General features: G+C 43.8%; 2 protein-coding genes and 1 pseudogene across 5 annotated transcripts in view; 1 reads left to right on the top strand and 2 right to left on the bottom strand.

Annotated features, from left to right (window-relative positions):
- LMOD2 (leiomodin 2) overlaps positions 1 to 12,084 on the top strand; it is a 16,618-nt gene extending 4,534 nt beyond the window's left edge. The window contains exons 2-3 of the mRNA XM_066634413.1: positions 4,142 to 5,566; positions 11,685 to 12,084. Coding sequence (XP_066490510.1) covers positions 4,142 to 5,566; positions 11,685 to 11,711 — 1,452 coding nt within the window. The 3' untranslated portion in view covers positions 11,712 to 12,084. The remainder of the gene's footprint in view (positions 1 to 4,141; positions 5,567 to 11,684) is intronic.
- Positions 2,603 to 2,721, bottom strand: LOC136657759 (5S ribosomal RNA; annotated as a pseudogene).
- A 12,085-nt stretch (positions 12,085 to 24,169) lies between the features above and the next one.
- Positions 24,170 to 63,864, bottom strand: WASL (WASP like actin nucleation promoting factor). Of its 4 annotated transcripts, XM_066633288.1 has the most exons (13): positions 63,663 to 63,864; positions 46,200 to 46,334; positions 45,058 to 45,144; positions 43,775 to 43,871; positions 39,664 to 39,687; positions 36,204 to 36,372; positions 33,386 to 33,428; positions 32,536 to 32,689; positions 31,570 to 31,587; positions 29,345 to 29,868; positions 27,761 to 27,869; positions 26,963 to 27,058; positions 24,170 to 25,592 (listed from the first exon to the last, which is right to left on the bottom strand). In XM_066633288.1, exons 1-12 carry the CDS (start codon positions 63,768 to 63,770, stop codon positions 26,997 to 26,999), a joined length of 1,530 nt encoding a protein of 509 aa, XP_066489385.1. In that variant the 5' UTR covers positions 63,771 to 63,864; the 3' UTR covers positions 24,170 to 25,592; positions 26,963 to 26,996. The 4 variants fall into 4 exon arrangements, with proteins under 4 accessions (XP_066489385.1, XP_066489384.1, XP_066489387.1 ...); XM_066633287.1 differs by having other exon boundaries at positions 24,170 to 27,058; XM_066633290.1 differs by lacking the exon at positions 63,663 to 63,864 and adding an exon at positions 50,615 to 50,684 and having other exon boundaries at positions 24,170 to 27,058.
- Positions 63,865 to 72,089: the final 8,225 nt, after the last annotated feature.

Raw genomic sequence — 72,089 nt, 5'->3', positions numbered from 1 at the left:
TTGCTTTCATTTACTTAAAACAAACGTGACTCCCTGCCATGTTCTGCCCATTAGAGAATAGTGGCTCTAATGGGAAAAAAGTCACTGGGGCCAGGGCCGGATTAAGCTTGTGTAGCATATATTATGAATGGGACCTAATTTTTAAAAGATACACATAAATATTGAAACATAAATTGTTTACTTGCATAGTAATGGGCAAGGTTAGCGGACTTCTCAAGGTAAGGGGAATTTGTCTTCTTGCCCATGGGTAAGCCCCAGCCGCCCAATGGGTCTGTTCAGACCTGTGCCAGCTAAATCACTTGCACAAGACCAAGCAGACCCATATAGGGAAATTAGGCCCAAGAAGGGGGATTGGATACAGCAGAAGGAAGCTGAACTGTCCACCCTTCCCGACCCCATTACACCCCCTTCCCACCCCATTCCGTCCTCCCCACCCCTCAACCAGCCTGTGAGGAGCTTACAGATCATAAGTTGCTGATTTAACCAGAGATAGGTTGCAAGCATTTAGTGTGAGACCCTTGAAAATGTGGGGCACATAGCATATGCTATTTTTGCAACTAAGTTACAGCCCAATCCTAAAAGTGGCGGCGCCACCGGGTGCAGTGGGCCGGGTGCAGTGCACAGTTGAGAGGTCCCGTGTTGGGCTGGAAGGCCTGACACAGGGTTCTGGATCCGGTGGAGCAGAGCTCCACCAGTTCTGTCCCCCTCCCACCCCACTCTCTCCTCCCGCTTCACCCCCCGCCTTCCCCCAGCCCTGCCCCCACTCTGTGACATCGCCTCCCCACCCCAATGTACCTCTTTGCCGCCAGGAGCTCACCCTTTGCTCTGGTGGCATGTGGCTGGCTTGCGGCTGATGCTGGGCCAGTGCCAGCACTGGTGTCATGGACATGCTTTATGGCACATTTGTGACATCCGTCGCCGGCATAGGGCTGGCGCGACGAGCTCAGGATTGGGACCTTAATACTGGGGGCTCAAATGGGGGCCCAATCCTATCCAACTTTCCAGTGCCAATCTAGCCAAAATGCAACCCTGATATAAGCGGAAACCAAATGTTCCCTTACCTTGAGGAGACCTCTGTGACTGTCCCCCCACTATCACCATAGGATGTAGCGCATGCCCCACTGGATCAGTTGCATTGGTGCCAGAAAGTCGGATAGGATTTAGTAATTCATCAATGGAAGACTAGACTGAACAAAAATTATTTTCCAAAAAATTCCATGTGCGGGAGTCCCAATTGCTATCCAGTTACAGAGGTTCTTAAGGTGAAATGGTCATTTGCCTTTAAATCTTTGCTTCTTTGGTAATATAATCACTTGTTTTTGCAGAGAGAGAGAGAGAGAGAGAGAGAGAGAGTACCTAGCAGTATACAGATTATAGGGCTATATTTACCACAGAACTGATAGGGCCATGCTCTCTACCCATGTAAAGCAGCACCATTCATTTGACTTCCAAGGAATTATCTTGCTTCTTGACTGGCGCTTATCAGAAGCCCGCAGAAGGAATTTATCCAGCGCTACAGCCAGGGTGTCGGTATGCAGTCCATCCAAGTATTAATATAGTGCTTGTCATGCAGGCTGTCCAAGGGTAACAGAAAAGTAATCATAAAAACAATGCTGAAGTCTACAAGAGGACATTGGAACAATAGGGATGTTATGAGGACTTGGAGCTGTGTAATGCAATAGGGCACCCAAATAGCAACCAGAGTTAAGCCTGGTTCTGGGAAAAAAACAAACAAGCACAGTTAATTCTAAATTTAATGTCCACTACACTGCTTGGCACTTCTCTGAAATTGTTCTCAGTTTCAGAATTATTATTGTAATGTTAGCTGCAAGCATCTAGGGCACAATGCACTCCCGGCGTCCACACAGAGAGGCTTACAGCCAATGTGGTTCCACCAGTGTGCCTCACACAATGAGACATGAAGGGCAGTGGAAGATTTGCATCAGGGGTCGGACACTGGCCATGGCAGAAGGTGGCCTCTCTGCCGGTCGGCACGCATGGCTGCCCGCCATTTCACTGGGAGCCTGGTTGAGCTCACTGGTGGAACATCAATTCCACCAGAGCCCTCCTCTTTCCGCTAGTGGAATGTGCATTTTTCCACCAGAAGGGGGGATAGGATTGGGCTGTTACTGGTTGGCAACCTTCAGTCTGGAAAGACTATGGTATAAGCCTACAGCACCCGGTATTCCTAGGCGGTCTCCCATCCAAGTACTAACCAGGCCTGACCCTGCTTAGCTTCCAAGATCATGGTATAAGCCTACAGCACCCGGTATTCCCAGGCGGTCTCCCATCCAAGTACTAACCAGGCCTGACCCTGCTTAGCTTCCAAGATCATGGTATAAGCCTACAGCACCCGGTATTCCCAGGCGGTCTCCCATCCAAGTACTAACCAGGCCTGACCCTGCTTGGCTTCCAAGATCATGGTATAAGCCTACAGCACCCGGTATTCCCAGGCGGTCTCCCATCCAAGTAGTAACCAGGCCTGACCCTGCTTAGCTTCCAAGATCATGGTATAAGCCTACAGCACCCGGTATTCCTAGGCGGTCTCCCATCCAAGTACTAACCAGGCCTGACCCTGCTTAGCTTCCAAGATCATGGTATAAGCCTACAGCACCCCGTATTCCTAGGCGGTCTCCCATCCAAGTACTAACCAGGCCTGACCCTGCTTAGCTTCCGAGATCAGACGAGATCAAGCATGTGCAGGGTAACAGCCTCAAAGACAAGGTGTAAACAAAAAAAATTGTAGACCAAATTTGTGTTTATGGGTATATTGATATATTTTTGATGTCTGGTAGTGTGTGAACCACCAGGAATGGCTTTTTCTTTCTTTTTAAATCATGAAATTGCTTCTAGCAATGTTTCCCAAACTGTGGGTCAGGACCCACCAGTGGGTTGCGACCTGATTGTCGGTGGGTCGCGAAACTAGCAAGCTGATAGCTGACCAAGAAAATGTACAGAGCCGTATGGAAAGTGCGTTGCATGTGCATGTTTCATAATGAGTAGGCAAACATGCCTTGGCTCTTATCAAAGGCCAGGCAAAGTAGAACACAAGACCACCAAAATAGTCCTGATCCACGGTGCGTGGATCAGCATACCGCTCAAGGAGTTCTCTTTTTCCTTCCTGCATGGCAGTCTTCAGTCATGCTTGCACTGCAGTGTGTTAGCCAATACATCCTACAATAGGCCAATATGAGCCTCTTATATACCAGTGCACGTCCAGCCAACCCCTGAGGAGGCGCAAACATGCTATAAGGCACATTTGTGACCCTCTTGTGCTGGAGCAAGGGACTTGCGCCGGCCCAAGGCGCTCCTAGGATTGTGCCCTGAGGGTATTTTTCTGATTATTATGTCTTATAAATAAATAAAATTAAATATTATTTCTTTCTAGATACCATGTTATTTTAAAAAGTGGGTCCCAGTGCTCAAAAGTTTGGGAACCACTGGATAAGTCCTGAAAATGGGTCACTACATGACAAGGGGGAAAGGGAAGAGGCTTGTCTTGCTTGTCCTTAAAGATGTTGTGATGCCCATTGCATATATAACCACAGCATTTAAATTACAAATGGTCCCACAAGCTCAAGAAATAATTTCATTTTCCACGGGCAATTTACTGTGGTTTGGTATTTAGGAAAAAGTGGTATTTCTACAGTAAATGTTGTTCCTTGAGAAAAGATGTCTGGATTGCACACAACAAAATGAGCAACCATAATGCATTTTTTATTTAGCTTGGTAAAATAATCTGAAAAACCTCTCAGAGAGGTTCACTGGGTTGGGCAACCTCCTGATTTTAGAAATGGGCTATGTCAGATGCAAGGGAGGGCACCAGGATGCAGGTCTCTTGTTATCTGGTGTGCTCCCTGGGGCATTTGGTGGGCCGCTGTGAGATACAGGAAGCTGGACTAGATGGGCCTATGGCCTGATCCAGTGGGACTGTTCTTATGTTCTTAAACTACAATTCCCAGGAGGCCTTGCAGGTCTTCTTGTTATCTGGTGTGCTCCCTGGGGCATTTGGTGGGCCGCTGTGAGATACAGGAAGCTGGACTAGATGGGCCTATGGCCTGATCCAGTGGGGCTGTTCTTATGTTCTTAGTATTAGATATGCTATTACGATGATAATTATGGAGCTTGCATTCCTCTTTAGGAAGAGAAGCAAGATGATGAAGATAACACTTCAGAAGAAATTAATGAAGAAGATTTCATAGGAAGTAATAGCGAAGTTTCTGAGGAGGCCTATACTGAGGATGAGGAGGAAGAGGAGAAAAGAGAGGAAGGAGAAGAAGAAAAAGAAGAGGATGATGATGATGATGATGAAGAAAGTGATGCAGAAGACGAAGAAACTACAACATCTGAAACCAGATGTTCAGGCAGTATTGGGCAAGGAAAGCATAAAAAGAATGAAGGTGAAATCATTGCCAATGGCCATGATGAAAAAGATACAGAGGACTTGAGCTATAGAATGGGTGCCATGCACCCATGTGGGAACCCAACTGTAATTGAAGATGCTTTGGAGAGAGTTAGGAACAATGATCCAGACACTGCTGAGGTCAATTTGAACAACATTGAAAACATCACACCACAGATGCTGACGCATTTTGCTCAGGCCCTGAAAAACAACACGGTAGTCAAATCCTTTAGCCTGGCCAACACTCACGCTGACGACAATGTTGCCATGGTCATTGCGGGCATGTTAAAAGTGAATCAGCATATAACCAGCTTGAATCTGGATTCCAATTTTATCACCGGCAAAGGAATATTAGCCATTATGAGGGCTTTGCAGCACAACAAGATTTTAACAGAATTACGGTTCCACAACCAAAGGCATATCATGGGTGGTCAGGTCGAAATGGACATTGCTAAGCTTCTGAAGGACAATACTACTATTGTGAAACTAGGCTATCACTTTGAACTCGCTGGACCAAGAATGAGTATGACAAGCATCTTGACCAGAAACATGGATAAGCAAAGGCAGAGACGGATTCAAGAGCAGAGACAGCAGGAGTCCAATGGAGCAATAAATCCAAAGACCAAAGCTTTGCAAAGAGGAACACCTGGTTCTTCACCTTATTCATCTCCTCGAAGCTCACCTTGGTCCTCTCCAAAACTCCCTAAGAAAGTCACACCTGTTCAAAACCAGCAGTCTTCTCCCAGAAATTCCCCTTGGTCTTCTCCAAAACTTCCTCAAAAGGTTCCACCTGTTAAAATTCAACCTCCATCTCCTCCATCGACACCACCACCTCCACCTCCACCCCCTCCTCCTCCACCACTTCCACCTCCTCAAATTGTCATAGAGAAAAAGGCACCAAGCAGGAACATTGCCGAGGTCATCAAACAGCAGGAAAGTTCCAAAAAAGCTCTGCAAGACAAACAGAAGAAGAAAAAAGGCAAGAAAAACAAAAAACACGAGAATGAAATCTTGAAAGAAATTAAAAATTCCTTAAAAGCCGTCCCGGACAAGAAGTCAGAGGAAGGATCCCGACCCTCTACGCGACCTTCTACCCCACAGAGATCTCTTCATAGTGACCTCATGGATGCAATTAGGGGAAGTAGCATAAAGCAGCTAAGGCGTGTAAGTATCTTCACCCCAAAAACTGATTCTGATTTAGAAATCAGATGTTTTATAAGGATGTGATGAGGAATTTTAAAATTTTGAATAGCTAGATATAAGACTGCTATCATTTTTTAAATCTGTGCTGAAAGATGCAATGAGATTATCATCTTCAAGACAAATTTCTAATTGCATTTTTCTGAAGTACTGTTTGTGCCTTTGTTTGGTTTGTATTAACGTGTAATTGAAACTATCTAATGATTGGATAGCCGCCTTGGGTGCCCTTCGGGGAGAAAGGCGGAATACAAATCTAATAAATAAATAAATAAATTGGCAGCCCAATCCTATGCATGTCTACTCAGAAGTAAGTCTCATTAAAGTCCATGGGACTTGCTCCCAGGAAAGTGTGGATAGGATTGGGCTGTGAGTTAGAAACAGCATCATAATTACTTAACTGGAGAAAATTATGGATGCTCAGAGAGATGCTTGGGGCTGGTCAGATGGGTAAAGTAATATCTGTACTACTTAAAAGTAGTCATAGCCGTATTCAGACATTGTGGAGGTTCTCCAAAGTTAGGGCACTAGCCTATATCCTATTTACCTGGGAGTAAGCGCCATTGAATTCAATGGGGTTTACCTGGGACATGCTGTGATGCCTTGTGCCAGTGAGGCACACAATGTCACAATACCCCATGACCTGGAAGTGATGTCACTTATGGTTCACCTCCGGACGCAAGCCCTCTGGCCATGAGCGTCCTCCCCAGCTCTTGGAAAGCCTTCTAAGGTCTTTCTTTCTAAGGCCTTCCAAGGGCCGGAGAGATTGCGCTGGATGGGTGTTCGTGGTAGGGGCAGGTGAGGCAGACACTCACCTGTCTCCAATGAGTACGTCCCTGGGGCTTACTACTGAGTAGACATGCATTAGTAGTAGAGTAAGCGCGCTGTTAGACAATGTTATACATGTGTTTCCAAGCCAGATTTGTCTCCCAAAATGATAAACAAATTCCTCACTCAAAAAGCAAGTGTAAGCAATAGCTGCCTCCAACAAGAGCTACTTTGTACTCAAAATTTGTTTGGTGGAACAAGAAATTGGCCATGCATTTTCCAGTGTGTGCGTGTGCTTGTGCGTGTGCGTGTGCGTGTGAGAGCGAGAGCGAGAGAGAGAGCGCACTTATAATTTTGTTTTGTTAGGAATACAAATTCCATATAAAAGTAATACTGATAAATGTATTTCAATATTAAAAGTGACTTAACAAAATTTAGCACTTGCATCTAACTACAAATATTCAGATTTCCAAAAGAATGTTTTGACAAAATCCCACTAGGCATAACTCTCTGTATCAACTTGTTGCATTTCTGTCGGCTTCCCTATCACATTTCGTTTAGCATGTGATGCTGTTTGGGGGGGGGGGGGATAAAAGCTTGGCAAAGGAATGCAATCTATACAAGTTACCAAGGCAGATGAAAGGAAGTTCTTTCCTTCTCTTCCACATGACCTTCTCCAAGGTGTAGTTTTATTTACTATCAAACAAGGGAGAATTAGACCCACCCACCTGTCCCTAGAACCAGGAGGTTGAACAGAAACTTGAGTACATGGGGAGGAAAATTATTATTATTATTATTATTTTATTGATTTATATCCTGCCTTTTTGCCCCATGGGCACACAAGGCAGCCTACAACAATTAAAAAATACAAAATTAACAATTAAAAACAATAATTAAAACAGTTTGAAATAATTAAAAATATAAAACAAACCCCATGGATTCTAATATAAAAGGAGAAAGAAAGCCAGCCAGCCTGTCAACAGTTTAAAGCTTTTTGAAATAAAAAGGTCTTCAGTCCACACTGAAATATTAGCAAAGAGGGAGCAATTCTAAGGGGAGGGTATTCCACAGTTCAGGGGCCACCACCGAGAAGGCCCTCTTCCTGGCCGCTGCCCCTCTCACCTCTCTTGGTGGCGGCACAGTCAAAAGGGCCCCCCCAGATGATCTAAGAGCACGGGCAGGATTGTAAGGAAGGAAGCGGTCCCTCAAATACCCCAGAACCGAGCCGTAAAGGGCTTTAAAAGTCAAAACTAGCACCTTGAATTGGGCCCGGAACAGAACCGGCAGCCAGTGTAGAAAAGACGAGGAAACTGCTATTTTCCTCCCAGGCTTCGTGCTGTTCACTTCTTATTCCTGGAAATTGTTCCTCACCACACAATATTAGTAAAACCCATTTCTGCCTGGTCCACAGGTGTACACATTTGATCCCCGTTGAATATATGCAACATTGGGCAGAAATGGCTTAAGTCAAGGTGGTTGTGTTAAAATCTTCAGGATTGCTTTCAACAGTCATCTGGAGACAGAGGCTGGTCCTGGGTGAGTCTAGGCCAATTTGGGCCACTTGGCAACCCTAATTCTGAACCACAGAAGTCATGTCCGGGAGGCTTTCTGAACCATGCATGACTTCTCTACGCCTCAGAAAAACCCCCAGAAGTGTCAGAAAGGCACTCCTGGTTTTTCCTAAAACCGCAACTGCCTTTCCAACACCTCCAGGGGGCTTTCAGAGGCCCAGAGAACACAGCCAGGACTCAGAACAAGGGGCTCAGAACATGGCCCAGACCCATGGATTCAGATTTTTTCTGGAGGAAAAATCCATTACAGGTTACAAGCCATGATGTGCATGTACAACCTCCTGATTTTAGAAATGGGTTATGTCAGAAGGCCAGATGCAAGGGAGGGCACCAGGATGAGGTCTCTTATTATCTGGTGTGCTCCCTGGGGCATTTGGTGGGCCATTGTGAGATACAGGAAGCTGGACTAGATGGGCCTATGGCCTGATCCAGTGGGGCTGTTCTTATGTTCTTAACTACAATTCCCAGGAAGCCTTGCAGGTCTCTTGTTATCTGGTGTGCTCCCTGGGGCATTTGGTGGGCCGCTGTGAGATACAGGAAGCTGGACTAGATGGGCCTATGGCCTGAGCCAGTGGGGCTGTTCTTATGTTCTTAACTACAATTCCCAGGAAGCCTTGCAGGTCTCTTGTTATCTGGTGTGCTCCCTGGGGCATTTGGTGGGCCACTGTGAGATACAGGAAGCTGGACTAGATGGGCCTGTAGCCTGATCCAGTGGGGCTGTTCTTATGTTCTTAACTACAATTCCCAGGAAGCCTTGCAGGTCTCTTGTTATCTGGTGTGCTCCCTGGGGCATTTGGTGGGCCACTGTGAGATACAGGAAGCTGGACTAGATGGGCCTGTGGCCTGATCCAGTGGGGCTGTTCTTATGTTCTTAAACTACAATTCCCAGGAGGCCTTGCAGGTCTCTTGTTATCTGGTGTGCTCCCTGGGGCATTTGGTGGACCGCTGTGAGATACAGGAAGCTGGACTAGATGGGCCTATGGCCTGATCCAGTGGGGCTGTTCTTATGTTATCCATGTGTTTCAGCATCATTTCTGGAATGATGCCAAGGGTAAACTGTATGCAACATTTTCTGAAATCTCAGGAATTTCTGGCTCCCCTCCTTTGACTCCTAGACACCCCCCCTTTTTTTTTTACCTTGGGCCCGGTATGATGTCCCCTGGCCTCTGTACCCCCCTCATGGGCTATGCTGAGATCAGAAAATATAAGATCACACAGAATTTTTGGTCTCCCTCCTTTGGCTACCGGGCTCTCTTTTTGACCCAGGTACCATTTATGCCCTGAACCCCCTTCTCATGGTCCCAGGTGGTGGAAGATGCAAGATATGGGCCCTCTCTTCGTTTCTCTGCCTCCTCAGACTCGACACTCAAACGTGAAGACTTCTGTGGCTGGCCACAACACCTGTGGGCTGGCCCTAGGTGTGCCCTTGAAAGCACCAAAATTCAGGACAGAGCATTTCTCCTATCCAGGCAGACCTTGTCTTTTGTAACAGGTGGTGTTGCGGTCTACCTGAAAGAGGGTGAGTGAGCTCTTTGAGAATTCAAAATAGATCTGAAACAAACCAAGATTCAGGGCTCAAGAAAGAAAAGAGTAGGCAAAGGTATGGCCAGTGGAGCAAATATGATTCTTTTGGTAACTGAATATTAGATGGAGTTGTGTTGTTGATCACACCACCTATTTCATTCAATTAATATTTGGTGGTAGAAAAAGCCTTGTGAGTGCACACATGTTGGATCTCAATCAAGGAATGTTTGGGGAGGCCAATTCTGTGTCTAAAATTGAGAATATCTTTGTTTGTGAATGTGGAGAACTGAGTCTTGTGTCAGAGATGGCCAACTTCTGTTTTTTTGGGGGGGGGGAGGGGGACACTCAGTGAGAACCTGGGTAGGATAGTACAGCGGTCCTAGACCCAGGAGCATCACTAAGGGGTGCAGGGGGTGTGGGCTGTACCGGGTGACGCGCATGGGAGGGTGACACCACTACTGGCCAAAATTTTTATGAACTTGGTACTTTTGAATAATACCATTATATATCATTCAGCATGGAATTTGATGCAGAATGCAATGAAACAAACCACATTGAAATATCTCTATTCTATCAAATGGTTGGTTGGCAACCTTTAGTCTCAAAAGACTATGGTATAAGCCTACAGCACCAAGTATTCCCAGGCGGTCTCCCATCTGAGTACCAACCGGGCCTGACCTTGGTTAGCTTCCGAGATCAGACAAGATCGGAAATGTTATAGCCAAAAAACCAGCAGGGGCAGGGCAATATCTATTTGCCTTGGGGCGTTGTTCTACCCACAGCATGGGAGGAGGTCCACCGTGGGGGGGGGTGACAGGCTGGCCTCTTTCACCAGGGGATGCAAACCCTACGCCACTGCCTAGACCTAGATTATTGATTAGGAACAAACCGAGCTTCAAATCTCCACTCAGCCATTAAATTCATTGTCATTAGGCTGCAATCCTATACATACTTACATAATATACTTACCTGGGAGCCTTCTCTTCTCCAGGCTAAATGTATCAAGTTCTCTTAACCTTTCCTCATAGGGCTTACCTTCCAGACCCTTGACCATCTTCTTTGCCCTTCTCTGCACCTGCTACAGTTTGGCTACGTCCTTCTGAAAGTGTGGTGTCCAAGACCTGGACACAGCACTCTAAATGAGGTTAGACCAGCATGGAGTAAAGTGGGGCCACTGCTTCTCTGGACTTGGAAGCTGTGGTTCTATTAACACAACCTAAAATCACATTAGTTCTCTTAGCACCTCCATCACACAGCTGGTTCATGTTCAGCTTGTGTTCCCCTGCAATCCCAAGATCCTTTTCACACATTGTACTGCCAAGCAGGTATCACCCATTCTATACACGTGCTTTAGATTTTTTTTCTTTTTGACCTAAGTGCAGAGCCTTGCACTACGGTCTGGAACATTTTTTTAGTTTCAACCCAGCATTGCCTTCTATCAATGTCCTCCAGAATGCTCCTACGGTCTCCTGTGGTGGTAGCTATTCCTGCCAGTTTAGTATCTGCAAATATGATAAGGATTCCTTTTGCCCCTTCCTCTTAAGCCGTTGATAAAATGTTGAAACTGGGTCTGAAGATAGGGGCAAAGTGCTTTAGATACGGGTCTCCAAACCGTGCTCCAGGTGGTGCTCCAAAATTTTCACTCTGGATGTGGAGTGGCAATGGTGAGGTCTTACGGTTCGACCCTGTAGCCATGTTTGTCATACCTGATCTTCACAGATTCATGCGCCACGGAGCCCTGGGAAACTGGGGCACAGAGTCTTCTGGGTGACAGGCAGTGGAAGTGGCTACCCGTCACAAGACTCTGTGAAAATCAGGCATTGCAAAGGTGGCTGTGGGGAAGAATGGCAAGGCCTCACCACTGCCACGCCATGCCCAGAGCCAAAAATCCCAGAGCGCCATGAACCGCAGTTTGCTGACCGCGGATCTAAGACTTTAAAAGTAATACCATTTTGTAATAGCACAAAGTGAAAGCACTTTGAACTAAGGCTGGAAATGAATGGAAATGAACTATAATGATATGTAAATACTTTAATTGTAAGCTGCTTTGGGAGGCAACCTTGGCCGAAACCTTGACAAATATAAATATAATGAACAATAGATCACTCATTATATTAGATATACACGATTTTCATAATCAGATCATCTGACTTTTTTTTTTTTTTTTTTTTGCTTTTAGTTAATAATGGCTAAATTGGGGAAAAAATATCCTCTTCTTTCAGGTGGAAATCCCAGAAGCCCTGCGATAAAACCATGGAGAAGAATGGAAAAAACATGATATGGAGAAGCTTGATGATTAAGAGAAAGAGGTAAAGAGTTGCTCCCAGGTGGTAAACAGACAAGGATAAGTGACTTCAGAAGTGCACTCATAAAAAGTGCACACACATATATATCTATGTCAATTAAACATCAAGTGACACTTAAGGATGCATCAGCCTTTTCACTTGTAAATATGGAAGCTACTTTTTTATGTGATTTTGAAAAAAAGAAATATATTCAGAAATTCTTGTTATATACAATAGCCCTTCACTGAACCTGTTCTTCTTTATACAGAGAAACATATGTGTTTTACTGACTTGTGTTTTGGTCTCATGAATTTACAATAAAGGCGGTTTGAGTTTTTCCAGCGACCACACAATTTTGTCCTAGATTGCTCAAGCCAGAGTCTTTACCAGAAAAGTATTTTAGAAGGGTGATCTGTGGTTGGAATCGATCGATGCCCCGAGGATGTGAGATTTCATTACGTACCTGAAAATAGAAGGTGAATCCATCCGATATGGTCACCATGTGAAAAATTTTGTTGATCGCCCCATCTGTTGATGTTGATGGTAAATAAGCTTTTGTGTGGTGGCACTGTAAACAGTGGTTGTAACATCCAACATCAGCACATCGATCATCCCAACCAGTGGGGTTTCTCTGTGTCAGTGCCAGTCGATGGCAGGAATGCATAGTGCTGACATAAGTTGTCAGGTTGATTGATGAGAGTTGCTCGTTCAATTTATGGCTGCCTAGGAACTGATGATGTGCGTTTATGGACTTGCCCCACCATCTCGGGGATTCCAGTTGACACAACGCAACCCTGGTGGGGCACCATACAGTCAACACATGGCTGTATGTCTGGTCTTCCTGCTGTCCCCTGGGCCATCAAGGTATTGGATTGGCTGCTTCTCACGGGATAATAGCCTCCCTACTGTGTGGCATTGTTGACGGTTTAACCCAAAGGCTACTATCAGTCTACCATCAGTCCCAAAGGTGGAACTGATGGTGGGGACGGGAGAGAGATAACCCAAGAACAGGAGGCCCCAGAGCTTCATAAGGCACTCAGGGTTGGTGATCAGTGGGCAGGCTACCCTGTATCTGCTATTCCGGGACTGGCACAAGCCTGGAGGGGGAGGGAGAAGGGTGAAGCAACCCCCTCCCCTCTGCTGAACTCTGAAGTCGGGGGTGGGTGGGTCCTGAACTGGGAGGGAGGGTCTTTGGGGCATCAACACCCCCTTTTGTTTCTACCCCTCTTTCCCTGGGGCCAGGAAGGACCTGGACACCAAGTGGAGCGCACCCCTCTTGCAGCAACCCTGTGGGGGCAGAGGATGGACAAAGACAACACCTGGAAGCACCTCCAGCAACTTTCACATGGGGCTGTGATATATGAAGCATGATTTCATGTACTTGACTACACGGTAATTCTCTTCATGACAAATATTTCTGTGAAGCTCAAAGGTCTGTGCACTTACGCAACAGAAACATGAAGGCTTCATCTTATATATTTATTTCTATGTCATTTTTTTTTCCCTGAGGCATCTCACTATTGTCCCTGATAAGTTGTACACCATTGCAGCTTGGAACCAAATGCAGTCCAGTCTGATCTCAGATTGGATCACACAGTGGTTATCTGCCTGCAGGAAGCAAGAGAGCTGTGTGAGGACTGGAGAAGTCTGCACCACACTGATCCTTTTTAGGGGGGTATAGATCACCATGTGCCTACAGCGAAAGAGCAGGACTGGAAAAAGAGCCAGTCAGTTGCTGGAGCATCACACCAACTACAGCCTACACTACGGGTGCCAAATGCATAAAAGATCAGGTAACACTAGTGAGCATTAGGAACAGATTTCATTCCAATTCAGTGGCATAACTAGGGTTTGCGTCACCCAGTGCTGGAGGCCAGCGAGTCACCCTATGATGGACCTCCTCTCATGCAGGACGAGGTATGTGTGGAGATTGGCTGGAATGGGAGCTCAGGTCTACCCAGCTTGTAGATCTGGGCTCCAAGTCCAGGTGGGAGCCCATGTCTACCCACCCAGCAAACCTTGGCCGCAAAATTCAACCCGGAGCCCAGGTCTACCCGCTTAGTTGACCTGGACCCTGAACTTGGTAGTACTACTGACCTCCTGCAAACACAAATATTGGATCTGCCCCTGCCCTGGCACCGCTATTGGATCTCACAAAATCTTTCAAGATTCAAGATGGCAGTTCCAAATCTCACAAGATTTCCTGAGACCCAAGATGGTGGTGCCCAAATCTTGCAAGCTTTGGGTGCCAATGTTTTTTTGAAATAAGGTCTTCCGGCCTTGCTGGAAGGCTTCTAATGAAAAAGCAGTTTTAAATTTGAATTGGGGGGGGGGATTCTATAGAACAGGAGCCACTACTAAGAAGGCCGTATTACTGGCTGCCATCCCCCAACCCCCCTCAATGGGGCCTATTAAAATCCATTCTAGGCACAATTATTGCTTGGGGAAAAGTTGTTGCCCCTAAATGGTATCAATACTCTCATTGCCGTCATCTCAACTAAAAGCAAATATAAGGTTCAGTTTTATTTTTCCTTTAAAGTTGCAGCCGTCTCAGAACATTAAGTGGAGGGGAAATAAAATGCTAGTTGTTTGGTTGAACCTGGAGGAAGCATGTTGTCCTCTCAACGTTTTCTTCCAGTGGGATTGTTGGCTGGAACGTAAAGTAATAATTTCCCTCCTGACAATGCTCTCCGACCAGATTTTCGGTCAGGAACGATGTTTTCTTAGGAATCTTTTCTAATGGTGATGTAATTATTAAGAGATTTCCTGGAAGGGAAGAAGGGATGTCATGCTCCGTTAACAGGAAAAATGGTTAAGTTGTATCAACATTTCTCCTAAAGCCTCAAAGGAAACTCATAACTCTAGCTGTGTACGTTTTGGTTTCATTTAACGTCTTAGTCTATTCCTTTGAGTCATCATCAGAACTAGAGAAATCGTTTCCTTGTTCGTACCATTTCGCCTACAGGGAATGCAATTCACATGAGCCTAATTTGGGAAGGTGAATACTGCACCTTCGCCAAGACCTCGAGGAACTGCGGCAACAGCATCAGCTAGCTATAATATAGCACTTTTTGAATGCTGAAAGCCCTTGATATGACCTCAGTAATTCTTACAATAGCTGCATAAGACTGATCAATATGATCAGAGGCGTCCCTGATGTGGGGGGCAGGCAGGGTGGCAACTTACCTGAAGTAGATCCACATCCTGGAAGTTTGGGACCGACGTCATGACATCATCACATTGCCCCAACCTCCCTGGCTTTCGTGTTGTATTGAATGCAATAGCCAGCCTCTCTCTCTCTCCCAAATTACATTTATTTATAATAACAACAAAGGAAAAAACCCAGTAAAAGAAAAAAAAGAAAAAGACAACATTAAAGATACGTAAAAAATATAAAAATGCAAAGAATACCTCTAATAATGTAGCACAGGCAAAGTCCAATATTCTAATTACTTACAGCATTATATCTTAATAATCTAAGGCTGCAATCCTAACCACACTTTCCTGAGAGGAAGCCCCATTGAACAAAATTGGACTTACTTGAGTAGACCTGGTTAGGATTGCTCCCTAAATTTGCCTCTGGATCTTCTCCATTCAGCGATCTTTGGACTCTGTTGCTTCGTTTTCTCAAAGGTGAGCATGAAAACATGAATGTCAGCAAGCATGTGAAGCAGCTGGGCCCAGAGTAGGCTACAGTTTGCCAAAAAGCAGCATGGTGTGCCGTTGCCCCTCAAGGGGACTGCCAACCCTCTTTGCCCCCCACCTCTTGACATCACTGAGTATGAGCACCTCCATAGCCAACAATGCTAGGGGATTGGGGCTGAGTTCACAGCTCAGACAAGACCGGATCCAAAGCTCTCACTCATAGTCACTGCACTGGTAAACCAGATACCCCGAACCAAAATTTCTCAACAGCAAGTGAGGGAATGCTACTGCAGCCCCTATCTCATCTACTTGGTGAAAAGCTTTGGTTTAAAAAGCACTGCCTCCTTGAATTTTGAATAGGACTTATTTAAAACATAAAGCTGAACGTGGGTATTTTCATAGGGAAGACTTTCTGCGCAGTGGGTGGCTACAGTTAGTGTGTCTATTTCAAACAAATACTGCACTCAAGAGTGAAGAGGTCATCAAGGTTAGACCTTTGCTCAAGTCATCACCCTCCACCAAAACAACACTCATCAGGGTTGATGCCAGACAAGGAACAAGGTGTTTGCGGACTACCTTGGCTTCAATGGATGAAAGTAAATAAACCATGTGTTGGTGCCATGAGTACAAGCAAGGCCTGCCTGCCTTAGGAGCTGCAGCGCCCAACGCAAAACATCTTTGTGGGGCTCCCCACCCCCCATTCACCAGAATGAGCAGCAGCAAGGCACAAAGCAATGGCATCACCACTAACTGCTGGAGGGGGGGGGGACAATTTCAAGTCAATTGGACCCAGTGGGCTGTCCACTGCCAATGCTCCACTTGCCACACTCTCCTTGCAATGCCATGGTATGGAAAATTCCATGCCAGAGTGTCAGCTACGTAGCAAGGTGCCAACTGTGGATGTGGGTGCTCTGCTTGCCACCCCAGAGTGGGGCTCCTCCAGGCATGGGACCCAATTTGGCCAAACTGCCCTAAGTCCAGTCTTGATTACAAGAGACCCTTACTGTTTGCAACAGCCTTGTTAGCTACTGTTTTATAAGCCAATGGGGGGTATGATTTAGGGGAGGGCTGTTCGAACCCCGGCCTAAGGACTGGATCTGGGGTTCAGAATCTGTCTGCCTGGTGAGCGGACCTTTTCGTTCTGCCTCCACGCGGCTCCTCTGCTGGTAGAGCTGGGCTCCAGGGTGCTCTGGGCAGTCGCATATGTCCTGTTGCACAGCCTTCTGGGATGCTGGGCAACATACGTGACTGCCCAGAGAGTCCCGGAACCCAGATCTACCCAGAAGAGGAGCTGCAAGGACACAGAACGAAACGCTGCGGTCTGAACGGGGACATTTTTGATGGACAGCGGTTGCAATTTGGGCACCACTGATTTAGAGATAACATTAGAGAAGAAAGCAAGAGATGTGGTTTGTGATTTTTATTACAAGCTCCCTTTTAATAAAAGCCCCTCCCCCATTCAAGCACTATCAAGGCTACAAGGAAAAGGCCATAATACCTCCAAGGTATCACCAACCAGCTCAAGTTGTGGAAACGATTCTCTCCAGCACTCCAAGCACAAAACATCCATTGAACATCCTCCGGTTTTGACATTTGATTAATGTCACAGCACGGCACATACCATCTTGTAGGTGGTGGACATATTGCAAGCCTTCTGGGATGCGAACACTTTGTAAAATTTCTGGAAGTGGCCATTTTATTTATTTATTTATTTTGAAAGATAACTCAAAAAATGTTCTCGAGAGGGTCTAGCCAGGGCCAAAGTTTTCCCAGATACATGACATTTTATTTCGGTTTGAAAAGAATTCCATGGCCCTTATGCTACCTTTTGGCAAAGAAACAAAATGTTGCTACACAAAAGTGCTTCGAACAAACTGTTATAGTGTCCGGCAGTAAACTGGAAAGCAGCCCGTATCTTCCAAGGAAAAAGAGGAAGAATATTTGAATATTTGAATATATTCAGTGGCGTCACTAGGGTTTGCGTCACCCGGTGCAGGATGCCAGCGCATCATCCCCCATGCAGTGGGCGGGGCAACACCCCAGGTGGTGGGCGTGGTGATGTACAATCACTCCGCCCCCACTGGTTTTTTGGCTGTACCTTTTGATAGAACAAAGATAGAACACATTCTGCATGAAATTACGCATTGATTGATGTATAACATGATAAAATTATTCCTCCAAACTGTGATTTTAGTCACTAGTGGTGTCACACCCCCCCCCCGGGTGTCAACTTACTAACATGTTATTGCAGCAGTTCTCAAACTTTTAGCACTGGGACCCACTTTTCAGAATGACAATCTGTCCATGACCCACCAGAAGTGATGTCATGGTGGAAATGACATCATCAGGCAAATTAAATAAATAAGTATAAATAAAGTAAAACAAATAAATAAGCAGAAGCCAGCCCTGTTCCACCAAGTGAATTTCCTCTGTAGCCTGCCTGCAATAACACCCCTCCCCTCCAAAACCAGTAAGGTTTTCAGCCCTACCCAGTGCCCAGTTCAATTTAAGAACTTCTGTTTAAACCAGATCACTGTCAGGATCCACCTGGCTTTGCAAGTCTCAAAAAAGTTCACCTTACCAGCTGAAGCCTCTGTTTTGATCCTTTCTAGTGGGGGGGGGGGAGGCTGCCTTCTGGAGCATTTGTTTAGCTCCAGGTGCATAGGATCTGGACCATTCTGGTAGCCTTGCACTCTCCTTCACCTGATCTTCCAAGGCATGTTTGCTTACTTGCAAGTAAACGCAACGGTGAGGCTTAGTTTTGCTTTCCATAGGGCTCAATACATTCATCTGCTTGGAGGGAGGGACTTCCTTCTCAGGTGTTTTTGGGGGCTGCATTCATTGGATCAGGATCATTCTGGTGTCATTGGATTCCTCTCAGCCTGCCCTTTCCAATGGACTAAGGCAAGTTTGCCTCCTCACGAGTAAACGCGCAATACGGCTCACTTTCACTTTCTATAGGGCTCCATGCATTTTTTGTTCTCCAGTTTTTTGGCCATAGCTTTTGATAGAAAGGGGATATTTCACTCCGGTTTTTTGCATTGCATTCCGCTCAAAATTCCACATCCAATGGTATATAATATGATGGGGTTACTCCTAACCACCACGATTTTAGCACATCACCCCCAGTGCGCGTCACCCAGTGTGGCCCGCACCCCCCTAGTGACTCCACTGATATATTTCAAATATAGCATTGCCTGATTTTTCCTCGTCAAGCTTTCCTATGTTTGCCAGTCATGTGGCATGCATACCCAGCAGAAGTGCGCAGTAATGCGCAAAGCTTCACCTACTGAATTTTTGTGTGCTGTACATCCCTTAACAGCAAGCAAGAACACATCTAAAAATAAATATTAGCAACCTTAGAACTGCAGGGGTTTGTCTATTGAGATTGATGGCCAAGGCTGCAATCCTATACATCAGTGTTTCTCAGACTGTGGGTCGGGACCTACTAGGTGGGTCATGAGCCAATTTCAGGTGGGTCCCCATTCATTTCAATATTTAATTTTTAATATATCAGACTTGATGCTACCATGGTATGTGACTGCATTTGGGGAAATGTTACAGACCTGTACTTTTAACAGGCTACTACGCATAATCTTTTAACAATGGTAGTCAATGGGACTTACTCCTAGGCAAGTGTGGATAGGATCGCAGCCTAGGATTGTTAAAAATTTTCCTGCTTGATGACGTCACTTCCGGTGGGTCCAGGCAGATTCTCATTCTAAAAAGTAGGTCCCAGTGCTAAATGTGTGAGAACCACTGCTGTACATACTTTCCTGGGAGTAAGCTGCATTGAACACAGTGCAATTTCTGAACAGACATGCATAAGATTGCACTGTAAGAAATCCAGAAACCGCTATTATCCCTTAAACCTTGAGGATATTAGAATGCCCTAGTCTCTGAAAAAGGAGCCATAAAAACATATTTATAATGAATCAAATAATCTCTGGCAGACAAAACCAGCTTTGGTTTTGGGCTGTTTCATAATTACAACATAATTTCCTAACATGTGACCGTCAAGTGTGTATAGCATTGCATGTGCATTGGGATGACCTGACCAATCATCACTGATCAGATCATGTTACCTCTTGGAACATGATTTATATTCCAGTGTGTATAGGAGCGTTAAGTCAGTTCACAACTGCCACAGAATATCTAGAAGCACACCCTTAAGGGTGACTGTGTGACTAGAAAGAGTAGATAATCTGCAATAAAGACAGGTAGATTCTCTGGCATATTGTTGTCAGGGATTACATTTATCACATTTTTATATTGCCCTTACGCTAAGGACCTCAGGACTGTACATGGTTCCTTCCCTCCTTTTGTTCTCACAACAACCCTGTGCGGTAGGTAAGGCTGAGAGACGGTGACTAGCCCAAGGTCACCCAGGAAATTTCAAGACTGAGCATGGATTTGAACCTGGATCTTCCAGGTCCAATGATGTTATGACATCACTTCCAGGCTCTCCTCAGAGGCACTAGTTGAGGCCGCATCACATGGACTGCTTCTTCTCTTTTGGAGGCTGGGAGCCTCCGGAGGAGAATAGAGTCTGCATTGAAGTTGCAACTAGCACCTTGCCCTTCTCCTCCTCCATAACCAGGATGGAGCCTGGGGCAGTCTTACACCCCCTCCTTTGGCAAAGCACCCAGGGCAGGTGACCCTCAGGCTCCACTCTAGCTACAGCTCTGGCCGTGACCCATGTTGTCCTCTGTGATGGGTTGCGACATGATGCTCCTTTTGATGCAGCTATACTAGAGAGCCCAGAGGTGCCTTCCAGGTCATGCTGGGCCAGCAACCCACTCTACTGGCCTCCATGGACATCAGCATGGCCCACAGAAGCGACTGGAAGAGACTTCTGGTCAAAGCCTTATTTGCATCTGAAAACTGGCAGTCACTTCTGGGCAATTCAGTGGGCCCTTCTGAGGCCTGCAGAGACCAGTGGAGTGGGTTGCCAGGCTGGATGATCTCTGGGCCAATTCCTCTGAAATGACTCTGATTGGAGTCAACCATAGGCAAGAGTGGAGAGGGGGCCTGTTCATGATCCACCAGTGGGTCACAATTCATACTTTGGGAAATCCTGCTATAAAACCAGTAGGCCAACACAGTAAACATCTGAGTCCAGGCTTCAACCTACTCTTTTGAACCTCCCCAAGTTCGGACAACTATCTCCCTACAAAGTCTCGGTGACCCATTTTGCTAACTATTGCATCCTTTAATGGTTTTGTTCTTGGCCACAACATCACTGCTGACATTTCAGTATTGTCATTACCATGACACCCCAAGGACTTTCAACAAAGTTCATGAAACTCTCTCCAACTCCTATTTTCCTTTGGCCAGGTATGATTATATCCAGCTTTGCAAATGCTTGCACCTCTGAGTCCTTGAGCACTTTCTATTCAACTGCTAGCAAGATGATGTCAGGTCAACAAAGTCCTCGTTCCATTGCAAAGTACGACAGCGGCTGGTCCAAAGTTTGCTTTTTCCTCGTCCCTTTCCAATGGTGTGAAATAGATGTTACAAAATTAGAAACCCCCCCCCCCACCCGAATAACCTCTGTAGAAATAATAAAAGCAGAAGGTCGTATCTGGAGAGAGCTGTTTGCCCTTGTGCTTCTTGGAAGAACTCCTAGTCTCTAAAATGACAGCACAGCTGTTCACAGAAAATTATGCAGAAAGATTACTAAATTCTGTATCTAGTTCTTAGACTATGCTGCAAGTATGACAGCTAGCAGCCCTGCATTGATCAAATAGCAGCGGCTAAGACAACCTGGCTCCATTTCAAGGACATGTGGGCAGAAATTTCAATTTGGCCAACAATGTTGCAGAAATTACAAGAGGTGGTAGGGAAGGTTGGACATTAAGTGGGGTGCAGAAGAGATTCTGCTTTCAAATTAAGTTCCTGCAATCCCAAGGCAAACCAAAATGCTGACTACTGGGGACCTGGTGGCACATAATGAGGACTCAAAAGGCCTTTCACAGTTGTAAGGGTTGGACTTCTCTGAACATCTCTAGCAAATCATGAACTGTGGTTCATGATTTAAACACACGCACCCCAGAGGAACATACAGAAGGCACTGAACACCAGTTGCTGGGGTCAAACAACAAGGATGGAAGCACCCAATCGTCAACTGTTCAAATGAGGAATGCTCGACAAAACGAACCCTTTCATCCTGGAGAGCTCTGTCTTGTGTTCTTGTGCCTTTCCTGAAGCAAACAGAACATAACATAAGAACAGCCCCACTGGATCAGGCCATAGGCCCATATAGTCCAGCTTCCTGTGTCTCACAGTGGCCCACAAAATGCCCCAGGGAGCACACAAAACAGCAAGAGACCTGCATCCTGGTGCCCTCCCCTACGTCTGGCATTCAGACATAGCCCATTTCTCAAATCAGGAGGTTGCACATACACATCATGGCTTGTAACCCGTAATGGATTTTTCCTCCAGAAACTAGTCCGATCCCCTTTTAAAGGCATCCAGGCCAGATGCCATCACCACATCTTGTGGCAAGGAGTTCCACAGACCAACCACACGCTGAGTAAAGTAGTATTTTCTTTTGTCTGTTCTGACTCTCCCAACACTCAATTTTAGTGGATGTCCCCTGGTTCTGGTGTTATGTGAGAGTGTAAAGAGCATCTCTCTATCCACTCTGTCCATCCCCTGCATAATTTTGTATGTCTCAATCATGTCCCCCCTCAGGTGCCTCTTTTCTAGGCTGAAGAGGCCCAAACGCCGTAGCCTTTCCTCATAAGGAAGGTGCCCCAGCCCAGTAATTAAGATGTATTAAGATTAATTAATTAAGTAATTAAGCCCAGAGATTAAGATGGCCCTTAACCATAATATTCAGACCAATAAGCTCAGGATCAAAGTGAACGATCAAAGTAATAAAGGAGAGCTGTGAACTGCATCTCCTATTGCTTTTGAAATGTTATCAGTAGCCATTGCAGGTGAAGATTTGCATCAAGACCCTAGCATTTGGGCAGGGCTGGCCCCAGGAGTGGCAGGGCCCAATGTGGAGTGCCCACACGGTCCCCCACCCAACTCACTGTGTAGCTGCGGCAAGCCAGACACTTTCGGTGCTGCATGCAAAGCATGGCACCCCAAAATAGTTGGCGTTGATTAGATGACGTCACAACCAACTGCTTTCAGGAGGCCCATTTGGGGGCAGGTGGGCCCACATGCGCTGATGCTCTGCTTACTGCATTGCCCTCCCCCAGACACTGAACTCAGTTTTTGGATTTGTCTGAATGCCTGCCAAAATTTAAACCACTTATTCTATGTTGCAGAACTTGGACATTTCTACGTATTACACATGGCGCCAAGTAGATCTATGTAGATCCAAATTCTAGTGGCCAGCAGTTTAACACACAATGGGATCCCCTCTTGTAAATAAAAGATTAATGTTATGTGACAATAAGGAGAAATCAGCTATCGCCAGCCCACATGCTGCTGTACTAAACCCACCCCATAAACGCAATGCTTTCCGAACCTGCAAACTCCAAAAGCCCCAAGGCTAACTATAGAGAGGACAACGGAGTGTATTTTGAGCTGTGCAGAAGTTCCAGGCCATTAAGAAGTTTGAACTGGTTCCACAGAAACACAGAGCTGCTGAAACATCATGTTGATCTTTTGGCACTGCAGAGCCATAAACAAGCAAAAGCAATGCCACTCAGGCTGGTACTCTGAAGAGGATATTATGTACACAGCCCTTACGGGGTGTGTGATAAGGGAAGGGAATGCACATTATGGTGACAATTGGAACTCGTTCAGCCCCTTTGAGGACACAGTGTTTTCCCAGGCAAGTTCATATCACAACCTCTGACAGAAGTCATGAAAGTTCAGGGATCTGAGATATGATCTATGGCAGAAATCAGAGAACAGCAAATTAATTGAGAGGCTGGGGACCGAATCTGTCTCAATAGACAATGGGAAAAAACACATCTCTCCCCCCCCCCCCGCCCTCAACTATTCAGAAGTCACCATCCCAAATCAATCTTCCTCTCTACTATGTAAGTGTTTTACCCAAATGCACTAACTTTCTATAATCTGACCAGTCTGTGCTCAGTGACATCATTACGTGAGCTTCCCCCCCCCCAAGCTGCCTACCAGTGCACCTTCTTCCTCCTGCTAGAGGAAGTGACAGGTAGGAGAGACAGCAAGCAGTGCTGCAAATATTGAAAATATTTTTATCCTGTTGTGAAATTTTTTACTTACAACATGTATATATTATACAGGCCTACACACATTTTGCTTTCTTAAAACCTGTTCTTGGGTATATTTGGGGTGCTGAATCAAAAAATGGCATCAACTTTGCCCAACTGGCTCTACTTTGGGGGGGGGGGGTTCAGTGTAGCCACCTTATATGCTAATTCAAGCAGCTTCCTCGTGAAATTTGAAGATATGGCACCTATCATGCAGCTAAAATTCCAGATAAAGAATTATGTTTACAAAGCAAACCTGCTATCCATAAATTACGTTTGCTACAATCTGGACATCAACATATTGCAAAGAACAAGTAAACACAAACAGTACAGTAACTGTAAATGCAACTAAGCTGTTTGGGAAAGCTGAAGAGCTTTAATTGCACATTGCTGTCTTGTAGCAGTTACCAGTTTCTAGGGGGAACTGTACAGTAGTCCAGGGCATTCTATTTTCTTCCTAAGGCTTACTTGGGCACAATCCATTCTGAGATAGTGAGGCATGGAAATAGTGAAGAGAAACACCAACTGCTTTCGTACCCCTTGTCTGCAAAAATCAATTCACTGATAAACCACACTGCATTTTAATACAGAGTCAAATTAATTTTATTATGCTCCATGATGAATTGCCACCAGTGCAACATCCTATTCACTGTACATTTCCAAAAAAAGGAAAAAAAGCCAAAGAAAATTCACATACCAAGAATTTCAATTTGATGAAATGAAGAAGAAAAAAAAACTGAATGATTGAGACGTTTTCAGAGTACAAGCAGCTAGCTGATATTGTCTATGTATAGTGTTAAGATAAAAGCCTCATGCTCGTTTGTGAATTGCCAAGCGTCACTTGGACGGTCAGTTTTAATCAGCGCATGAGGCTAGCTGTGTTACAATGATTAGCAGTACTGATTCACGGGCATGAAAACACTGCTTCTGGCCCCCACTGGAAGCAGAAAAACATGCAAGTGTGACGTTTTAGTCTCACTGTAACTGCAGTCATGCTTTAAAACCATACAATGCTATTGAAAGCAAACAGTTGAACTTTTGTGCTATAACATGGATACATTTCTATAGGGAAAAAGAAAAGTCAAAAGCCTGTTTTGGCAAGTGATTCATGGATTACATACAATATTAAACCTTTTCCGAGCTCTCTCAAACTCCAGAAGCATGTGCTTTATCTCATGCTAATCAAGGAACGTCTTTGGAAGCCACCTGAGCAGTATCCCCTTTAAAATGCCCTTCCTGGTATCAGAACTACAGAGATAACATTAAAAGCTGGACTGAAGGCCACCAACATCTTTTCCCCACCATGCGCACATTCTTAATCCGACTAGGCAGCATTTGATCCAGGCCTCAGCCAGACTGCTCACAGTCCTCAGGCAGTCCTAGCAGCAATGCTAGTTTGAAAGTCTTTCTAGCAGAAAACAGACCTATAAATACAACGGCAAGGAGAAAGATACTTTAATCTCCTCTCCCAAGTAGTGTGCTTAAAAAGTTCGTCATCTGCTGAATCGTTTTTATCTTCTGTTTCACTGCACTTTCTTTCATCAACATAACCTTTTAAATTCTGTCCTCCTTATGGAAATTAAAAACCCAAATGCTAGACACGTGTTAACAACTGCACTATAGGAATCCAAGCCACATCATGCAGGTCCAGCCTGCCAAGATCAGGCCAACACTGGGTTTCAGTAAATACAATTCTGTCCAATACACCATGAATAGAGTAGGAAAAATAGCACGGAAGAGCTCGTGTTAATTGTACTCCAAAATATGTCTGACTTGAATCATCATTTTGCATCAGTGAGATGAGTGATACTTCCAATGTTTTCTTCCTGCAGATAAAGGGTTAGCATTGCCATGACCCATCTCAAATGGGGGAAGGTAACCCCCAACTGTTAAATCCATTAGTAAAGATGAAAACTCAGATTTTTCCCATCATGTATTGGAATGCAGTTTCCAAGCATAGGGCCTCTCACATCTCTTACAATTCCATCCCTTCTGATTAATTCTAAAGAAAAAAAGACAACCAAACATTGCAACAGGCAAATTCAGCACGTATAAAAAGCAGTGGTTTACAAACTTTGTAGTAGTGAGCCTTCTCCCAAAAAGGTAAAAAGGCAAGCTGCTCAGCTGGCTCTGCCAATTCTTGACTGAAGGTCTAGAGATTTAGAGTCAAGAGAGGAAACAGGGTACACTGGCTTAGTGTTTTAAGTTCTGTAGGAAAAGCCTGTGAAGAATATGGATGTGGACCTCAGCATCAACTTGATAGCTGAGCCCGCACCCCACTGAGCTGGCCAAGGCAAATGCAGAAACCAAGAGAGGCCAAGGGACTGTATCATCAGCAAGTAGCTTATGCTTAGCCCCACCCCATAACTGCTCCCATCACCCAAAGGAGAAGCCTGTCACAGTAAGGAGAATCATCTATTTAAGGCACCCATCTCTATATCAGTACTTTTAAATTTCTAGCTGTAGAATCTGGTGCCTTGTAGTGCTGGTTCTACCACAATCCATGCAGAGGTTGCACTGCTTAAATTCATTTATTAGTACACGGATTCCCTACGCATTTTTAAAATTAATTTAAATCCATTATTGAGCAGACATTTACTGCAGCCCTTCGGTAAAAAAGTTTATACAAAAATAAATAAATGACTGTAGCAGTTGCCATAAATTTAGACTCTTCTTTGTGTAAGGTAGCTGGCAAAAAATAATAATCATAAAAGGTGATAAGTTGTCATAGATGTCATGTTCTGTGACCTGCACTGGCATGTTCCTAAGGGACTGACTGGTTCAGGCAACAGTGTTTTTTCAGTAGGAGGCAACACTGCCCCAGATTCAGGGAAATTTTTCACAACGGTTTATTTTTTCTAGTGATTATTTTATGCGTAGCTTAATGCTAAAACTGTAGTGTTAGGAACTGAAATTGTCCATTGTTTTATCAGCCTCATCCATGTAGCAGTTTCCAAATGAAAGGGCTAAATAAACTAGGAGCTGCATTGCTTTAAAGAATGTAGTGCTATACTAGGTTTTAATAAGAAAAATTTAGATACAGAAAAAGTAGGGTATGAAAATAGTGTTTTTCCTTCTTGCATTATAACTAAATACATTTAAGGTGTTTGTCAATCTCACATATTACATTTAAACTCCCTTATTGATGGAATGGAAAGTATTCACATGTACATTGAGCAACCTGATGTAAACTTGCACACAGTAAATTGGGAGTAACTTTGTATAGGATTATGACAAACCTTTACAGATTAAATGAGGTATTGCACAGATTAATAAAAAAGCAAAAGGCAACAAAAATATACAGCAAATTGGTAGAACATTTACATGATAATTTTACAGAATCCATAGACAGAAAGTAGTTTAGTAATTCACCTTAAAAATATATATATGATATATAATATATTGATCAGTCATCCCATTCGTCGTCATCCTCAAAGTCTTCTTCATCTTCTTCATCCTCATCTTCATCTGGTGGTAAGAAAGACTGGTTTTATTTTGCAAAAATTTGAATACAACATTCACTACTTCTTGTTCATATGCTTTTATCTGTTTTATCTGTTGTTAATATGCTTTTATCTGTTTATCTGATTTATCTGTTTTTAAATTATGTTTTTTAATTTGTTTTAACCTTTGTTGTAAGCCACCTTGAGTCCCTCCGGGGAGAAAGGTGGGGTAAAAATAAAGTTAATAATTAATAATACTTTTGATGCCTATATGTAGCACCAGACTGGCTATGAAACCCTTGGTTCAAATCCAACCTCTGCCATGAACTCAATGGTCTACTCAATGGGATTGGTGTAAGGATTAAAATATGTGAAATTTTGAACATTCTGAAGCATTAGGTAAACGCCAAATATTATTAAGTAAATGCCGCAACTATTATCGTTCACATCTGTATAGAATAGTACCATTGGAGCCCATTTATCTGTGGACTTTATATCCATGGCTCAACATGGATCCCCTGGAGCTGTGTTAAGCCAGACTTGGTTCCACCTGAACCCCCCAAAGAGGACCGGAGATAACAAGTTGGACTTACTTAAATTTCGTCCTCTACACAATTGCTCAAGGTCAAGGAGCCCTAAGGTTGACCGCCCCTGTATTAGAGGTTATAATGAGGTGCATCAACAGTAAATATTAAGAGTGTTCCGAAGACTACTTTTAATGGTCTACCTGAAGAATGAATGGCTTTGCTCCTTTTCTGCATAACTTCCATTAGTGCTCCTACAATACCCGTGGTGGGCGCAGGCGTAGGTGGTGCAATCTCTTGTCCATCAGATACCTTGGGAAAAGATTTGGAAGAGTTCAGAACATTTAACCCTTGTTCTTTCAAGAAGCCTGGAAAATCAGCAGAAGACTGACGAAGAACAAGCATATAATAAGTTTTAATGCTTGTTACTCACTAAATGACTTCTTAGCTGGAAGAAAGCCCTAAACAGTTAAGATAATGGTATTTTAGAAGGGCAATTCTTTTTTATAGAAGCATTTTGCTAATGCCTATCGATTGAATCCTTGTACAGGCAGGTAAAGCCAGTGTCAAATTTCTTATCTGAAACTCATCTGGTGGGAAAATGAAAGGCTCTATTGTAGAGTGATTAGAAACAAAGCAAAACAGAAGGCTGAGGATAGAATGAAGGATGATGAATAATTTAGAGAGAAAAAACAGGCAAGGAGGGGCAGATATATACTATCTGAAGAACTGTACTACCAGAACACAATCTATTCCATCTATCAGTGATTTTTGGATTCAGATTCTAGCTCATGTGGAGGCCAGACTGATCTCCACAAGAAGCGGGGCTTTCTTGGCTGCCACATCAAAGCTCTGGAATTCTGACGACTGTTCATTTGGCTTCTTCTTTCAAGATATTCCAGAAACAGAAAGGTAGTTTTGTTCTGCTCTGCTTCCAGAAATTCTCTATCATGCATTTTACTTTGAATAGTATTAACTTTTAAAGATGCTTTACACACCTTTCAAAGCAGTAGCTGAAAAGTAGTTCAGAAAGATCAGTCAAGAGAAATTCTATTCCCATTTTAAAAACAGGAAGAATGAGTCTGTATTACCCATTTTTAGCAATAAACATTCATTTAGGCAGAGGTAAGGTCAAATCTTCTTCCCCTCTTTTCACACTAATTCAGATCAAGGGTGCAATCCAAACCTGCCCTGGAGTAGGCAGGCCGGCGGGCCTGTGCTGCATCCAAGGCAGGATTGTGGTTGCAAGCAGCTCAGCCTGGGGCAAGGGGAATTGCTTCCCCCTACCCCAGATAAAGCTGCAGCAGCCTCAATGGGACTACTTGGATCTGCGCCACCTCAACTGGTAGTGCAAATCCAAGCAGTCTGGGACTGCCCCGGGCTGTCCGGGAATGGGGTTAGGATCCGGCATAACTGCCAGATCCTGGCCCTGCCTCCCGCTCGCCACCTGCCCTCCCCCGCCCCAAAATGCCTTCTCCCCACCCTCCCCCAGACTGCTGCGTCAGCCAAGCTCCGCCAACGCAACCTACCTGGCTCCCAGGGTCAGCGTGGGGACCTAACCCCACTTAGGTCGTCATGAAAGTGCTTTATGGCATTTTTGCGACAGCCTTGGACCAGCGCAAGGGACATGTGCCGGCCCAAGGCCTGCTTTGGATTGGGCCCCAAGTCAAAGAAATACAAGCCTGAAAATCTTTTTTTAATATGGGCACAGGTGTTTTGGTTCAACATGTTTTGCTAGAGGCCTAGAAGTTTGCAATCAGAAGCTATACATAGAGAGTGATACTCACAGATTTCAGCTGTATACCCTGTCGTATCTGGTCAAGCAGCGCATCTCTTCCAGAGCAAGAAGCTGGTCGACTGTTCTGTTCTACTTTCTTTAGTTGCGCACCTTCTCTGATTTGATCTAAGAGAGCGGCTTTGTTTCCTGAAGAGACTGGAAGTTGATGGTCAACCTCCGATGGAAGACCAGGAGGCGGGGGAGGACCAGGAGGGGGTGGTGGAGGAGGAGGGGGTGGAGGCACACCAGAACCACCCGATGACGGTGGTGGAGGGGGTGGTGGTGGGCCTGAGGGTGCAGAGGAAGAATGAACTGGAGGGGGAGGAGGATATATTCTATTTGGTGGAGGGGGAGGCCCCACGGCACCAGGTCTAGAAGGCGGTGGCGGAGGTGGTGCTGCCGTTGGAGCTCTTGAAGGAGGTGGAGGTGGTGCTCCTCTTCCCCTAGCAGGAGGTGGTGGAGGCCCTGAGCTATGTGGTGGTGGGGGAGGAGGAGGAGGGGGACCTCCCCGAGATGGTGGGGGTGGTGGAGGAGCTGAAATCAAAACAAACCAACACACAGTAGTCAGACACACCAAAGAGAACCCTTGTACAAAATAAGAACAGCATCAACATGCACTGCTTATTTGATAGCAGCTCTGCGTTTACTTTGCCCTTTCTTTGAAGAACCTCACACTCAATTTCTGGTTCAACTTTCCCATCAAACATCATCCATAAAAAGCTAATTACTATACTAATTTTGTAATGACAGCATGACCGTTTTATCATTCCCAGTTAAACTTAATATTTCTTGCGTTCAGACTAGCTTCCAGTTGTACATATATGCTCGTTCTGTGGGTTGTGCAATTACTACGGACAGTAACAAAAGACAGACTTATTCTCAAACTCCTGCATATTTCAGTGACATCCTACCTTCATATTTTTTTATCTCTAAAATTTTGCGTACATAGAGCATTTGAGGAAATCTGTTCTATACACCAGTAGAGCATAACAAAAGAAAGCAGTTCTATGTACAAAGAAATTTCATATTTACATTTAGGTTCCAATGAAGTTTTAAATTCTTAATGCCCTGTATTAAACTTTTGAACCTAACTGACTAGACTGCTCTAACAGCGACTCAATATGGTTTACATCTTCATATAGCAGTAGAATGGAGAGTTTGTTCTGAGCACATACTACCCAAGACTGGTTCATCACCATGAGACGAACCAAGCAGGGAGTAGTTGGTTAACATGAATTGCTAACTGCAATATAGACTCCAATACAGATGGCAGGAGTATAGGCCTGTCTAACTCCTGCCCCATACGAAGAACAATGGAAGCCTCTGAATAGTCATTCATGTACAGTCATGTCAAGTTCAGCACATTAGCTCAACATGAATGCACAGGTAGATATGGCAAGGCATGCATTTGGGAAGAATAGCAGTTGGTTATGCAAACTAAGGCCTTTTGTTTAACTTGCCTGTTTGCCTCCCTTTTTCTGTTCACACGACAGGATCTGTTTTGCACACTGAGATGTATACTAAGTTTTATAATGCTAGGTTTGTGAGATAATTCTGGTTTAATTTCAAATAGCACTTTGACCCTCACACCCAATTTTAGAAGGGAAAGGGCAGAGGAAAGATACAAGATGCATTGCAATGCAGTATATGAAGCAAGGTCTCTCTCAAACATAATTTTCTGTACCTGCTGCAATTGTTGACTGCCTCCCCAGTTAAAGGCTAAAGCATTTGCTTTAAGATTATGTATATATGGAGAAAGATTTGAGTATTAATCTCCCATCAGTCAGCATCAACTCCTCGTCCAGTGGAAATCTTAAGCAATTCATTCATATCAAAGCCTATAAGTCAGTTATTGGTAAATGCATTTCATTTAGCCAACAACAGAGAGACTTACTATTAGAACACTCTTGGGACTCACTCAGAGGAAAACACACTTTGTTCAAAATACCCAAATCAACACACATGCACACTTCAAACCATGAAAGATAGTTATATTAGGCTTACTGAACCATGTACAAACAAGCAGGTTAGTGCCCTTAGGACAGATTAATTGCAGCACACTTTGCCAAGAATTCCAACTCATGGCAAAAGAGACACCCGCAAAAAGTGGCTGTAATTTAAATAGTAGCATGCCGGTTTGTAAATCCAATGTTCCAGTGCTTAAAATGTTTATGTACTTGTGTGTCGCATACCACCACAACTTGAAGAACTTTAAAGATTAGACTCCATACATACCACTCCAGCGTGGTGGACCTGAATCATAAATGTAACACATATTAACTTTCTCTAAAGCACTCTAATCTCACCAACTTCCCATATTTTATCCCCACAAAACAATACATCTGAGTTCCAAAGCCTGTCCAATATGGGTTAAGCCAGTGGTTCTCAAACCAGTGGGTCACAACCCAGTTTTTGGTGGTTCGTGAACCTGACAGGGTAGATTAGGCCATGTGCATCAAAGGTTAAATAACCTGCTATATGGGGGGGGGGGGAAGAGAGAGAGAGAGAGAGAGAGAGAAAGCATTGCAGTCCAATCACCATTATAGCCACAGAGGCTTGAGCGGCTGGTAAACTGCAATCTTTTTTTTTTTTTTTTTTTGGGATACCCATGTTAAAATGTTTGAGAACCACTGGATTAGACTCTCAATGCAGATAACTAGCCAGCTAGCCCTTGACATACCCACTGATAGTATGCAATTAAGGTCACAATCCTATGCATGTCTACTTAGAATCAAGTCCCACTGAGTTCACTAGAACTTAGTCCCAGGTAGGGGTGCATAGGATTTCAGTCTAAATCACTGACTTCTTGCAGTCGAATTATCTGCCCCACCCTCCCCAGCGTCTAATGATATTTGTTCATTTGCCAAAGAGATAAAAACCAGAAACATTTTTAAAAATGTACACGTGGCAGAGACTTGTATCTACACTTAGAGTCTTGTTTCTGGCTCTGTAGTGCTTGCAGCTTACAAGACAAGCTTTTTACTGAAAAGAGCAGAAGACTCGGCTGCTTACATAAATTGAAGCTGAAGCACACTGCATCCTGAACCGAATTCAATAAGATTCACTCCCAAGTTCCTGTGCCTAAGACTGTAGCAGAAAATATGAACTAATTTTATCTAGAGAAGTTTTCCTGAGCATGCCATAAACACAGGCTTCAATATCACGAATATGATTACTGGACTGCATGAGGAGAGGACTCACCTTGTCTACGCAGCTCATTTTTAACAGCTTCTACTCCTCCTGTTTTTTCAATAAAATCATATATAACCTTGGATGTTTCTTTGTCTTTTAACTGAGCCTCTGAAATTCCACACATATCAAACAGGTTTTTCAGCTCTGGATCCAGGTTGTTAACCTATGGGAAATATTTTACACCTATTTGCAGCTACCATTTTGTTCAGCATGTAGTACAACAAATTCCTGTACTTTTCACTGAGTTTATCTAAGCTGTTTCATATTTCACTACAGTATGTCACTTAACAACAGGGATGTTTTCTCCAGAAATGCATCACTGAACACATTTGTCGTGCAAGCATCCTAAAATGGCAGCTGGGTAATGCCCCAGAATACCTTGAGGCTGCCAGTAGTACACCAGAAAGCCTTGCTGCACCATAGTGCACTTGCCACGACCCACTAAAAATCGGGTCAAGACCCACAGTTTGGGAACTGAAGCTCCACCGTTGTAGATGTGGTTGGTTGTTGACTGACATGTCATTACGCAGCACATACCTGTATTTTAAAAAGAAAGTATTTCTTCAACTAATCTTTCCTCACAAAATCCTCATGAGTCAGAGAATAAGCCAAAAAAAAAAAAAGGTACAGGATAAATTCCTGTTTTTACACATGAAGCTTGAGCATTTTTGCTGAACTGTTTACAATGCAAATATACAAGTTATACCAATCAAAATACATGTCAGATTACAGTTGCCCTTCTTCCTCTTTCGGTTCCACAAACAGTGTTCTCAAAAATAGTGAGCAGCCAAAAATTCAAACCTCTAATGCTAAAAGGCGCAGAGTTTTGAACAATTTGTCACTATCAAAGCTTACTTACATCAAAACCTGTGTTTGGATCCCAGCCAACATGTCCAATATGTCTGGGGAAACAAACAAGCAAAAGACATATAGGGTTAAAGCAACTATAAATATTGTGCGTAATCTTCAAGACTAAGAATGGCCCAGTTACTCCACTGATACAAAAACGATTATATGGAAAAGGTTGGGATGAGACACAGCATGATTCCACACCAGAACTATTCCAGAGAATCTGCTCATATTATTTAGACTAGTCAGTGTAAAAAGACTGACTGATAGTACTGTAGCTTAGAAACATCAGAGTTAGCTAAAGGGAGTTTCTAACAACTTTCAAAAGCAGACTCCCTGAAGACTCAAAAAGGTCATATTATACTGGCAAAACCCCTTTTATAACCAGGGGTTATAACCACTGTGAATAGAGTTCCTTCTGAAGGAACTGCAGTTTTTCTGTATGAAAAGCACAGCATGGACTATATAATGTATTTCAGCTTCCTAGCTGGGTTCAGTTCCTAGCACAAGTTCTAAGCACTGATAAAAACCATGAGATGCCATTCTTAAGACTTCAGTGGCAATTTAAAAGTGATTTTCAAACTTCCTACGCAGAAATAGGAGCTTTTCCACGTGGATTTGTATGCCAAAGAATGCACATGCACTTCTCTTGAAAGCCCTGCATACCGCAAAGACACTACAGTACATTTTGTAGTGCTTGCTCAGAACATCAGCCAGATCTCATTGATGTCCAATGCAAGTTAATTCTGTACCCTGGAGCATTCTCCAAGACACACTGTAACGGAAGATCTGGAGCAGTAGACAAGCTGACTTTCAGGAAAGTTTGCTCATGTTAGTGATCTCATCCAGGAATCTCAGAGTTCAGAGGAACACCATTTGAAGCTCCAAAGTCTAACTACTAATTATCCAGTATACTCGGACAGGTAGCACACAAGTGAAAAGGGATTGAAGACTTACTTCCTAACACTAACCAAACAGAAAGGAAAAACACTAGTTCCCTTAGTGTTTAAATGCTCAAACCACCATTTGATCTGCCTATTGATTTAGATGACAATGGCCAATTTACTAACAGGTTTTGGCCCTCTGAAGTTCAAAGGCTTACATGAGAATTGGTGTGCTTATGCTTTAAGACAGTAGGCGCCAAACCCTGGCCTGCAGGCTGGATCCGGCGCCTGCTGTGATTCTTCCCTGGAGTGAAGGGAGCTTATCATTCCACGAGGGAGCCACTTCATTGTGTCTGATCGCCCCCAATCTTCATGCCGGCCAGTCACTTCTGGGTTCTGTTGCCCCAGCAGGCTTTGTGCCTGGATTTCCAGGCAGACATGGCTGGCTGGGGTGAAAACTGGGGGCGATTGGAGGCGCAATGAAGAGACTCTCCGGTGAAACGGTAAGCTCCATCCACACCAGGAAGGCTTTAAGTGAACAAGACAGAATGAGTGTTTGGGGTTGTCCAAACCTACTTTGAGGAGACAACAGGTTGGATGCAGAAGCACCACAGACTTAACACAGTCTTCTTAACACAGACTATATCTCTCACAGAACTACTATTTTACTCTTCATGGAAGTTAGAATTCTAACCAAAGCAACTGTTCACTACTAAATGGCAGCAAGATACTACAGTCACAAGTTGACAATTGGCATTATCACCAGGATTCTACAGGGTGGACTTGTGTGAACTGGGCTGTATTTTTTGTTTGTTTGTTTTTGGCTGTGTATGCTCACTAAACAGGTAACACTAAACAGATTTAAGTCCCTTTTTTATTTTCCTCATTTTTCCGTTGCAGACCAACTGAAATGAAGATTAAGTACAGGCGTCCCCTGGTACCAGCAGATCTGCTATCTGCAGATCCAGTTCTCTGCACCTCCCTTGTACTCATTACCTTGCCTTTGTTCTTGCTTTTACAGAATGCTAAAAGAGGAATGCAATGAGCAGGCAGGCAGGAGGGATGATAAAGGGAGAGACAGGCAGAATGTTAACAGGTAGCCTTGTTTCCTGCTAATGCTCTGGCAGTCTCTCCCTTTATCATCCCGGCTTGACCCATTCCCATGTTAGCAACCTGTAGAAGCAAGGATTTAAGTGATCTGTAAAAGCAGAAACGAAGGCAAGGTTAAAGGCATGGGTGAGCGAGGGGCTGAGAAGCCTATACTTACTATAGAATTCCCTCTTATCCACGGTTTCAGGTATCCAAGAGGGAGAGCAGAAACATATCCCCCATGGATACCGGAGGACGCCTGTATGACTGGACAAGAGAACAAAAATGAATCTGGCCTGTAGCTAACAGCCTCTTAGAGATTCACTTGAATGGAAAGCCCCCCAAAATCCAAACTTCCTGTGCTGCTTGAATACTCCAAATCCGACACCCTCCCATTATTTCTTCTGCTCCTTAATCATTCCATATCACTTTGTAATGAAATGGCTTTGCTGAAATCTAAGCGCGAGCACCGAAATATTCTATTTTATAAATATCCAGTCAACTGCATCTTAAAACACTTTGAAATTTATATTTTCGTGATCGTTTGGGGGGGGGTGGGCAGAGGGCTCCTTTCTCTCTCACACGCACAAAATGATTCTCTCCATGCGGCATTCAACCAATTAAGTGTGGGAAGCACTGAAACTATAATGCAAATACGTAGGCAGAAGTCTTTAGGTTTCCTCTTTTGTCTGCTTGGCTTATAACAGGGCTTAGCATACAGAAGCAAACTTTAAAATCTTGCATAAATGATTAGATGCTAATCATTAGGATTAACTCAAGACTTTAAAAAGAGTATCTATTGTTAACAGCCTCTTCCTACAATATAAATTCTGCAAAGCGAACAGGCACTCTTACTGGAAGTTGCTTGGAGTTCCAATATCTGCCTTTGTCAATCTCTTCTTTTTTGCTTTTGCTTTTTTCTTCTCTTTGATATATGAGATATTGTTGATTTGTGAGCCATAAAATCTATTCGTGGTGATCTCTGGATTTTTGATATCAACCGTTGCCATCGGTAGACTTGGACCTGAAAAATTACAAAAGCAGGCATTCGATTTGCAGTACTTTGGCTGCTCTTATGCTTCTAAGACTTCATGAATCACATATTTTGTGACACATATTATAGAAATAGGGAAAGGAAACAGAATTCCTCTCCAGAGGAATTGCAGTTATACCTTACCTAGCAGAGCAACACAACAGAAAGTCAGACTATCTTTTTCTGCTCTTCTTTTAAAAAATGCCTGCACATTATGATCATGATGTTCAAGTTCTGAGATGGTGAGCATACAACGCTGGATAATTTTTTTCTTATATGCAACAATAATAATATCCTCCGCTCAGAAATCTGTTTAACATATTTTTCAGTGGCAGGTCCAGTTTTAAAGTCTTTTGATTCCATTTTGCAGTGGAAATAAATGGGAAAATTATGTGTCGTAGTTTTTGAGAAGAACTCACTACTCCTTGTTAATCCTTGCGTGATATGCATTCAAGTTATTGGCATCAAATTGAGTATGCTTACAAGAAAAATCAAGAGGTGTGCATTAGCAAGCAAACAGCACATGATTTATTTTAAGTTCTTAATGTAGGAAAGAGACTGGACTCTGCAGTGCATACTGTACACACTCTCCTTAACTAGATCTATTAAGTCTGTGCTGCTTTCTTCTGACTGCGACATGTGACTTTTTACATTGGTACAATAATAAGCACCTGGGAGGTGCTTATTATTGTACCAATTATTATTGGTACAATAATAATAATAATAATTATATATAATAATATATATAATAATATTATTATTATTATTAATTATTATTATTATTATTATTAATCCCTTATTAACAAGGGAGGGCACCAGGATGAGGTCTCTTGTTATCTGGTGTGCTCCCTCCCTAGGGCATTTGGTGGGCCGCTGTGAGATACAGGAAGCTGGACTAGATGGGCCTATGGCCTGATCCAGTGGGGCTGTTCTTATGTTCTTAACTACAATTCCCAGGAGGCCTTGCAGGTCTTGTTGTCTGGTGTGCTCCCTGGGGCATTTGGTGGGCCGCTGTGAGATACAGGAAGCTGGACTAGATGGGCCTATGGCCTGATCCAGTGGGGCTGTTCTTATGTTCTTACCTGGTTAGTACATACATAAATATTGCAATACATAAATATTGCAATCATGTCTACTTTCCCACATATATGCTGTGGAATCACTACAGGCAGCTTGCTACAAAAGCAGGTAGGCACAGAAAAGCCAAGCAAGAGCAAGTCAAGCATGAATTTCACATGTAGGGCTGGGTTTGAGAGGAGGAAGAGGCATTAGTTCTAACACTCTACTGTCAAAAGGAAGGCAGCTGCAGGAATTAACAGATCTTAGGAAACATCATATTCATTAAAGGTATAATCTAGAGCTAAACTTTGGGTTGCATTTTGGCTTAAGCAAAGTAACTGCTGTACTTTACTCCGTAAGTTTACTAGAAACACTGCAACATTCAAATCTTAATACCATGCACACATAGATTAGTTCCATCAAATCCACATCAGGTAGTATGGGATATATTTTTCGGGACAGCTCCAGGACAGAGGTTTATCTTGGTGATAAAAAAGGCCTCAAATAATACCAGATGTGCCAATCAAATGTTCAGATGTGCCAATCAAATGTTCAGATCTCTCTGTCAAATTAAGGATTTCCGGATTCTGGCTTTATGAAACATAAAATTAAGTGAAACATAAAATTAAGTGTCTCATAGTATTTCCAAGCAAGATGAGAGTTGAATGGACTTGGTCCGGGGTGGAGGGAGAGAGGGAAAAGAATCAGATTTCAGCATTTGATTACACCTGTATTTTATATGACGCTAATTTACTTCACAGTGTTGAGACAATAAGATGAGACAATCTTGTCACAACAAACAATAAAATAGACACAAGTAAATCTGAAGTAAGGTTCCTCTAGCACACCATAGAACAAGAAACTATCAATCTAAATTTAGTCATAAATCTACGACACTTCTACACTGAAATCTTCCATTGCTTGAAATTTCATCTCCTTCTAAGAACATTCTGAAATCACTACATTTAACTTACTTTTCATATGCAAGTCTAATTTGATTAGGTATTTTAACCACTTTAAATTTTCACACCAAACAGTAACCTCAACGCAGAAATAATTTGCAGCTCATGAAAAGTCAAGCTTACCATTTGCATTTGATTTTGGCTGTCCACGAGGAATGCATGAATCATCTAATGAATTTACATTTTCTTCCAACACCGCCATATTTATATCCAACAAAACTTTCCCCATCATAAAACAAGCACCTTCCCCATCAGCTGTGGAGAGCTCTATTAGCGAGGATGAAAGGGGCCTATGAAGTTCATCATTCGGAAGAACTTGACAATACAGTGGTCTTAAACACCCACTGACATTGATATCTGCCACATCCTCAGAGGGATTTCCCGAAAACGTAGTACAAAACATGGCAGTATTTGTGAAACTTCTATATTTTGCTCAAATGCTGCCTGCAGGAGGGCAGTTTGCCACAGGCTATATCTGATTCTAGCTCATGTGTTAAAATGAAACTGAACCACATGATTCCTGGTGAGCTGTTTAAAAACTAATTCTGATAAATCCCTGTTTTCATCCCGGCCATTATGATGGCGGGTCAGTAAAACCACAGCTAACTGCTTCGTTTTGAAGAGACTTTTCCATTAACAACAAGAATAAAAACACAAATCCCAGGAAATTACAGGCTAATGCGTTTTACATAACCATTAATGCCAGTTTGTTTAATCCTACATTTTTCCCCCTATGCAACACTAAGCAAGCATTCTAATGAAAGGATAGTTTTAAAGCGGCTGGAGACATCTACTGAACTTATGTGACAAGTATCCGATATTTGATGGTTTTTAAAAAAATAACCATATTTCTAATCCAAACAGGTACATTCATCTAATTCTAGCTCATGATTCGCAGCTACAATGAATTCTGCAGACCTAATGCCAGTTTTAAAAGACAGTGAAATCTGTGGTTTGTCACCACCACCTAGACATATTCACCGATTTTTACCCAATCCTTTTATGCCACTGGCTTGTGGTTCTCCCCTGTGTCATTCTTATAAAGTGTCTTTTGCAGTCTTATAAAGCGTCTTCAAAGTGTCTGTTGAGCAATTCTATAGCTAATCATCATAACTATAACTATATAGTTGCCTACTGAAACACAAATGACAGGCACTTTTGCTCTTTAGAAGCGATGAGTTTTAAAAAAGTTAGGAGTTAAGTGAAATATTTAAAGAGGAAGGTGACTAGAAGGTTCATAGTCCAACAAACAGAATCTTACCATTTGGAAGATCTCGTCTTTTCTCTGTTAAAAAAAAAAGAAACACATACATTGGTTCCATTAATGCATAGTTGAATGTTAGTCTTCAAATACTTGCTACACATTTTCTAAATTTGTCTAGTGATAAACACTGCATCAGAAGCTGAAGAAAAGGAAAAACCCACCCCACTTTCCTTTATTATGGAAACTGGTTTAAGTCTCCTCTAACAGCCCAAGGATGACCTCAAAATAATCTCCCTGTAGGGCTGTTATTGATTTAGTTGAACACAGGCTTAGAGAGTCAGGCTTTCAGTGTTAAGTCACAATTCAGTGCTATTTCAAAAGAAAACTTGGAGTTAGAATTGTACTATTTTCTATTGTAATTTTATGCTTTAATAGTAAAAAAAGCATGCATAAATTGAATATAGCAACCACTATTACATTTAGTTCTTAGTCAAACCAACACAAAAGATCCTTCCGTTTACAGCACAGTTTGGTTCTCATTTCAAATGAACAATTCATGCTAATATTAAATTTTATTTCCCCCCGTTTCAGAAGTGGATATGCATCACATTGCTTGCACCTCAGAGGTCATGGGTCTTATTTGGCACTTCAGTGCCAATCAAGCCTACAAACCTAGTTAATTGCAAATACCCGATAGTAAACAATAAAATGGGCAGTAGAAGGCTAAGTGAACAATATTATGTGAAGTTGCTATGTGAAGTTGCAGATACTTCACAACAACTGCACTACATCCTGCTTAAACAAGCCTCACAAAGTGTAACACCTCATCTGCTGTTTTGAGAAGTGGGCCTTGGTATCTCACAAGACCTAGGAAGAGACATTGGTTTCTGCTCTTGGGCTTAATTGTAAGGGTCCTAGAATTGTGTTTGCCCACAAGATTTGAACACTTAGCTGTATCACATATCACACTTCAAATGAAGTTATGTTTTGCTGTCTTGCCTTGTTTAATATAGATGCCACTGCTATTCTCACAATAGTAAGAATTATTTCCAGCACAGTAGTACAGACTTAGAACTCCATCTGGTGGCTAAAGATAAAAATTGTCTTGTATAGTATAAGCCAGGGGTGTCCAAACTTTTGGCAGGAGGGCCACATAATCTTTCTGACTCTGTGTTGGGGGCCAGGGGGAAAAAAGAATTAAATTACATTTAAAATTTGAATAAATTTACATAAATGAATATATTAGAGATGCAACTTATATGAATGAATGAAGGTCTTGCAGTAGCTCGAGGCCTATAAAAGGCCTTGCACAAAGCAAGGCCGGCCTTTTGTTTGCTGCCACTGCTGCATCACAGAAGTGAAATAGCAAGTAGTCGAGGGAGCACTTGTCCCACAGCTCAGGTGAGAGGTTGAACAGTCGTCCTCATACTGAGAGCAGTTGTGTCGGCCAGCATGGGCTCCAGCAAGTCTCTGGAGGGCCAAAGGCTCATTGGAGACTGGGGGCTCCCCGCGGGCCAGATTGGGAGCCCCTGAGGGCCGCAAGTGGCCCCCGGGCCGGGGTTTGGGCACCCCTGGTATAAGCAATCATAAAAGACTTGATTTTGCCTTCAGAAAATATTCTTGCACAAGCACAAAACCAATGATAACCCCTGGTAAAGGAAGCACCCTGGTCTTTCACTGTATGGAAGGCACAAGGAGGAGGGGGCAGGGCATCTAAGCATTAATTACACTGATCCCTGAAAGAGGCATTCTGGCAAAGATCTACAACATGCACAGAATCGCTAACGTTACACTGAAAGTGGAACTGCTATGGTACAGCAGTTGTTGGTCATTATCTGTCTATCACCAATTGTTTGTGTGAGGAGAGAGAGACCTGGAAGACAGTGTGTGCTGGCACGGAAGTCTACCTCATGGACATAGAAGGTGTGGTGTGAGAGAGAAAGTGTCAGTTGAAGCAATCAGATGAGCTAGTAGGAAATCCACCACAAAAGCAGCTTTGGTTTTGCAAAACAGGTTTTCAAAATATAAACATTTACAAATTTTGCTCAATGATATCAAAGAGCAGGAAGAATTTCAATCTTACTTCCTAGGGCTCAAACTGTTAGCAGCACATTGCAGCTACTTTGCTTCAATCAAGGGACAAATCTAGATCAGGGGTGCCCAAACCCCAGCCCTAGGGCCACTTGCGGCTCTCGAAGACTCCCAATGAGGCCCTCAGGGAGACCCCAACCTTCAATGAGCCTCTGGCCCTGCGGAAACTTGCTGGAGCGCACACTGGCCCGAAGCAACTGCTCTCAGCGTGAGGGCGACTGTTTGACCTCTCGCGTTAGCTGTGGGATGAGGGCTCCCTCCACCACTTGCTGTTTCACATCTGTGATGCAGTAGCGGCAGCAAAGGAAAGGCCAGCCTTGCTTTGTGCAAGGCCTTCTATAGGCCTTGAGCTATTGCAAGACCTTCATTCATTCGCATAAGTTCATCTTTAATATATTCATTTATGTAAACGTATGTAAATTTATTCAAATTTTAAATGTAAATTAATTATTCCCCCCCGCCCCCAACACAGTGTCAGAGAGATGATGTGGCCCTCCCGCCAAAAACTGTGGACACCCCTGATCTAGTTGAACCACAATTAATCCCTCATTACCTTTGCCTTATAGATGATAAACTCTTTTGGCAGAAATTGGCCGAGGTGACAAGGCATCGTACAATTGCATTGCATAACTAGTACTTTCTGAACTTATACATTGTGATTAGGTGCAAATACTACATTTGCACACAGAAATATACCGGTATCCTCACGAGAGAGAACTGCGAGTCCAAAACTTAAGTCCAGTTCATACAACACACTACTTTATCCACATGAGCTAAAGTGAGGTTGCCCACTACCATTCTAGTGATGAGCATGTTCCCTCAGCTTGATCTGAGTAATTGGTTACATGTCTGCAATCTACCGGTTCTCACATTCTCTCTTCATGCATGTGCGTAACTGGAGAAAGGTCAAGACTGTCTATGCGCCCAATATTTATTGTGCAAACAGGCACTGAGGCACAGATGGTTTTCAATAGATACTTCATTAACAGCGCAATCCTATTAAGCACTGGCACAGAGGATCCACGCAGTCCATGCCATATCCAGCGCGGATACTGAGCAGGCTAGAGGTCTCCTGGGGGTAAGGGAACATTTGCTCCCTTATCAAGTATTGAGCCCTAGCCTGCCTGATGGAGCTACTTGGATCTCTGCCAGCAAAACTGCTACTGCAAGTACAAGTACCCCATGCAGGACTCTCAGAGCCAGGATGGGGATTAGGATATGGTGGAGGCCTCCTCCACCATCCCTGTCCCTTCCAGACCTCAACTGCCCCTGCCCCAAAACAGCGTTACTCACTTTCTTTCCACCATCCCCCATACTGCTTGGTGCTGCATTTACCAGCGCCAGCAGACACGGAACCAGTGGGATGGCACAAGCCTTCCTGCTAGCACTATCCTAGACTGAGATTTTTTTTTTCACTTTAATCGTGTCATGGACCAGGTATTGCTGGATCTTATTTGCAAAACATTGCACTGACATTCACTGCATTTGCCCAATGTAGAAGAGTTCACTTTGCATACGATTTGTTGGTGATGACTGTACTTACGTACACCCATGTCCGACACACTTCTTGATTGTTTCAAGTTGTGAATAAGTAATTTCTCATGAATTAATGCACTGGGGCATTCAATGATGAGAGAGGGGTTGTAGCTCAGTGGTTGGGTACATGCTCTGAGTGCAGAAGGTCCTAGGTTCCATCTCTTACATTTCCAGGTGGAACTGGAAAAGACCCCTGCCTGGTCTGAAAACCTGGACAGCCCTACTGCTAGTCAGTAAAGGTAATATTAATGTAGATGAATCAGTGGTCTGACTCAGTAGAAGGAGCTTCCTAATGTTTGCCGTATTTGATTAACAGCTTAAATCAGCTGAACTTGGAGGAGGGCATCTCAGTTTGTTTCTTTTCAACATTCACCAGGGACAGGGTGTCTTTACACTCTCACACACTCAGAAGTTTTTCCACCTCCTGGTAACCAGTACCATCCTCAAACTAAGTTTAAGCAAACAATTGTGTTAAGCCTTCAGATGTTCATTCTGAACAAGCTCCTCACAGAGCAGAAATACAGGAAAACTTGATACATACCAGATTTTCGCTGCCGTCGTCCAAGTAAATCTGTTATTGTCTTCTGGAATTTTTTTGCTTCTTCTTCACTAGCAAAATTAAGACCCATCTGACATGTCTGAAAGACAATAACTCTCCAATCAGCATAATTAACTTTAAGAAACTACACAAGAACTTGCACACTCCATACAACCTCAAGAAAGCTGAATGAACAAAAGTTGCACTGAAACTTCAGCATTAAGCTGTGAGCTTATCTCCTATTGTCTTTAATAAGAACTATGTACCTAGCGCACGAGTTCTCAAAGCATGGGTTGTGAGCTGCTGAGGGGGTTCACAAAACTAGGTTTAATCCCTGGAATCTGCTATCTGAAACCTCAGAAAGCCACTGCCAGTCAATACTGACAAAACTGACTTAGATGGACAAACATCTTACTCCAGCAGTTCTCAAAGTGCGAGTTGCAACAAAGTGTAATGGGGGGGGGGGGGTTGGATAAGTTTGCATATTATTTTTTGGCAGCTGCAATAGCAGTTTGAGAACCTGTGACTCAACAGGTACAGAAGATGATAAATTTTAAGCTAAATGAAAACAAATGAGTCTGTAAACCCGTGATTGGATCCAAAGATGAGTGAACGGAACTTGATTTGTGCCATGGGGTTTTTCTACCACCTCCTCCCCACTGCACTCCTGTGTCTCCTGTGAGGTTAAGGGACTCACCAACATGGTGTGGGGTAGAAACAGGAGGAAGGACTGGTAAGGGAGCCCTCTTGTGCAAGGGGAATTGCCCTTTCATTTGTATTAAGTTCTGCTGAACGCAAGCCAACAAAATCACAAATATGCTTTCCAAAGTGAATTACCATCAGGAAATACATTTGAAATTGCACAGGCCATTACAGTACTTGGTTGAACAATTAACTGGATACCATTTCAGGTGCAGGGAGTCGAAATGATTTTGGCTGGCTTTGGCAGACAAAGATTTGTGGTCACCAGGCCTCTCCTCCAGGGGCATCTTGTCCTCAATTTGTATCGTACTTCCAAGATGCAGCACCAGAGTCAGAGATATCCCTTACTTCCCACCCCATTTCCCAATGGGGAGGAAAAGAGGCACTCATACTTTTCCTGCACACTTGTCATGGCAAACTAAAATATGAAATGGTATGCATGTGCAAATACCTGTTCATGGCAGCAGGGAAGTAAAACTTCTTTGTTGAAATTTATCACTTGACACTTTATAGGTTGTTTAAACAAAAAAGCATATGCTTAAGGAGATAACAGGGCAAGAAACAAAGAACAATGAAAGACTTACATCTCCAGCAAAGGTATGAAAATATGCTCTAGGACTATTATATACAAAGTTATTATACAATTCTTGTTCCCATAACTGCTTTCCATCCTGAAAGAAAACAAGAAAAAATGCAAATATAATAGTGATTACAGTCATGTTCCACTGCAATTTCTGCAAGTTAACCAAAACTAATTTCTTCTCGCACCTTAGAGATTCCTAGAAGACATCAATAGTATCTTCTTGGAAAACTCAGCAGTAGCATTACTCCAAAGGCAGACCCATGCACTTATTTCTTGGTAATCTGCTCTATGCAAGTGTTTTCACAACACAGTTTTGGAAATGTACTCGTATGGGTTAACTGCACAAATTCTACACAGCTTCTTTATACAGACATTTATAGCTTAGATAATGGTATGGATTGTTGTATTAGAAGCTGCTTGAGTATGGCCAAGATCCAAAGCTTAGACATATATGCACAAAAAGCCATATGTAACTGAAGTTTTATTTTGGCAGTTTACTACTGATAAAAATATTTTAAATTACATAGCCACCTGTCTGTTGAATAAGAATTTGTGCAACAAAATCAAGAAGCAAAGTTACATCCTTGCATGTCCCTCTGCCGAACTAGAAGTTGGTTTTTTTTTTTTGAAGTAGTTACATGTGTCACAGACCTAAAAATGCCTTCCACATTTGTTACTAGAGTTTAATCATTCTCTCTCTTTCTCTCTCTCTCATACACACACACGTTGTTTCCAGATACAGTCATCTTTGCATCTTGCACAAGGGTTATGTCCTAGTATCAGTGCATAAAGCTAAAACTGCATATACTCAAAATTGCCTTGAAAATTCCCAACATCTGGAAAATGCATACTGTCTGTTTAACTCACAGAGGACACAGGCTGGAGCAGAGACCGAATGCAGCTTCTTTCATTGACCCCTGGCTTCCTTCGGGGCATGAATTTAGTAAGTAGAAAGGCAGGCGGAATAGCCTGTATTAGTTGAACTGCTGTTTGTTTTTGTTGTTGTTGCAGATCGCATAAAGTTGAAACTGCACAAGTCTCTCAGACGCTAGATGCAGGGCTGACAGTATATGCAATCCATGCAAACTATCCAATCCTCATAACAAAAATTTAAACTAAAAGTGGAAAAAAAGACATGCTCACCTTTATATCGTATAATCTGATAAAATAAGACCTTTGTGGATTGTCTTTAACAAGGCAGGTTACACCACAGCATTTCTTTGACCACATGGCATTGCGATCTGCTGCATATGTCTGAACCACTGCAGAACACATTGTCTAAAAAGAAGAAAGTAAGACTTTAAGATTTGGAGCTTATCATCATGCTACACCTGTGGTATTTTCAACATACAGAGCAATTATGACATCAGACACCACTAGTCTCTCCTTATTAGAAAGAATTTTTTTAATTAACAGCAATACAGTTCTTAGTGAGGTATCTCTTAGAACAAATACAAGGACAACTAATGCATATATCTGCTTAAAATAGCTGCCATTTTGAGATAAATATAGCGCTAAACATTAGTAACCTTTATTCAAAAAGGGTTACATAATCCCACTAAGCTTGCAACAACTGGGAACAAGGTTTGGTAGCGATTTGGCAGATATCAGATTTATTGTAGCTAAGAGGTAATAGTTTGAAGTTGACCGCAAGGAATATTGAGCAAAAGTGCATTATTTTTATTCTTTTGTATTACGAATTCTGTTAGCCGCCTTGAGCCTTGGAGAAGCGGAGTAGAAATCTTTAAATAAACAAAATCTTGCTTGAAGGTCTACCTAGCTCAGTTATACTCACAGCGCAATCCTAAGATCATGCTGAACCATATAGCACATCTGCGGTGACTTGGAGCAGGTCACGCCAGCACAAAGACATGTGCTGGAGCACCAGATCCTGTCCCTGCACAGATTGAAGCAGGTAGGTTTGCACTTGGTTGTTGCAGGGAATGGGTGAGGGTGGTAGGATAGTGTTCTAGGGGTGGGGAGGAGAGTTTCTGGGCAAGGTAGGGTTGAATGGGAGGTTGATTGGGCCCTGGAGGAGAGCTGGACCAGCAGTGGCAGTACAACATTGTATCTAAATGACCAGCCGCGGCAACCTACATGGGCTGCTCAAATTTGCACCAGCTAAAGAGCTGGCATAGATCTGAGTAGCCCCATAGGGCAGGCTGAGGGGGAAAAATATCGCTGTACACCCTGAGGTGACCTGCTCCTAACCTGTGTAGGATACAGTGCAGGTCATGCGGTCTGGCCATACTGGTGCAGGTTAGGGTTGATCTGCCCATAAACCAAGTATTTGGGGGTCAAGACCAACAAAATAGCCAAACTTCAGCTCTTATTTTCAAAAGTCATGGATTTGCAGCTGTAAAGAAAGGGTGGGTCTTAAAAACATCTAACTTCTCATCAGATGGCAAGCAGCAAGATAATCATCCAAAAACACCTTCTCTAAGCACTTCAAAAACCCACTTAGGAATCTTCACTGTTTACAGTCTTTCTTTGCAACAAGAAACATTGCAGAATGCATCGGCTGGATCTATACACAATATAAAGTTAACATTACTGTGCAACAGAATTCTATGCAAAACATAAAATGCTTTCAGACCACCAGCTTCCTCTTGTTGGCAACCTTCAGTCTCAAGAGACTATGGTATCGCGCTCTGAAAGGTGGTTTTGGAACATCGTCTAGTGTGGCTGAAAAGGCCAATCCAGGAGTGACAATCCCTTCCACACCGGGAGCAAGTGCAGTCTGTCCCTGGTCTGTCTCCCTGGCTATGGGCCTTCCTTCTTTGCCCCTTAGCCTCAGACTGTTGGCCAAGTGTCTCTTCAAACTGGGAAAGGCCATGCTGCACAGCCTGCCTCCAAGCAGAACGCTCAGAGGCCAGGGTTTCTCACTTGTTGAGGTCCACTCCTAAGGCCTTCAGATCCCTCTTGCAGATGTCCTTGTATTGCAGCTGTGGTCTACCTGTAGGGCGCTTTCCTTGCATGAGTTCTCCATAGAGGAGATCCTTTGGGATCCGGCCATCATCCATTCTCACGACATGACCGAGCCAATGCAGGCGTCTCTGTTTCAGCAGTGCATACATGCCAGGGATTCCAGCACGTTCCAGGACTGTGTTGTTTGGAACTTTGTCCTGCCAGGTGATGCCGAGAATGCGCCGGAGGCAGCGCATGTGGAAAGCGTTCAGTTTCCTCTCCTGTTGTGAGCGAAGAGTCCATGACTCGCTGCAGTACAGAAGTGTACTCAGGACGCAAGCTCTGTAGACCTGGATCTTGGTATGTTCCGTCAGCTTCTTGTTGGACCAGACTCTCTTTGTGAGTCTGGAAAACGTGGTAGCTGCTTTACTGATGCGTTTGTTTAGTTCGGTATCAAGAGAAAGAGTGTCAGAGATCGTTGAGCCAAGGTACACCAGCTTCCATAATATTTAAATTTAGACTTCAGAGTTACGAAATTCTCAAGTTAACGAAAACTCATTCTGTTTTTATGATGTAGTACTTAGTACCATGGATACAGAACTATTTGCAAAAGAGCCAAGCTGGGAGGAGAGCGACAGGCCAGACTCATGAGTGAGAGGAGATAGTTTGGTGTTTTGACTGCTGTTTTCTTGCCTTACAACTTTCACATAGGCAATGCTTAAAAGAGAGGCACCAGGCCTCAAGTCTAACCAGATGCAGTAACTTTGGACTTGAGAGCTTCCCCCACGGCAAATGGCTACTAGTTGTGATCAGGAATGAAGTCAGGTGGTAGCTGGGTTTCACCTACAAAAGACGTCTGTTTCAGCTGGGTTTCATGTCTGTTTCCAACACTAAGGGTTACATTTATATGCACCAGTGGTGACTGAGCACCTAGTTTTCACCCTTGCTTATATTTCTTTCAGGTTCTGTTCTGCAAAATCAAACATTTGCCATCTACTACAATTTATAGACCAACTCTAGTTCTACACGACTAGTTGCCACATGCGCTCATTTCAAGGTTCACGGAAGCCTGAACACTACTAGCAGGACTTGTGATTTATTCAGAACAGGCTTATAATCTGATGAACTAGAACAGCCAGTGTGAATCCAAGACACAATTCAAAGAGAAAAAACCATATGTTGCTAATTATGGTTACTAGACATATTAGTTGATTATTAAATTTCTTGACTTGCCATCTATTAAGCTATCTGTTCCAGTCACTTTGAAAGACGTATTTCGAAGATGTAGATTTTGCTACAGCACTCCACATAGCAAGCCTACAATTACTTCTGCGAGTTTTGTTATGTTATGTTTTATTTTTTAGAACTTTTTTAACAGATCTGTCAAGTTGTGGCACTGTAAAAGCATCCGTGGCCAACATTTTTGTTGTTCAAAAGAATTAGGTTCAATAACGGGAAGATCATTTAATTAAAAGATTACAGTACGGGCACAATAGCAAAGAAGTGCCGTAGAATCACTGAAGGTTTTTAAGGTGATATAGAGGCAGTTGATTAGCTTGGCGGACAAGCCTAGTCTTTGCAACAGGCTAAACCTGTATTGGGGATGTACCAATACAGACCAAGTGAATGTTCCTTCCTACAAAAAAATCCTACAAAAAAAATCCATACATATAGAATACTAGCATGTCAGAATGAGGATGTGTGTTTCCCAAACTGTGATTGTTGGTGGGTCATGAAACCTACAAGCTGATAGCTGCCAAGGAAAATGCATGGAGTCCTATGGAAAGTGAAACTGAGTCGCACTAAGCATTAACTTGCCACGAGACAAACATGCCTCAGTCTATTTCGAAGGGTAGGCTGAGAGGAGCGCAACACCAGGGTGGTCCTGATCCAGTGAATGCAGGCCCAAAAAACACTCAAGAAGGAAGCTCCTCTCCGTCAAGCTGACAAATGTACTGAACCCTATGAAAAGCGAAACTAAGCCATGCGTGCACATTTACTCACAAATAAATAACCGTGCCTTGGCTCCTATTAAAGGCCAGAAGAAGGGAAATTATTTATCGTGTTGCTTACGGTGGTGGAAGGGGGGTGCTTTTACTTACAGATGGCTGCAGGAGGTGTGGGGAGCATTGGAAAAAAGTGGGTACAAAGTACTTCAGTTGCAAACACAACTAGGAAGTGCTTTGCGTCCTTTTTTTAAACGTTTTAAGCATCAGGGAGCCCTACAGGGGGCTGTCCGGGGTTCCCACACCTCCTGCAACATCCTGCAGCCACCTGAAAGTAAAAGCATCCCCTATTCCACCCCTGTCCTCACCTTCTCTCCACCCCTTAAAGGGACAGGGGACTCTATTTGAACTGGTGTGTCATGAGCCACCAGTTTGAGAACCACTGATAGAGAAGCTTCAGCTGGTAAGGTGAACATCCTTTTTTTGTACACTCATCTTGTAAAACAAGATGGGTGCTGATAGAATGTCATTTTATAAACCAGGTACTGGTGCTAAAAAGTTTGGAGATCAGTGGTCTACATCCCTTCTTGCTGACACACTAGAAGCCCCCCTGCCCCATCCACAGTTTGTTTTAGAACATCCCAGACAGAGTTTTAGGGTGCAATACTATCCTGCGCTGGAACAGACAAGCCAGGAGATGCTTACCTGTCATCCTTGCATCGGCTCATCCGAGCCAACACAAGGCGCTGGGAGGAAGCCGGTGTGGAGGCTTCCGTCAGTCTCCGCAAGCTGGTGCTTCTGGGAGCACGGGCTTGGCTTCCTCCCGAGGAGGTGCAAACGTGCCTTATGGCACGTTTGTGACCCTCCCGGGCCAACCCAAGGGACTTGGGCCGGCCTTACACTGTTAGGATTGCGCCCTTACTCTCTTAAGTCAGGACAACTGATTGGCTGATTTGAGATCTGCTTTCAGCAATACACTGATTAATCCAAGCTGGGTCAGAAACAAAGACGTGCTGCATGGAAACAGATATTCATGTGCAGTGCAGCTATTTTTAAAATGCAGATAAGACCAACATATCTTTGCTGAAGCAACATTTAGTTCCCACAAACTCAGAAAGCACTCTTAAGCTGAATGTAATGAAGCGTTTACTTTTTTTCCTGTGAAATGCTGACATTTCCAAATTGATTACCATTAAAATCAATCTGCAGTACAAAGCACTGAGCAAGAGTTATTATATTACCACCTGTGTGCATGGCTCTATGAGCAGAGTGAGACCCCCACCCCAAGGGGCTCACAGGCTAGAAGAGATCCAAGGAAAAAAAAACAATGGGAAGCAGAATCAGGAATAAATTGTGGGAGAAGATAAGATTATTTCATGCACATGTCCTCGAGCTTAGACACAACAGACCATGGAGTTGGGCCAAATGCTGCACAGCAAAATGTTCCACCTACACCAAGGCACTAGTCATTTTGGCAACAAGCACAAATGTAAATGGTTTACATTCAACAAGTATTTAAATGTAAACTTTTGACATACAATGGGCCCTTGGTAGCCACGAGGGATCCATTCCTGGACTCCCCTCGGATACTGATTTCCATGGATAATAAAATCCACAGGGAAGGCCCCAAGGATCTCCAGGACGCAACCAGGTCTATAGGTCGGCATCTGGGATATCCCTGAGGCCCTCCAGACAGCATGCCCACTGAGTCAAATCAGTGGGTGCTGAACCCACAGATAAGAAGGGCCCACTGTACACCACAATGGTTACTGAACACATTAGTGAATGGAGGTTAGGCTGAATTAGGTACACATTTTAAAGCTATCAATGTTCTCACTTGGGCCAGTATTTGGAAGTGCCTCCTCATCCAACCCGTAGTTAAGTCTTCTTCAAACAGCTTGCTTCCTAGTGTACAGACACGGGAACATCCAATGGGTAGTATACCAGATTGGTCAAGAGACCCTTTCTCTGGAGCTGGCTACTCTGGGTGCTATGCTATGTTTGGGCCGCTGGGGGGGGGGCAACACCGAGAAAAACAACAACACTATGACTGTTAAAAAGAGCTTTCTTTTCACAATCATTCAAGATTTTACAGTGTCAAAACTTAATCAGCAGCATGACATTTTGTAAGTTGTTCCGCTTATCCCTATATCCTTTATTTGAATGTCTCTTCTAATCAAAATGTATTGTTTAAGATAGATGAAAGATGGTGCTACAGAACATTTCTTTTTAGTAAGCTTATTTGTAAATAACCGTATCTCATACAGGTAATCCCCAACTTACATTTCTGCCCAATGGTGCATATACCCAAAAAGCACCAGATGTGTACACCTGTGGGTCAGGCAGAAATGGGCTAATAGTTGCAGCACACTTTCACACAGGCACAGTTCATCCACTCTGAGGTTTTGGGGCAGGTGCAACAGTGCTCCTGTTTCAGATGCTGGTTTTCGGGATGGAGAGAGATGCGGCATTTTTGAGACACAGAAGTGGTAGGTAAAGGAGAGCCAGAAAAGTACTTAACAGACCTGTACTCATGTTCCTCTCCAACTAATAGAAATGCAACTTGTTGTAAGTTGTAAACTGTATCTGATACAAATGCAGCCCCGCTCCTTAGATGCTCTAAGGTCCATTTTGTACATTACACACACACAAAAAGCTAGGTTACCACTGGGTGTATATTCATCAGGGAGTGAATCACTGCAGATACTCGCCTGTAAGCCGACCCCACAGATAAGTTGAGGGCAGGTTTTGAGCCAACAATCATGGGATTTTCTTTGACTCCCGGATAAGTCAGGGGTCAAACTTAGGGGGGGTGTCTGACCATAGTTTTGTCTTTTACCTGAGGTCAGATCCTGAAAAATAACCTACCACTAAATTGTTACCTAAGAACTGTAGTCTCTAATTTATTAAAAAGATAATAAAAGATCATAAGATACATTTTTATTCTTTTTTAAATTCTGGTCTTCACCACCTTTCTGTAAACACTAGCAGAGTAAGTGCACTGTAAACAACATACCAGTAAAACAGTGGTTCCCAACCTGGTATACATGTACTCCCAGGGACACTGAACAGGACCTGTAGGGGTACTTGAAAAAGAATGGAATAATGGCAAAAAAGGCAGGTCATGTTCCAGAATGCTTTGCAGGGCCAGCAAGGTAGGAAGGAATGTAGCTAGTTGGCTGTGAAAGCCCCACCAATAGCTAGTTTTTGGTCATCAATTCATGTATGCACCAGTGATTGAAAACCAGCACAGTAAAAAAGCTGAAACATAATATGGAAAGTGATCAATCAGCCAGAATTTCTCAGCACACTTCTGTGCAAAATGGTGCAAAGGCAGAGTCTTCTGTTCTTCAAACAGATGAAAAGAGAAAACACTGTGATTAATACATGAAGTCTGGGTTTTCATATGGGGGAGATGAGGGCTTGTATTATTAATTACAAACATTTTGCTAATAGGAAGGGTACAATTTATGGAAATGGGCTGCCAAGGGATATGCAAGTGAAAAAGGTTGGGAACCACTGCAGGAGAACCAGGAATCCAATCCACCTTTAAGGTGTCTGGTGTGTTAAGCCAGAAGCTCTATGTACAACATACAACCCATAACACAAAACTAGGAGTGTGCAATTCAATTCACAGCAGAGAGATGCAGCTGCATATATTTGCAGCCCTTTTTACTCAGAAGTAGACCCACTGTTTTCCATGGGTGTTATTCTTAAGTAAGGGTGCACTGAATTGTAGCCTGCTTCAGATGGAAAGGATTCCCATTCTGGTGTTTCAAAAAACAGACCTGCTTTGCAAGCATTTGCCAAGCAGAACCAGGCTGCAGCAGAAGGAAGGAGAATAAAAGGTTAACCAATTGCTTCTAAGGAGCTGTGCCTGCCTGCAGCTTGAGAAACTTGGCCCTGTCTGCCCTTGAGAAAGGAAACTTTTCAGAGTTTAAAGGCTCTGTCCTCTGATTGACCCAGAGATCAGGCGAAGTGAGAATTGGAGCTTGATTACTTGGCAAAAATTTCATGTATTATACTTGAGTATCTACGGTATATATTTCCATAAATTATTATTCTATACTGTTTCACAACCTCTACAGAACATTGTTCACAATTTTATTTATGTTACATAAATAAATAATCTTTCATCTTACGTAAGTTGCACTTAAGCAGGGGACTGTATATAGTACTTTGGCTAGGGACCGGAAGCATATAGCAGTGACTAAAACTCAGACCTTCCCTATACGCAAGTAAATGACTTTTTATTCAATCAACACGTTTTTGGTACTAGGACCTAAATGATAAATGCCAATTAAGTCCCACACAATATTGAACTCTTAGTGCCACTCATGTTTTTTTGAAACCTGTCTGGCCTCCTCCAAGATAATACACACTATATAACAATTCAAAAATGTGCTTCTCATAATTTTAGCAGCTTGATTCAGGAGAAACAATCAGCCAATGTAAAGGAATGAACTTCACTAGTCTTTGGAAGTGCCACTAATATGAATAGGCTCTGGTGTATGGTATTTCTCACAGATAAGACTTAGAAAAAATTATATTAATTTTTTGATGGCGATATTTCCATGGGTGTTCATCAAAGCTCTGCAATTCACAGCATGAGCTTAATTTTTTGGACAGTTAAGCAATGGCTGTATAATGCAAAAGCTACAGATCAACTTTGGGAGGCTTAGGTGACACTTACTTCGATGGGCCATGAACACTGATAGAGCACATGTTCTACACACACACACACGGTTCCAGGTTTACCCCTCAGTACTTTCCATTAATTACAGACAACATAGCTGGAACAAACCTTGCCAAAAGCCTTAGTCACTATTGACAATATTGAGAGTCAAATCCTTTCCAAAGAAAATGTAGTCTTTTTGAACTTCATAATGAATCAAAGCCCTCAGTTGGTTTTATTGACTCTGCAAGATTGTTTAACACCTCAGTGGTTCTGCTATTAATATTACATTTTATTTTCTTATTTTGTTAGCCCCCTGTGGCACCACAGCCCAACCAAGAGAACTGAAGCTAGCTGGAGCCATGACTCGGCACTCTGGTGCTTGGCCATTATGTCATCGTTGAGCAACCCAGGGAGCTGGAAAGTGCACTGTTCGGTTCTTCCAGTTAGGAGAAGAGGATAAGGAAAGGCAGGGGAATTTAAGAGGACTGGAAGAGCGTGTCGGAGAACGAAATATACACAAGGTCAAAAAGCAGCATGAGGAGGCAAAGAGAGTGGAGCACTTCAAAAGAAGGCAGGGGGAGAAGCAGTAGAGAAGGCAGGGAAGGTGGAAATGGAGCAAACAAGAAGGAAAGCAACAGAGGGTGAAGAGGGGCGTGAAATCAGATAACAGCTAGGGGTGAGAACTGGGGAAGATGGGGAAAAGAGACAGGAGAGAAAACTGGTCACAGCAGTGCAAAGGGCTTTGAGAAATGTCAGGGAGGAGGACGTGATTAGTGGAGGGCCGGGGCAGTGAGCAGTCATGGAAGAGGACATCCTTTCAACAATGCCAGCATAAGGTGCAAAAGGTGGAGCAAACAGACCCAGGAGCACCCCAAATCTCCCATTATGGAAGAAATTGGATTTTTAACAGCATGGATTTCAATCCTTTGATAAGTCATGGTCTTCTTACCAGGAAATGATAAACTGTTATACAGATTAACCAATTACAGACATCCTTGGGGATGCTGTCTGTGCAGCACTTACAGTAATGTCATTCCCAAACCCTTATAACACAGACCTTCCCCTGTGGGAGGAGGCAAAAGGGAAGAACAGGAACCAGCAGTTCCCAATCTGTGTGTCGCGACTCGCAGCACTCTGTGGTAGAGACTCAGCAGAGCTACAGCAGGCAAAAACTGTGAGCTGCAAAAAGCCCACCTGACCACCCTGATACTCTTGCCACTGCTTGGAGGTTTGCTTTAGGCCTCCAAACCTGGAAGTGAATGGTGGTGATGTCATTGCGGGATGTGTTTCCTGTCACCATCATTCACTCCTGGTTTTTCAGGGCATCATGACAGCTAGACGTTTGGAACTGTTGGGTTACACCACCCTAAGGTGTGCTTTTCCTAACTGAAGGGTGGTATATATACATTCTTAAACACACCCTTTCAAGTAAATGCCTCTCCTGTGGGATACTTCTAAATTCTACAATGCATTTACTAGCCCAAAAAACTTATTCAGGCGCTAAGCATCTTGCTCTTTTGTTCACTGTGGCCATTCAACTCAACTCTTTATCATCCATTTACCCACCCTTCCTAACCAAAATTCCTTTGGAAGGGATCAACCCTTGTCCATACAAAGAACACATACACCAACAAACTAGCAGCCCTTGCAAACCATGAAACTGTATTTAATTCCTACACTTGAATCGTTATGAATAAGGAAAAGTTAGAGTGCAACTTCTGTCTGCTCCTGCCACAGTGTTGTTGTTGTTTTTTTTTTTTTTTTTGCACCACTGACAGTACAGAATACAGACCACATTTACAGAAACAATTCAAAATAGAATCCCCCCCACTGGTCAACTCACAATGCAGGGGCTCAATTTAAGGCTTTCCAACTTTCCTAACTCTATCTGTGGTTGGATTATAGGGACAGCCTGCCTGCCACGGTCTGGTAACCTCCAGATTAGATATATCAACCGTAGATCAGTGGCCTACCACCCAATTTTTGGTGGGTCGCAAAACTGACAAGGGTAGATTAGGCTATCTGCATCAAGGATTAAACAACCTGCTACGGGGGGCGGGGGCGGGAAGCACTGCTGCCCAATTACCATTACAGCCAAAGAGAATTGAGCAGCTGGTAAGTGAAAAATTATTTTTAGATGGGTCCTGATAGTAAAAAGTTGGAGAACCACTGGATTAGACCATTGCAATGCAATATGAATGCGGGACTGCCTTTGAAGACTAACCAGAAATTGCAGTTAGTTCAAAACACAGTTGTTAAGAGTGCAAACTAGCAATGGCCTTTGGGAACACCTTTCACTAGCGCTTGAACAGGGCCACTGGTTTCTGCTGCATTTCTGAGCACAATTCAGGCATTTATCTTTAAAGTATTATTTGATTTTGGATGTGGGTTACCTGAAGGAATGTCTACTCCCAAATATCCCTGCCCTGCACACCATCAGAACCTTTGAAAGTCCTTTTTGAGGTGCTTGCAGTGTCCGAGGAATGATGGGATGGTAAGAAAACAGCCTTTTTGGTTGCGGAAACCCATCAGTGAAACTGAATAGCCAGGAAGCATTGTCTGGATCCTATACTGGTGTCTTTTTGGCAGGGACCTATTATTGTCACAAGGCTTTTTAACTTTGAGAAGGATGTGTTAGCACTGCTAGCTTTTAACTGCCACCTTTACTTTTGGGTTCCCTTTTTATGATGATGTTTTATGATCTTTGCTAACCACCCAGGAGATTATTGAAACACTGTATAGAAAAGCGAATAGATAAATAAAAATTACACAGGGGATTACAAAGACTGGAATCTGCAAGGAAAAAAAGCAGTTGCATGAACCTACTCTAGACTCTGCAAATGAATCAATCTGTCCAATCTCAACAGCACTAAATCTTCTCATCCCAGCCTCGGTCTTTTACTCACAGCAGGAAAGAAAAAGAAGGTAGAAAATGGCAAGCACACTGAAAGTAATGCAAGCCCACACACTATAAAACACTGAAGTAATAATAGCTGTCCCCTGCTATGTTGAAAGTAGTATGAACTTGCACAACACCTCAACATGATTACACTAAAGGAAAATCCTACAGAGGAATACCACCTTTCATAAACCAAGATTATATGGCATGTAGTTATTTTTCTGAAAATACTGACCTTCATCCTACAAGGGTGACCTATGAAAGTCTTAATGAGATAGAACAATTGTTGCCAGTCACACAAGACAAGAGACTTGCGGTGCATAAAATCCATGAATACTACATGAGTGCATATTGCTTCAACCTTCTTCCATATTGATAAGAACACAGTGAATCTTTATTTGTTCAACTTTTACTCTTAGCTAGCGAATAGAATAATGAGATGGTGATTCAACAGAAGGACTGGAGCTGCCTTTCCTCATAATCAAGCTCGTATGCAACTATTCTTCTAGAGTCCAGTCTGATGGATGAAAACACTTTCCAATTTCTAACAACCCTCCTCCCTCAAGCTCCATGTGTGTCCAAAAGAAACTGAGCAAGGCTGAATAAAACTTCTCTTGGCCTGCTCACCTAACCTAAGACGAACCCTGCTGGATTAGGCCAAGGGCCTATTTAGTCCAGCTTCCTGTATCTCATAGTGTCCCACTAGATGCTCCAGGTAGCACACTAGACAACAAGATACCTGCAACCTGGTGCCATTCCCTTGCATCTGGCATTGAGAGAGAGCTTGCTTCTAGAACCAGGAGGTATAACCATCATGGCCTGTAACCTGTGATGGACTTTTCCTCCAGAAATCGGTTCAATCCCCTTTAAAAAGCATCTAGGCCAGGTGCCATCACCACATGCTATGGAAAGAAGTTCCACAGAATGCTGGGTAAAGAAATATTTTCTTTTGTCTGTTCTAGCTCTTCCGACACTCAATTTTAGTGCATGTCCCACAATTCTGGTTTTGAGTGAGATGGAAAAGAACATTCCTCTATCCCCCCTATCAATCCCCTGCACAATTTTGTACATCTCAATCATGTCCACCCCAGAGCCCTTTTTCTGGACTGAAGAGACCGAAACACTGTAGCCTTTCCTCAGAAGGGAGGGGCCCCAGCCCACTAATCAATTTGGTTGATCTCTTCTGCACCTTTTCCTCTGCACATGTGCATGTGTGTACAGGAACAAGGTGTGTTCCACCTTTTCACCTAAAACACGAGATATATTTTGCTAGTTGCAAATTTGAGTGTCTCAGTTTTAAATGCCAGTTTCCAATGAGCCATCAGGTCTTGGCAACAGTTCTCATTAACAGTAGAATCTATCCAGATCTCTTGGATGTCATGAAATTTGTACAGCAAAGCAGGATGTCAGAAGTAAGGGGGAGTACAAGGCACAGAGTGGAAGTATGCATTAACTACTTTGAGAATACAGAAGGATCCAAACAAGCAATTAAAACAATGTTACAGGCCATGAATCCGGGCTACTGGTGGAAACTCAGGCTCTTCGAAAGATCTCACAAGGACAAGGAACAAACAGGATTCCGAAAACCAGACAATTGACAATGTAGTGATAATACAGTGTGAGGAATGTTTGTTCTCTTACCTCGGGGCTGCATTAATGCTGCCCCAGCAGGGAAAAGTTGGATAGGATTGGGCCCTAAGGAGAGCCCATGTTATATTCTTTACTAGTCATATCCTTTTACATAGCACTGTTTAGCCAAATTTTCATAATTACAAAAAGATACGTAGATTGGATGTCTTATGAACAATATTCATTGTTCATTCACATATCTGATCACAATAGACAAACTGAATGATTACAGCAGCAATCCACGTACATTTCCTGGGAGTAGGTCTCACTGAACGCAACATAATTTACTTGCAAGGAAACATGCATGGAATTGTGCAGTAGGGAGGACTAAAGCGTGCAGTAGTGCCGACAGGGAGGAGATTCAATACATCTTTCTGCCAGTAGCATAGAATTCCCTTCGAAACCTAATTTAGAAATAAACATTCAGTGTTGAAGATTATTCAAGCAATCTCATGACAGCAATGCATGGCTGGAAAAGGTGCAGTACCAGGTGCCTAGGAATCTGGAACACATTTTCAGGCCTTTGCAGGACTAGCAGGCATTTCAGTTCACATATAAGGGAGCACCACCTAATTTTCACTGCAAAACTGTCTGGAGAAATGTGCTCTAAAAATGCTCCTATTAGCACATTTGTGAAAGGACTTTAGTAGTCTGAATAGTTATTCTCAGTTCTGCAGTTAATCACATAGTCTGTTTTGGTTTTTTGCTGCCCTCAATAATAATTGTACATATCTTTACAGAAGAAAGTCCCTTTTTGTTAACTGGAGTTCTCCCTGGTAAGTGTGTTTGCAGTATTTGGGTTGTCAATTAAATGGGCATATGAATAAACTGATACTTCTGAAGATAAAGAGGTATTTGCTTTTAAGAGGACACATGCATGATCAGAGGCATTCCCTTTTGTGTGCGAGAAGGAGGAATGCTTCTTCTAAGATGGCTCTTGTCACAATTAGTTCTTGCATTTAAATAGCGTTTTTTTGGATCGTGTTCAATTAACTGGATAATAATTTTGGTGGATCAAATTAAATAGTTAACCAATGAAATCAAATATTTAAATAGTTTTTAAATAGTTAACCAATGAAATCAAATTGCACAGGGAAACCATAGTTTTTCTGTAATAACTAACCTCAGTGGTGCAGCCAGAGGACAGCAGTGTGGTAAGAAGGCACCACAACACACCATGTAAGCAGCCCCTCCCACTCACAATCAGAGCCATTCCAGGTAGTTGGGGTGAGTGGGAGGGGCCGCTTACATGGCACATTGCGGCACCTGCAGTACTTACCATGCCACCCCCCCCGGCTATGCTACCAACTGTTCTTTTATCACTAAAATCCAAAGGTTGTCAAATTTCTACTGAGCGTTGCCAATTCATTTAATTTGCCTCAACAGCAGGGAACCATCACCTGCTGAGCTTAGTCTTCAGCCCCAAGCAGCGGCTGCCCATGGAGGTATGGCAATATCAACATGAAGGGTGGGGCATACTGTTTCCTGCATTGCATCAACTGGCAAGGGAAGCTGGCACTCTGCCACTTGGCCCGGTAAACGTAACTACTAAAAGGTGCCCAAGAACAATTAACATCCTTCTGGGCAACTCTGCGCTTCCCTAAGGAAACATACCTTATACTATCCTTAATCAAGCAGTCTTAAACACCTCAAAATATTTAACCCCTCCAAATTCCAGTACAGGAAAGGCCAAGAGGGAGTAATAAAACGTCTACCAAATTAAACTGCTGTAGCGAAAAAGTCAATGTTTAGTCCATTTGGGAATTGCTACACGAAGGATCTCACTAATTTCTTTACTTCCACTTGTGTTTTTCACATTTGCCTTTCAACAAATCATTACCTAGTTACAGTCTTCACCCCTGCAGTTTTGCACCTGATAATACTATCACTCAGCTGAATCAGAACATCATATCTTAGGTGGCTTACTTAAGGCAAGTAGATTTATTGTAGGTATTTACATTTTAGAAGATAAAAAAGAGCCAAGCAAGGGTAAAAGGTCTGCATGGATCAATTCAGATATTAGTACAGTCCTGAACATCTAATAGCATTTCTGAAGATTTTCTTTAAGAAAGGAGAAGAAATTTCAAACATAAAGCAGAAGATCTCAGTGCAATATTTCCCACAACTAATATTAAAAATGCTAACACTAATGGGGCTACAAATGTCAGAACTTTTAAATCCTGCACATGCTTGCATAAAATTTCAAAAACAAATGATTTGGTCTCTCAAAATGATGTTTAGTCTTTTTACAATCCTTTCTGTTTCCTTCAGTAAGCCATGTCTGCCTCAATTCTACATTTGCTACACAAGCCTACTGGTTTAGGAAAATAAGACACCGGGTGCATCTATTTTGCCTGGCCCTGAAACTAACACCTCATTTCCTGAAACATCACAAAATCCTACAGGTGCAATCAGGCAGATTTTTTCAGGCCTGCAATAACTAGTCTTAACTTTTACACAAGTGTGTTGCAATAGCTTGATTGTTGACAGAGCCCTATTGCAAACCAAGGAGCACGACTTGGACAGCCCCTTCAGAAAATATACCTGTCAGACAGAGGCAAAGAAGGAGGGGCAGATAATCAGCTCTGAACACACCTAGAAACAGGCTCACTAACCTGAAACTTACAAACCTGATGTTATGAGTACATACTTGTGAAAGACTGACTCTGAATACCCCTCCCACACCTGCCAGACCCATTTCTTTCAGCTCACAGCAGTCCCCATGTACAAACTATAGGGAACCCCCCTCCAAGACAGAGGGGGAGGGAGACACAGAATGAAAAGGCCTGGCAGAAAATACATCATAACATCAGAGGTGGTCAGCAGTGACCTGCTGCTTCTCCTTTTTTCAGACTATATTGTTCAGGGACTGAATTCACCTGTGCCTAACACGTGCCTAGTCCCAAGGGTGGTAAGAGAAGAGGGCACTGAACTTCTTGCCCCCAATTTCCACACTCCCTGGGGTGAAAGGGCAGGAATACCTCACCCTTCCCCTCTATACCTTTAGCACTTTACTGCCCTTCCCCATGCCCCCTCCAACAATGAGGAGCATGGTGCAAAATGCACAACAACAGAAAACCAGGCAAGCAGCTGTACACGTAGGGAAGACCTGGAAAAGGGAAATTCAGCTCCCTTTGGAACCAGCGAGCCAGTAAGGGGTAGTCCTCCACAAGTAAGAAAAGAATGGGGCAGGGGATGACCTGGCCAAGGAAATTCTGCTCCTTGGGAACCAATTGGGCAAAGGGCAGTCCCACAAAGGAGAAAGAGAATGGAGCAGGGGAGGGACTAGCAATTACACACCTCGAAAGTCTCCCATCGCTCCTGTTTTTTTTCCCCAAGAAAATCCAAGCCAAACTGAAGCAGATTTATTCCAAAGATAGGGGTCAATAGGCACTGCTTTCTGATAATTAGGTACACGACTGCAGTCCAAGTGGCAGGCAGGCACACACAACACACACACAGATGTGAGCCTTCTTGTTCCTAGGCAATCCCTGCCTTCATATCCCCCAGGAAGGGGCAACCCCACTTCACACTCACTCCAGCCCCCCACCTGCCCTTCCCATCCTCTCTTACTTCCCAGTCCCTGCTTGGCCTGGTCTTGCTTTCTCCCCCCTCGTCCAATGACCCAACACACACACACACACACACACTTGAGCCTTCTTCCTAGTACTGTAGCCCAAGTGGCAGGGAGGCACAGAACACAAACATACTTGAGCTTTCTTCTTCCTAACATTGCAGCCCAAGTGGCCAGGCGCGCGCGCGCGCACACACACACGCCTTCTTCGTCCTAGTATTGCAGTCCAAGTGGCAGGCAAGCACAAAACACACACACACACACACACACACACACACACACACACACACACGGCAATTCTAGGAAGAAGAAGGCTCCTGTGTTCTGTGTCTGCCTGCCACTTGGGCTGCAACGCTAGGAAGAAGGGGGCTCAAAGGGCAGGCACACACAACACAACCCAACACACACAAACACACTTAAGCCTTCATCCTAGTACTGCAGCCCAAGTGGCAGGCAGGCACACCCCACACGCTTCAAGCCTTCTTGTTCCCAGGCACCCCTGCCTTCATACCCCCCCCAGGAGGGAATAGGGGCAAACCCACACCCCAGGCACTCCACCCCCCACCCACACACTGGAGCCTCCTTGTTCCTGCACACCCCCTGCCTTCATGCCCCCCCCAGGAGAGGAGGGGGCAGCCCCACTCCCCAGGCACTCCACTGGAACTTGTACCTGAGCACCCCCTGCCTCCATACTCCCCGCCAGGAGAGGGGCAGCCCCACTCCTCGGACACTCCAGCCTCCTTCTCCCTGGACACCCCCTGCCTTCACACCCCCCAGGAGAGGAGGGGGCAGCCCCGCTCCCCACACATTCCAGCCCCCCCCCACTGGAGCCCCCTTGTTCCTGGGCACCCCCTGCCTCCTCCCCCAGGAGAGGGGCCGCCCCACCCCAGACGCCCCACGCCCCACCGGAGCCCCCTTGCGCGCCGGCACCCCCGGAGAGAGAAGGAGCAGCCCGGCCCGGCCCCGCACTCACCACGCACTTCTTGCCCAGGCAGCCGAAGAGGCTCTCGTTCTCCTGCGGGGTGAGCAGCAGGGAGCCCACGTTGGTGGGCCTGCGGGGCGGCTGCGGGGCGCCGCTCATGGCTGCGGGGGCGCCGGCCGGGCCGGGCTGTGCGGCGCGGGCTGCGGAGCGCGGCGGGCTGCTCACCGCATCGGGCCGACCAGGCCGCTCCCTCCCGGCAGGCCCGGCGACGGAGGGGGAGTCAGCGAGGCCCGGCCCGCCCCTGCCCGGCGCCGGCATCCAACATGGCCGGCCGGGGGAGGGCGCAGCCGGGCGGGCGGGACCAGCGCGCGCCGCGGGGGGAGGAGGCGCCCTGGGAGGGGAAGAGGGGCCTGCTGGGGGCCTCTCTGGGTGGGGGAGGGGTCTGCAGGGGCCTCCCTCAGGGTTTGGGGGGCCTGCTGCGGGGAGGGAAAAGTGGGGCAGGAGTGGGGTCTGCAGGAGGTGGAGGGGGTCTGCAGGGGCCTGCTGGGGGGGACGAGGTCTGCAGGGGGCTTCCTCAGGATTGGGGGGCAGTGGGGGAGGGGTCTGCAGGGGGCTTCCTCAGGATTGGGGGGCAGTGGGGGGAGGGGTCTGCAGGGGGCTTCCTCAGGATTGGGGGCAGTGGGGGGAGGGGTCTCCAGGGGGCTTCCTCAGGATTGGGGGGCAGTGGGGGGAGGGGTCTGCAGGGGGCTTCCTCAGGATTGGGGGCAGTGGGGGGAGGGGTCTGCAGGGGGCTTCCTCAGGATTGGGGGCAGTGGGGGGAGGGGTCTCCAGGGGGCTTCCTCAGGATTGGGGGGGCCTGCTCCCATTGTAGTCAGTGGGACTTACTCCCAGGAAAGTGTGGAGGGGATTGCAGCCTGAGAGCCCACTCCTCTGCATTTCTACTCAGAAGGAAGTCCCATTACAGTCAGTGGGACTTACTCCCAGGAAAGTGTGGCTAGGATTGCAGCCTAAGAGCCCAGACCTATGCGTGTCTACTCAGGTGGAAGTCCCATGAGAGGCAGTGGGGCTTACTCCCAGGAATGTGTAGATAAGATTGCAGCCTGAGAAAGAAAGAAAGAAAGAAAGAAAGAAAGAAAGAAAGAAAGAAAGAAAGAAAGAAAGGGTTATTAAATTATGCAGGGGATGGATAGAGGGATATTCTTTTCTCTTTTGCACAACAGAACCAGAGAGCATCCACTACAATGGAGTGGCAGGAGAGTTAAAACAGACCAAAGAAAATATTTCTTAACCCAGCATGTCATTAGTCTGTGGAACTCCTTGCCACAGGAGGTGGTGATGGCACCTGGCCTTTGAAAGGAGACTGGACAGATTTCTGGAGGAAAAGTCCACCACAGGTTGCAAGCTATGATGGGTGTGTGCAACCTCCTGATTTTAGAAGTAGGCTACCTGAGAATGCCAGATGCAAGGAGGGCATCAGGATGCAGGTCTCTTGTTGTCTTGTTTGCTCCCAGAGGCATCTGGTGAGCAACTATGAGATACAGGAAGCTGGACTAGATGGGCCTTTGGCCTGATCTGGTGGGGCTCTTCTGTTCTTATGGGTGGTACCCATGAATTGCATGTAAGAAAGACAGAAAAAAAGGAGGGGGGGGGAGATCTCAGATGCAGGGCTAAGTGATGCAAAAATCTGGATATCTGAAGAATGGAGTATTGTGGGGCTATTTTTTCTTTCCCCATGGAGAAGATGTCACAAATATTATTATTATTATTAAGTAAAAAATTGTTGAATATAATAATTATAATCAATCGCTATTAATTATTTAATTAATTAAAAATAAATAATACAGTACATAAAGTTAATAAATTGTTTCTGCTTTGCTTGGGGTGTGTGTGTTTGTGTGACACACACACACACACACACACACACACACACACACACGCAGTGTCAAATTAGACATTTTTCACATTTTTGACCAAGCCCAAGGTTTGCCATCACTGATCTAGATTCAAGGCTCATATTCTTATTGACTGCACTCTAATTCACCATCGAATCGCAGCTCATATATGTGCCCATGAACTGCTCTTTAAAAAAATTCCTCATAGCCTGCACTTTGTGGTGCTGATATAGTATAGAGCAGAGGTTCTCAAATTTTTTAGCATGGGGACCTACTTTTTAGAATGACAATCTCCTCTGGACCCTCCAGAAGTGATGTCATTAACTGGGAAGTGATGCCATGGCTGGAAGTGTTGTCATCAAGCTGGAAAATTTCTAACGTCTCAATATGACAAAATCTAATTAAGTAAACTAAAAGTTTACTTTTAATACGATACAAAAACTACAATACAATAAATATACATTTTAAAATTTATTTAAAATAAAGAAGAAACCCTTGACCCTCTGGAGCAATTGCTGATCTGTTTAAAAAGAATTCCCCAAACATCCCAAAGGCTATCCACACCTATCCAGTCCTATGCACACCAACCCAGGGGTAAGCCCCATTGACTATCATTGTTAAAAAGCATATGCATAGTAACCTGTTAAAAGTATAGATTAATTTCCCCAGTCACAGTCACACATCATGATAGCATCATGTCTAATATATTAAAAATAAAATACACATTGAAATGAATGGGGACCCACCTGAAATTGGCTCGCGACCCACCTAGTGGGTCCTAACCTTCACTTTGAGAAACACTGGCATAGAGAAACCAAGAGCAAGAGCTCAGGCCCTCCAGATTTTTTTACAGACAGACCACAACATTCCCCCTTTGAATAGCAGCTGTTAGCCATGTGCAGAGATTGCATAATAAAAAGTATGAATGCAGCATTTTATGCAAAAATATAGATCCAAGATGCTTATGCGTTTGAATCCTCATGTTTCTTATAAGGCCACAAAAATTCAACCTCAATTCACAGTTTGCATTTGTGCCCAACGGCTACGTAGTAAAAATCAGGGAAGGACTGTTTTGTGGTACTACTGTACCACAAAATAGATTTGGGAAATAGATCCTCATAAGTTTTGCATACAGAGAAGCCCCATATGTACCACTTAAGCCATTTCTGCCCGATGTTGCATATACACAACAGGGACCAAATGTGTACACCTGTGGGCAGGTCAAAAGTAGGTTAGATGTGGCTCATCTCCATGTCCAAGGACTGCATCCTAAAAAGACATAAATGACACAAAAACATGGATCTGAGACATCCTGATCCTGATTATTTTACATGCACATGCCCCAAATCACCCATCAAATTGTAGTACAATGGCTGTAGTATGGTATCCATGTCAGGGTTAATACCACTGTGTAAATGGTTGGATCTGTGGTTTCTACAGTGCAGTCTGTGGGCTTGGAGGTGAGCTTTGACTTGACAGTAAGTTTGGGATTACTTCATGTAAAATTATGATATGTGCCTCAATCCCATGTTTTTCTGTCAGGGTGGGACACCACACCACATACACCACTTCGTGGATGTTTAGATCCACATAGATGGATCTTTAATTATGATGGTGCAGTTCATGGATATGAATGTGAACCATGATTTGAATGTGGATTTCAGGTAAAAAATACCAATGACTCATGTAGTTGTGTTCCTTTGATCTAAGGTTTTGCACAACAGTGGTCGTACATGTCCCTGAATCTAATTTTTACAGTCCAGTCCATGGACACTGATGTGATCTTTGCCCTTATTTGAGAAAATTCTATTAGATTCTGCTGCTGTGAGTTTTGGATATTGTTTAGCATCTCATCTGTAAAGAGAGATGCTCTAGGGTTTGTTAAGCTTGTCTGAAAAGAATGCTCTGTACCCAGAAACCCATCTAATTAATTCTAAAGGAACAATCCTTTGCATATATTGTATATTTGGAAGTATGCCCCATCAAACGCTCTGTCTTTCTTGTTTTATACTCTGCACATGCTCAGAAAATTTCTTTTGTTCCTGCTTACGTATTCTCTTTGCCATAGTGCCCATTAAAATAGATTCTGGGAATTCTGCCACATTAAGCTCTGTCAGGGATTTTTTTTTAAATGGAAATATGTGTCGGGGAGGGTGCCAAGAGAAATAGGGAGAAGTTGCTCCTTAATAACCTTCATCTGTCCAGACAGTCTTGTCAGGCTGATCAAAGTATAGGTTTCCCTCACCATTTGGAGACCTGTTGTTGACAGACTATTCAGATTTTCATTGCATGACAAACCTACTATATAACAGTGGTTCTCACACATTTAACACTGGGACCCACTTTTTAGAATGAGAATCTGCCAGGACCCATTGGAAGTTATGACTGGAAGTGACATCATCAAGCAGGAAAATTTTTTAACTATCCTAGGCTGCAATCCTACCCACACTTACCCAGGAGTAAGTTCCATTTACTATCATTGTTAAAAGAATATACATAGTAGCTTGTTAAAAGTACAGATCTGTAACATTTTCCCAAATGCAGTCACATACCATGGTAGCACCAAGTCTAATATATGAAAAATAAAATATTGAAATGAATGGGAACCCACCTGAAATTGGCTTGTGACCTGTGGGTCCTGACCCACAGTTTAAGAAACACTCTATACTATGCTATAAACTATACTATAGTTTATACTGCTATATTATACTATACTGCTATACTATAGTTTATATAGTAAAGTCTATACTACTCTATAAATTGTGGTGTGACATGCCTAATGGATATATTGAGAACAGGCTGTTGTTTTTTTCATGTTTGCTGTCTAATATTCTAGCAGAATGCTAAAAAAAATAGATGGCAAAACTTCTGGGAACTACCCCAGGGAGACTCACTATTCTCACACAGATTGGGAAGGAAAGGAAAGAGATCCCCCCGACGTATATATATATATATATATATATATATATATATATATATATATAGTGGTTTCCTAGCTGTAGAGATGTGAGAGGTGTGAGAAAACAGGTTTTTTTTGTGGATTTCAGTGTTTTCAAAGGTCGAATTGCAGAGAGCGATGTGTTTTTATTCAAAATTTACATTATAATTATAAATTATAATCATTTTAAAAGTGTACTAGGTCAGTGTTCTAGGTGGTATAGTGTCAGCAGATTCAGCCACAGTAATTACCCATGCATCTCTCCCATTAAATAATAAATAACCAAAAAAAAGTTTTATTTTTCTGTTCAGATTTTTTACGTTTTGTTTTTACAATAATGAGAAGTGCAGAAAGTGGTGTTTACGTGTTTTTATTTTATCACTTTTTTCTCCCACCTCTACCTAGGAGATACGTTGAAGTAAACAGAAGTTTCCTATTCTCTATGAGGGGGGTGGTTTGCAAGTCTTGTAAATATGAAAAGAGTTTCCTCATCCAGGGCCCAGTTCCTTATCAAGGACAAAGAAAGGAGTGCCAACCCTCCTGCATCTAATTGTTTAGCACAAGATAATGCGGGGGATGGGACTTCAAACCTGTTGAGTGGAACAAGGGAAGAATGTTCTGCTGCTGTTCCTGAGTCACTTGTTTCCTGTGTGTTGACGGAACACTTATACAGCTTTGGGAACCCAAAGTACGTACAACTTTGGGAACCCCTTCCTTAGAGCTCAATCCGGATCTCTGTCGTGCTGGCCTTACACCAGTGCTGGGTGTCGCAAACATGCCATAAGGCATGCCTGCGACACTTAGTGCTGGGTTAGCACTGGCACTGGCCCAGCGACACTCTGCGCTGAGCCCAGCAATGACCAGAAGCCTGCCGCACACCACCTGGAGCAAGGGATGAGCTCTGAGCAACAGAGAGGTTTGTCAGGGTGGGGGGAGGTTTTCCGGGGTGGAGGAGGAAGCGGGGTGGGAGGGGTCTGTACTAGCGGAGCTCTGCTCTGCCGGATCTACAACCCCATGTCGGGTCTTTGCTGTTTGACATGGGGACTCTCAACTCTGCACCAGTAGAATAGCCGGCACAGACTTGAGTATTCCCATTGTGGGGCCTGCACCCTCACCCAGGGGAAGAGGACAAATGTCCCTTTCCCCTGAGGAGACCCAGCAGCTGCCTGGTGCCCATAGGATGCAGTGGCAGCCATTTTGGCACAGCTGCTCCTCTGGGTGCTGGGCAGCTCAGGATTGGGCTGTTGGTCTTTAGGAAATGAACTGATAGGTTTTGCAAAGTAATTTTTTTTATCTCTCCAGCTATCTGTTGGAGTTGCTGGCAATTCTGCTTTGGTGACATTGCCTTTCTGGAGTAACATACCTTGCTCTAGAGCAGTGATTTTCAACCTTTTGTGTCTCATGGCACACTGACAAGCTACTAAAATTGTCAAGGCACACCATCGGTTTTTTGACAATTGGCAAGGCACACCATGCGGTTTGTGGGGGGCTCATGTCTCATGTATTCCCCCTACTAATAAATGACCCTCCCCCAAACTCCTGCGGCACACCTGCAGACCTTTCGCAGCACACCAGTGTGCCACGGCACAGTGGTTGAAAATGGCTGCTCTCGAGGAACTAAGAACAGCCTGGCAGGGGTTCTGATAAAATAGTAACACATCCACTTGTCTCTCCATCATAATCCAGGACAGGGAGAGGTTTAACTTCTGAAGATGACAGTAGAAGCATTCCTGGTGGCAGAGATCTGCTTTTGTTTCTAACAGGCAAGCTACTTTGGTGCAAGAAAGATACTTTTTTGCTCATCCCCTCCTTGGTGGAGGCTGGTCAGCCTGTTTCTTCAGTGGTAACATTATATGGGGGCCCAGAGCCTGCAAGGAGTTTTTCTAAGCACTGCTGTAATGCTAATCAGTTATCCAGTTCTTCCTCTGTCACTTAACAAAATATATGTTGATTAATGTGCTTAGATATACTTTATAGGCCTGTAGCTCAATGCAAATAAATGAATAAGTAATTTTGGAGCTGAAATTCAGAGGATTTGTGCACCTGGATATAGTGCTGTATCATAATTTGTACAAAGCTGGAAATTTGATGAACCACCAAATATTAGGCCCTGGCACATCACAACTGTTGGCATAAAATGACTGGAAAAGAGCATTTTTGTTATAAAAAAGAACTCTGAATACCGTCTGTTTTCACAGATGACCAGATTCAACACGTCTCTATGCCAAAACACCAAAGAATTCTTAAAAGCTTGCAGAAAAACCTCACCACATTTTTTAAAAAGTATGCCTAAGTGTTTAAGCACTGTTTTGAATCATCAGATTTGTACCTTGAAATGCAGTAAAAAAATAAAATAAAATCATTCAGGACTCCATCTTTACGGTTCCAAAGTGAAAGTGTCATTCTATATTCATTAGTGGTCATTATGTCATCCAAGCCTATGCATGTCTACTCAGAAGTAAGTACCATTGAGTGCAAAGGGGCTTGCTCGCAGGAAAGTGTGCATGGGATTGCAGCCTTACAGCCCAATCCTACCTTTCCCTAGTGCCCAGGGCTACAGTGGCGCTGGAATGGCTACTGCTGTATCCTATGGGGTCAGAAAAGCAACGCCAGGTCTCCTCATGGTAAGGGAACAAACATTCCAGCACCCAAAAATATGAGACAGTGACAATAGGTGAGGAACACAAGAGCAATTGTATGTGCAGCAATAGCCAAGTTAGCTTATCATGGAGTACGTAGTGATCTTTCAGGGCAGACGGGAATCTGGTTAATTAGAGTCCCTGAGAGTTATTGGTGGGAATAGGAGCATCTGATGACTGCCCAGATATCTGTGAAGCGACCTAATAAACAATTTGGTTTTTCAGGATGAACCACTCTGCCTTAGACCAGCGAGAACATCATTGAAACAATACAGGTAGTTGCATACCTTGTTGGCAACCTTCAATCTCGAAAGACTATGGTATCACGCTCTGAATGGTGGTTCTGGAACAGCGTCTAGTGTGGCTGAAAAGGCTGATTCAGGAGTGACAATTCTTTCCACACTGGGAGCAAGTATAGTGTGTCCCTGGTCTGTCTCCCTGGCTATGGGCCTTCCTTCTTTGCCTCTTTGCCTCAGTCTGTTGGCCAAGTGTCTCTTCAAACTGGGAAAGGCCATGCTGCACAGCCTGCCTCCAAGCAGAATGCTCAGAGGCCAAGGTTTCCCATCTGTTGAGATTCATTCCTAAGGCTTTCAGATCCCTCTTGCAGATGTCCTTGTAGCGCAGCTGTGGTCTACCCGTAGGGCGCTTTCCTTGCACAAGTTCTCCATAGAGGAGATCCTTTGGGATCCAACCATCACCCATTCTCACAACATGACCGAGCAAACACAGGCGTCTCTGTTTCAGCAGTGTATACATGCTGGGGATTCCAGCTTGTTTCAGGACTGTGTTGTTTGGAACTTTGTCCTGCCAGGTGATACCGAGGATGTGTTGGAGGTAGCACATGTGCAAAGCATTCAGCTTCTTCTCCTGTTGTGAGTGAAGAGTCCATGACTCGCTGCAGTACAGAAGTGTCCTCAGGACGCAAGCTCTGTAGACCTGGATCTTGGTATGTTCCGTCAGCCTCTTTTTGGACCAGACTCTCTGTGAGTCTGGAAAATGTGGTAGCTGC

Source organism: Tiliqua scincoides, chromosome 7 (assembly GCF_035046505.1).
Source record: "Tiliqua scincoides isolate rTilSci1 chromosome 7, rTilSci1.hap2, whole genome shotgun sequence".
Lineage (NCBI taxonomy): Eukaryota > Metazoa > Chordata > Lepidosauria > Squamata > Scincidae > Tiliqua > Tiliqua scincoides.
Note: the sequence above shows the minus strand (reverse complement) of the source record. Positions and strands in the feature narration are given on the sequence as shown.

Bases quoted from the DNA above. Each gene is read 5' to 3' on its own strand.
- WASL (XM_066633287.1), bottom strand. From the start codon at position 63,770: ATGAGCGGCGCCCCGCAGCCGCCCCGCAGGCCCACCAACGTGGGCTCC. The intron at 32,690-33,385 runs GTAAGTAAGCTT...TATTTCCCATAG, and splicing joins ATCCAAACACAGGTTTTGAT to GTTAACAACCTGGATCCAGA. The intron at 27,059-27,760 runs GTAGACCATTAA...TCTTACCACCAG, and splicing joins CAAAGCCATTCATTCTTCAG to ATGAAGATGAGGATGAAGAA.